Genomic DNA, 72,089 nt, shown 5'->3' with positions numbered 1-72,089 from the left:
GTGGCTGATAATGAAAGTAGTAAGAGCTATATACTCACATTGCATCAAACTGGTTAATAGTGAAAAGTACTGGGTACAATCGGATGCTCCTAAGACTCTTCCCTCTCCAATCAAAAGAGCTGTTCATAGGCCAAAGATGAAGAGAAGATCGAACCCGGTTGAGAAAGAGATTAATCTAAACAAATGTAGAAAAACCTTTCAAGTCAAAGTATGGTCAGCTAGGACTTGTACCAGTGCACCTCAAGACCCGAATTGAAAACCGATGACAAAGAAGGAGAGAAGGGCAAAGAAAGGGTTTTTGCAATTTGTAGAGTCAAGCCAAACTAACACTGAGCAAGTATAATTCAACAAGTGATGATTCATTTTCAAAATATATTTAATATGCTAACTGTCCTATAAATATATAGTTAAGGAATTAAGTGTCCTAATTGGTTGAGCCTTGTTGTATTCCAATCTTGTGATTTGATGATTAAACAGGTTCAGCAAGCAAGACAGAACAACTCAACTGGCAATGCTAACGAAACTATATTAGGTGCTGCTGTGAGTTTATGCTAATTTAGGGTCTTTATTTGGCATAATACTAATTTATTTGTTACCCTAACAGTTACCATTTATAATAGGCTAAGGCAAAGAAGAATAAAAAAAAAAATTTCCAAAACATCTGCAAGAGGACAATCAATGAACCTTAGTCAAGGGGAGGAAATTAATAGTCTTCTAGTCTGCACCCCAAGCAGATGAGGTAAAAAATGGTCCTAAGTTAAATTTGTAATCTCTATTTAATTTAATTATGACCTTTGCTATGATCTTTTCTAAGGATAGCCTGCAACAAAATTCAACACCAACTCTGCACCATGCTTTAGAGAGAAGCAACCAATTGTGAGACCCACTGCTCCAATAGCACAAGGCTCAAGTCGAATGAACCTACGGCCAACCCTATCTGTTGGTTCAGGTCAATCTACTTCAACGAATTAAGGTGTATCAACAGAAGTATCAATTGAGACCATGGCTGCAGCAACTTCAAGGACTGCAGCAAGACTTTTTAAGTTCATCCTCACTCCAGGGATTAGGCCTCCCAACAAGAATTGAGTAGTTGATTTAGTTTTAAAAGTTTGGAACTAGGAATAATAGATAATTTGGATAATAGCTTGTTAACACTGTGTTTATTTCAGTTATCAAATTACTTGCTACGACAACTATGTTGATTAGGGACCTTGTGTTGTTCTTGCTTTTGTTATTATATAATTAAATGCTAAGATATACAACCAGTGATATAGTTGGTTGAATACTTTTTTGGGTAACTATATTAGTGATTTCCTTATTCTATTATTATGCTATCATGTGTTAAGTTTTAACTTTCAACACATGGCTTCTTACTTTGTTCAACAAATTCATAATGTCTTATTTTATTATAAAATCATGTATACTACTGTATTTTTTAAAATTGAATAAACAAACATATAAAAACAAAAACAGCTTAATTATATTTATGTTTGGGAGGTAGAGACAGATCGACTCCTGTCTGTCCATTTTTAAATTGACAGCTTGACATTTAATGGACATCTGACAGTCAGTTATCATCGTTAAGTGACACGTATACTTATTCCATTTATTTTTAACGCCAAAAAATACAGAAGAGCCACCATATCTCACAAAATATAAAAATAGGGGTCGAAACGTACTTTTTCTTCAAACAAAAATCACTTTGTACTTTAAAAAAATAGACAGAAACTAGATTGAATGTTTACTCTTGTCTTTATCCTTATCCTTAACGACATAGTAAGTTATGTTCATGGTGTGTCCATTGCCTTTGATTGTCCAAATCTCTTGAGAAATTTCTTACTGTATCAGCTTCATCAATAAAATTCCTTCCTTTGCATGCTTAATTTGGAATCAAAAAAAAAAAAAAAAAAGAGTTTTCACATCGCAAACATCTTAAATTTATTTTGCAAAATATTGGATAAATGCTTTTATAAACTTTCATTAATAATACCAAAAATAATGTTATCGACATAAGCTTCAACCAAAAAGATATTTTTCTTTTTGTTCAAGATAAATAGAGATTCATTAATTTTGAAAACGCATGTGATCCAGATATTCAGAATCTTCGAATTCGGGTGGTGAGGATTAGTCTCATAAAAAATACGTATAAATTCTTCTATAGTCATGGTTCTTTTGTTATAAACTCTAAATATTTTACTGTACAATGAATATTTTAAAAATATTCCTTCATCAACTTTTGCAGCAAATATTTTAAAATTATCTTTTCTATTATTAAAAAAAATATATTTAGCATTCTTCTCTTGAACAAATTATATGGAGTTTTATTTTATTTATTTATTTATTTTTAAGAATAGCTCTAATAACACTATTCATAATATATCAATCGATGTTAACCGCATCCACTCATAGATACTTAAAAATATTAGTCTCATTGAGTTTTTTTTTTTTACCATTCCTTCTAACTTATAGCCCTCCAACAAAACTTAGAGAGGCAAATTAGAATTTTAATTATAAGTATTACATACACTAAAAATTTGTTAGTTCAAATTGAAATAAATTGTTATTGACCCACTATAATTTGTAATATTCAATATAAAGTTCTATGATCTTAATCATTTTTTTATTTAGATTTGTTTGGATTCAAACGTATCTACTCTCTTAACGTTATTTTCCCAATAGTCTCAACTAACTTTTCTAGAACAAAAAAGAATATTATTTTAACTTTCTTTATAAACAAAACGGCTTACCGCTATCTTGATATATATAGATGTAGAGAAAGAGAACATCTCATGTTATTAAAAAGCTATGATGGATTATTTAAGTTACTAATTATGTATTTCTTGTTAACCTATCAGTTTGTTTAATAGCCAACGGCTACTCGAGACCTGAAAGCCAATTTAAAATAGTTATATTATTTATGTTATGGGAATAGTGCTCAAAAAAGATTTTGGTTCCTTATTGTGTATTATATTTATTATTATTTTTTTATAATATAATTTATTGATTTTATTAGATAAAATAAATTAAATAAAAAAATTAATAATAATAATAATAATAATAATAATAATAATAATAATAATAATAATAATAATAATAATAATAAAGGAGAAGAAAAATAATAGCATATTAAAAAAGAATATTAAAAATATTAAATAAATACTATATAAAAAGTATACTAAAACAATATCAAAAAAATTAAATATATTTAAAAATATTATAATTTAATATCATATTTTTTAATAATTATTTATATTTTTAATTAATATTATTTAAATAATATTTATTTTATTAAAATTAATTTTAATATAAAATTGTCAAATATAAATTATATTAATACAACCTCAATTCTATAAAGCCACGTTTATTCAAACTGAATTTAGAGAGACTGTGAGTAAAAAGAAAACTAGTTATGATCAATCATATTTACTTATAAATAGACTTCTGTGATTGCAAGCCTTCACATAACCAAAAGAGAAATTAAGAAAGAAATACTAGTTACCATATAATACAATTTAGAGAGAGGCATGGAGTTGAAGAAACAGGTGGTGTTTGTGAATCTGTTCCTTTTAGTTTTAGGAATGACTACCACTATTTTCGCTGGGTTTGATAGAATTCCAAGTGTGTTGAAGAAAGCTGCAAATCTAAATGATGATGATTACTATCCGTGCTGTGATAATTGTGTCTGCTCAACCATGACGAGTGGCACATGCCAATGTAAGGATGTTGTGGATGCGTGCCACGTGTCCTGTGGTAATTGCATTTGTACATCTCCAAAACACTGTCGTTGCGATGATGAATTGGAGTCCTGCGATCCTCCATGTGATTACTAACTCAAAATCTTAAAAACCAAGCTAACTTTGGTGAAGTTCAGTTACTATTGATGTAGCCACGAGGCAACTAATTCACTTGGCCTACCTTTACTTTCGTGTGGATAGAAATATTAGCAAATAAAGACAAAAATGTACTTCTTTTATTTAAATAAAAAATTTGAAGGAAGCTACTTAACTCTCCAAAATTTTAAAAATGCTAATAAAAATGATTTTATTTTTGTTAACAAAAAATATTTTGTTAACAAAATAGGTTAAAAGAATAAACAAAAATGCTAATGTGACATTCCTTTAATATTAAAACTCCATTTGTTAGTAATAACAAGATTTAATTGCAATTTTGATTTTTAAGGTATAAGACAAAAAAAAATTTTTGTTTTTAATTTTTTTTTACATACAAAATAATTTCTAAAATTTAACTTTATTTTAAAATAGTTATTTTTATTTAAATTTTAAAATTTATGACTAAATTACCACTAACCAAATAAATTATAAAATAAAAAAACTAAAAAGAACGGACGAGAGGGAGTAAGAGAATCAAGGGGAGGAGGGAAGAAGAAGGGGGAAGGGAAGGTGGTGACGATGCCGGTGAGAGAGGACTGATATCGGCACCAATAGATCGGCGGGGAGGACGTCCGTCGCGTTGCCGTTCTGTTCTTCCTCCTCGCTAGCTCGCCAGTTGCCGCTGCTCCTCGCATGTCGCTGCTACTCCTTCCTAGGATTTCAATTCTATTTCTGATTGGTTGATTTTATTAATTGCATTGTTGATTATTCTGCTTCTGTTTCTTTTGTTAATTACATTGTTAATTTGTTGATTTTGTTAATCACATTGTTGTTATTGACTCTAATTCAATTCTGATTTCATTGTGTTATATCGAAAATAATATTTTCGATAAAGATATTATTGAACTCTTTGACAAGCCAATGTTCGACAAAAATAGACTTCGATAATTGCCAAGTACCAAAAAATATTTCGATCAACCTCTAAATACATGTTAGAATTAACTTTGGATTGGAGCCAATTAGGTACTCCGATAGGTACTCTCTATTAATCGATTGACGCAAATGTGAAAATCGAAGAGGCAGACTCGACGGAGGTCAGCTATATCGAAGAAGAGGTTAGTGGTATCGAAGATGGTAGACAAAAAACTGAATCGAAGGCAAAAGTTTCAATCTCTAAAGAAATTTGTTACTTGAGAAAAGAAGTGAAGATTAACTACATATGATTCATCGAGGATGGTCAATCTATGAAGGAGAGGATTTTGATCGACTAGGACTCATCAAGAAAGAGTGAAGCAATCGAAGAAGTGAAAAAGTTAATAAGTAAAGATAGTTAATGGCAGTTACAGACAGCACTCAAAGAGAGCAGGAATGGTTATTCAAAAATTGACGCACGTGGAAGTTATATTTGAATTTGATTGGTCGAAGACTTTCATAAATACGTGAAAGATCAAAGGAACAAAGGTTGAAATCTTTTCAGAGAAAACACTCACACTCACTCACATCCCCAGCGACTTTCTGAGTCAATCAAGAGTCTTTTTCTTTGAAAGGTTCCTTCCATGTCTTTACTTTTCATTTAAATTCCCTACAACTTTCTTTTCATTCAATTTATCTTCTTTGCAATGTCCTTTCCTTTCCTTTAAATTTGGCAACTTTTGCCCTTTTGAGTCTTTACCTTTTAATTTGCCATTTATTTTTTCAAATACTTTTCCTTTTTATAATTTGATTTTCCTTTTATTCAAGCCATTTAAATTTTATTGTTCATTTCGAATTTCTACAAAGCTTGGTTCTTTCTTCTTTATCATTGTCAAAGGCATCGATTTTGATGCAAATAAAACTGGTACCCGCAAGAGAGGAGTAGGTTTTGCTCCAAAACCATTAGATATTGAACCACCATCGATTTGCTAAAAATTGACAAAAAAATTGGCACGCCTGGTGGGATAGTTTTAAAATTTAATTGTGTCAAAATTTGCTGCTTTCAATTGTTGCATTGAGCATGCAGTGTTGATATTTGGTGCATGCGATTAAGAGGTGGTAGAATTGTTACCATGTCTGACGAAGTTTCAAATGGCAATGCAGAAACAAGTAATAATGCCCCAATAATTGATACACAAATTTCTGTAAATTTGATTCCACATGCAGAGTATAATTTTGGGAAGAATATTGTAGTTATTGATGCAAGTGTTGGTGGTAGTGGGCGAAATTCACGCCCTAGGATCACCCCAGTGCTGAATCAACCGCAAGTAACCGCAGGTTGGCTTCCATTTGGCCTTCCTCCTGGCTATACGCCTCCTATGGGCAGTTACACATTTCGAGTCAGATTTGGAAATGTGCCAGGTACGGTTTCTAACCAACCTTCTTTCTCATATCCCGACGTTAATCGAGATTACCAAGTGGGATCCTCGTCGAATAATTTAGGATCGATGGCTGAGTTTTGACAATATATTGACAAAAGCCATCATGATTTAGTCAACCTATTGACTCACCAGATGACTACTATTATGAATCCTATCATGGCTGACAATGAGTCAAAATATGATCGATTGGTTAAACAAGTCGAGAGAATTGCTCGAATTGTCGATTATGATGAGGAGCAGCCTATCTTCCAAGATTTGGTAGCAGACCAGGAGATTTAGGATATAATGAGGAGAATGTATTTAACAATCCTGAAAGGAAAGAAAATATCCATTATCTCGTTCGACGAGATCAAAATGCTGATGAAGTTTTGAATGGACTTTACACACAGCGTGGATATCATTATCAGGTGACAAGGATTGTCGAGGATTTCCTCAATAGTATGGGTATCAACGTGGGTCTCATGCATCGATCATATTTTGTTTCTGCTTTTCCTTCTGCAATGCAAATGACAGAAGTGTCAATGGGTGTAAAAAATTTCAAAATAATTACAAAATTTACAGGAGAGGTTGGAGAGTCAACTGTCGAGCATATAGCTCGTTATATGGTCGAATTAGGAAATTTGTCAAATAATGAAAACCTGAGAATGAAGTTTTTTTCTACTTCATTAACAAAAAGTGCTTTCACTTGGTTTTCAAATCTGAGACCCAGTTCGATTTTAACGTGGGCACAATTGGAAAATACTTTTCATGCTCAATTTTTTAGAGCAGAATTGAATGTCTCGTTGACAGATTTACTTGCAATGTAACGAGATGATGGAGAATTGATAGATGACTATATAATTCAATTAAAAAATGCTCACAATCGATGTTAAGTATCGGTTCCTGAAAGAGAGATCGTCAAAATAGCCATCAAAGGTCTTGGTTTGTATATGCGTCGAAAATTACTCAATATGCATATTCCTAATTTAGCCTATTTGGCTGAGAGAGTTCGACAAGTTGAAAAAACAAAAGAAGAAAAGAAGAAATAAAGAGAAATGGTTGAATATGAGTTTGTCGAAAATAATATTTAACGATGATAAGTATTTTTGCTTTTCTCCTTCTAGCAAAAAAAATTCATCATCAAAAATAATATTTTCGACAAGTTATTGCTGAATTCTTCGACAAGCCAATGTTCGACAAATTTGAACTTTGTCAAGTTACAGGTGTATATTGGAACACTTTGCAAGAAGTTGCGTATTCTATAAAGGTATGTACAAATATGTCTGTAAAAAGAAGTTCTTGATAAGGGTTATTGGCAGTTGTTAGATATAACTGTGAAAATGAGAAAAAATCTTTTATCAACTTTGAAACTCTACAAAGCTGATCGAATTTCAAAAAAGAAAAAGCTTCTTTGTTCAATTTTGAAATTATGTAGTTGGAAATTAAAAAAAATGGATCTTGATCATAATATTTTTGAATCATCAAATATGACAACTCTCTGACCACAGTGATCCGAGAAGAAAAAGAAGAATTACCATGATTTGGGTGATATGTTGTCATAAAAAAATTCGATGAGGTATCGAAATGAACACGGCTGAAAATATTCAACAAAATGTTGAAGATCCAATAGTTTGACAAATAGCCACTTTGCCTCAAGATGTCGAAAACAAATACTTGGGGGTATTTCTTATATCGAAGATAGTTTTTTTCGATAAATTGAAAAAAAAAATTATCCTTGGCTCTTCAAGAATGGCATGATATTTTACTAATATTTTGTCATGCACTATGTGAAAATATTTGTGAAAATTTGTACAATATATGAAATTGATCAAATAATTATTTGGAGCCAGTTTTAAATTGATCAAGCCATCGAAAACCAATTTTGACAAAGAAGAGCAAGCTAGACAAAGAGGAAGACGTCCAGAGGCTCCATCCTCTCAAAGTCCACATGACAATTATTCATCTTAGTTTTGTCGATCCCTAACTATTGAGGTTGGATGGATCAAGAATTGGCAAGAGTTTGGTGATCCAAAAATGAGATAATAGCAATAACAACAGGCTTGATGTAGTTATTCTGGTCGAGACCGTGCCAGAAATACCACTTTTCGAGATCGAATTGGTGATAACTAAAATGGTTGACAGTTGCATCGTATTCCTTCTACTTTGACCGATTGAGGTAAAGTAGTTGAAACTCTATTCCTAAAAATGGATTAACTATGTCGAGAAAAATTTTGAGGAAGAAGATGAAGAAATGACTGGTACTGTCGTCGAAAATATGGAACAATAGTAAGTATTTATACTTTCTTCCTTCTAGTAAAAAAATAAATATTTAGGGGGCATTTGTTATATCGAAAATAATATTTTCGATAAAGATATTATTGAATTCTTTGACAAGTCAATGTTCGACAAGAATAGACTTCGATCATTGCCAAGTACCAAAAAATATTTCGATTAACCTCCAAATACATGTTAGAATCAACTTTGGATTGGAGCCAATTAGGTACTCCGATAGATACTCTCTATTAATTGATTGAAGCAAATGTGGAAATCAAAGACGCAGACTTGACGGAGGTCAGCTGTATCAAAAAAGAGGTTAGTGGTGTCGAAGATGGTAGACAAAAAACCGAATCGAATGCAAAAGTTTCAATCTCTAAAGTATTTGTTAGTTAAGAAAAGAAGTGAAGATTAACTACATAGGATTCATCAAGGATAGTCAATTCATGAAGGAGAGAATTTTTATCGAATAGGACTCATCAAGAAAGAGTGAAGCAGTCGAAGAAGTGAAAAAGTTAATAAGTGAAGATGGTTAGTGGCAGTTACAGACGGCACTCAAAGAGAGTGAGAACGGTTACTCAAGTATTGAAACATGTGGAAGTTATATCTGAATTTGATTGGTTGAAGACTTCCATAAATACGTGAAAGATCGAAGGAACAAATGTTGGAATCTTTTAAGAGAAAACACTCACACTCACTCACATCCCCAACAACTTTCTGAGTCAGTCAAGAGTCTTTTTCTTTGAAGGGTTCTTTCCATGTCTTTATTTTTCATTTAAATTTCCTACAACTTTCTTTTCATGCAATTTATCTTCCTTGCAATGTCCTTTTCTTTCCTTTAAATTCAGCAACTTTTACCCTTTTCAGGCTTTACCCTTTAATTTGCCATTTATTTTTCCAAACACTTTTCCTTTCTATAATTTGATTTCCCTTTTATTCAAGCCATTTAAGTTTTATTGTTCATTTCGAATTTTTGCAAAGCTTGGTTCTTTCTTCTTCGTCATTGTCAAAGGCGTAGATTTTGATGCAAATAAAATTGGTACCCGTAAAAGATGAGTAGGTTTCGCTCCCAGACCATTAGATATTAAACCACCATCAATAAAACCCCAAACACTAACTACACAATAATTTCTTTAGCATTGCCATCAAGATTATTGTGAATTAGAATTTTATTGGAATGTATTCGTTACCATTGCTATTTTAATATCTATTCTCTTGTATAAAAAAATTGTATTTTTTAAGTCATTTATCCAAATGCTACAACTTTAAAACAAGTACTTCTATAACTAAAAATTCAAATACAAAATGACTTATTTTTATAGGCTATTATTAATAAAAATCCTTATATTTTAACCTCTTTTTTCAAAAGAGCTTATTTAAATTGTTTACTCAAACTGAAACATGTATACCTTTGTATAAGCAAAGTTTAATATAGTAATAATTCTCATAACAACTAAGTACTAGTTGTAATATTTCAAGAAAGCAATAAAAACTTGACTAGTCAAATTTCTTATTCAAATTTGCTTCAGATACTTCAAGTTTAGGTCAAATTTTCAATTCATATGTTCCATTCTTCATGAATATTGTATTGTGGAATTTGAATTCATTTTGAATTTCTCTTTTGATTTTGAAACATGGTAAATTTTTAAACTCTTCAAATTTATCCATCAACTTAAAACTTTCAATTCATGATTTTTTAATATAAAGGGATAAATACAACTTGATTTATTATTATTATTATTATTATTATTATTATTATTATTATTATTATTATTATTATTATTGTTAAGTACGATTTTGATCCCTAAAGTATAGGCCAAAATTTTTTTTCGTCCCCAACTTTTTTTTTTACATATAAAATCGTCCCTAAGATTTAATTTAGATTTTAAAATCGTCCTTCGAACCAAAATGCCCTTCTCTTTTTTCACCAAAATACACCGTTACTATTCTTCTTTTTCTTCTTCTCCATCACAGCAACATCTCTTCTTCTTTTTTAACTAGAATTTCAACAGAATTTCAACTAAAATTTCAACTAACAAATATCAAAGAATCAAAACACAATTCATTTCAACTAGCAGCAACAATAGAAGAGAAGAAGAAAAGAGAAACCATTACCATCTCGCTACATGCTAAAAATCATAATTTTTTTTAAATTTCCTGACAATGCATCTTGTTAATGGCGAGAAAAATATTTTGATTTTATTTTTGATTTTTTTTATAACATTTCCATTCACAACCTTATTTTTTCTATCTCACCTATAACACTTCCATCAACAACAAACTCAACACTTTCTTTGACATTCTCTCCCTTCACAATAATCACAACTACCATATATTATTATTGTGTCCTTCATCATCCTATTTATTCTCAATTCTCAAGCAACCATCAATCTTTTCGTTTCTCCTTCGAGTTTTCATTAAAATGGTTTGATAATTCTCTCCTAAACAAACAAACAACAACAAAAATCTAAAAAATTAAATATATTTATTAAATAAAAAAATTCATAACATGGTCATAAAATAAGATTTTTAACCTTTTACACAAAATTATTTAAAAAATCTTATTAACAAATAAGAGTAAAAAAGTCTAGTTATTAATTACTATCAACATCATAAAATAGAAAACAAAATACAAAAATTCAACTAAAAAAATATATAAAAAAAATTCATAAATCTTATTCACAATTGTTTTGAAAAAAAATATATGCAATTCTCTTGTAACTTTTTAAAAAGAGATGAAGCATTAATAAAGAGGATAAAGAACCCAAAGAAACTTTCAAATGCTATAAATCTTTCAAATCACTTTTCAAATGCTCTAAATTTTTTTTATTTTAAATTTTATTCCGTCACGATATAACAATTAAAAGTGATAATGTTAGAATTTTTTTTATCTATGAGCTATGAAAATAAAAGAATAGAGAGAAAAAAAAGAGGATTCAGATCTTAGATAGAGAAAAAGAAATAAAAATAATTAATGAATATATATAATGAGATAAAGTGTGAGATTTTTACATATAAAATTGAAAGAAAGATATGAGATTAGACAAGGGAATGGATTTGAACACGTTTGTATGATAAGACACAACTCATAATACATCTTCTCGCATTTTATCTATTAATATATAATAAGAGAGTAGTAGTAGGTTCTTTACTCAACAAGTGGCACGTCCAATGCTTGACAAGTGCTAGCTTTCATTTGATATGTTGTGGTATGTGATTCTAAAGGTATAAATTAGACAAAATTTAAATATAATAAAAAAACATAAGCTGATTATTGATAAGCTGTGATCTGTAGTTGGAAAGTATGATAGAATTGACTGAGATTATGGAGTTGTGGTAACATGTAGGTAGATGAAGAGGATTTTATGCGGAGATCCTAAAGAATGCTATTATCATGTGAGATGAATCAACACTCTCACGGGTGGATCTAACAACGACACAATTGCTACCAAAAGACTGCTAATGCCAAGGGATAGCAAATAGGAGAATAAGGCTAAAGATTCCAAATCAAGGATTTGTCCTCCTTTATAGTTACCGTAATTTGTTTCCAATGTCCGATGCAATAGTTTTTTTTATTTGGTTTGTTATAGTATAGAACTTGAGTTTAGGTTTATTAGTCCTAAAGATGAAAGAGCAAATTAATTTATGAACGAGTTCTATTTGATATATATTATGATTGGTGTGAATCATTTAGTACGTATCTCATGACCTATAATCTCCTTCGTGCTCCCCTGTTTTTGAATGGTGCCACAGGTTTCATCAAATTCGTTTAAAAAATTGTAGAGTCTATTATGATTATTTCTACGTGTTTTCAAAATTATATATATATTCTCATATCTAATTAATGAGCTGTGTTTTTTATAATTGCAGTTGGATTATTAGTATCAAGAAATTAAATATATTTTTTCATATCTAATTAATGAGTAACATTGTGCATTGCATTAGACTGACAATAATTTAGTGGTTAGTGGAATCATTACTTTTCTTAGACAAATGATATTTGAAAAGAGAAAAAATCTAATTGATCTTGAGACAAATATGAGAAAGAATAATTTTACTAACTTGTATGTTTAGTTGTAGATAATTACCAGCTAATTGAATTTAGCAAACAACTTTCTTTTAATTTAGTAATTCACATAAATATGTATTTAAGCTATGTGTATTCTTACTGTAATGTGCTTCAAGATGTTATTTTATAGTTATAAGTTGGTTTATCCATGACTTTTCAGTAAATAAAGGTCAAAGCTGCAAGAATGCACATTTATGTCAGAAGAGACGGTCAAATTATCAGGCTAACGTAACAAAGATGCGCGCCCTGGGAGAGAAACAAGAATTATCAATTCAAGTAGGAATACAACAATCTTTCCATAAATCTTGGATTATGAATTTATGAAACATAAATTATATGATGGAGTCTAGCACACAGAGTACATCATTTTCTGTCAGATACATTAACTATGTGACTAATTTACAAGCATGGAGGATAAAACTTTAAAATATAAAATTAAAATAAATATGAAAATACATGGACCATTGTAATTACAAAAGTACATGGACCACTAAGTTGAACGTTAGAATTTACCACCAAATTTTGTGAATATTTTGAGCGTTTTTTTTCTATTTATTCTAGACTTTTTCTTTTTGGCTTTTGAGATGATGCATGATGTGATTATACTATTTAGCATTTTTAAAGAAATGAATTTATATATAGAGAGAATATGATTTTATATGTGATTTGTATGAAGAAATGTTAAAGACTATCAAACATGGTATTAACTAGCCTTTTAATTATATATATCTTACATTAAGACTGATTTGCTTCGCTCCTTTTCTTTCTTGTTCTCTTTTTTGTACTAATTTAGATATCTGTTTGATTCTACAAAGTGATATCAATGCAAGTTTATAGATAGTTACATTAATTTATAACAATTTATTCAAAATTTTCAAACAATAGAAAAAATAAAAATGGTTAATATTCAAAATGATGTCTAAAGAGATCATGTATATATTAACGAAGCTTTTCAAAAATTCAATTTTAATTAACTTTTTACTAATACAAGTATTTTTTATTAAATTGGAAGTTAAAATTTTTAAAAATCTAATTAAATTACATAAACAATTTTTGTATAACTGTAAAGTTAGTGATATGCGATGATACGGCAGCAAATGGGAGAATACACATATATGAGAAAAATCACAGCTATCTGCATTGCTAAAGATCAGTTTAAAGACAAAAGCCATCAACCTATTCAAAAGAGATATCCTGAATTTTAATATTAAATTGGCAGAGCTTCAAGAACTTTTTGATGAGAAAGAGGCGAAGTTATCACACTACAAAGAGGTAAGCATGTTTAACTCTCTCGAAACTCTAATGAGATATAAATATTAATTTTTTTAATTAGTTGTGATTGAAGTATGGAAGGGAGTATTGAGTAATTTTGCGAGACAAAAATTTTCAAATGCCAAGAGGCATACAACCATCTCCTGTTTTTTGTAGTTTTCCTAATCTTGAAGCATTGGCGATTGAAGCAAGTAATGCTGAAAAAATCTATAAGGAACATTTTTGTACATGCAAGTGTTCAATATTCATGGTAGGTAGATTTAGCACCTTAAAACAAATATTCCTATATAAATAATTCTACTTATCCATTTAATTATTTTTTACATAGTTTTGAAAATAAAAAAATAACTAAGATAACATTCTTAGCACACTTATATGTCCATATAGGACTAATGTACGGTAAATTTTTATTGTTGTTATTTTTCAGTACATTTAAAATTGTGTAACTTAGATTGAAAAAGTAATAATTGAAATTGTCTTAAATAAACAATAATCTTCTATTATTAGAAAGTTAAAAAGGCTTAGACATCTCTTAAAACATAAAAAACAAAAGTCGCTAAATATACGTATGTCATGTTGTATGTTATATATATTCTTATTATTATTCGTTTATCATGTATAATCATTTATTGGTTTGAATTATGATTTCTTAAATGTTCTTCACATCGATGTGTCATTTTGATTTAGACGAAGGAGAACTGAAAAATCGGTGGAACACCTTTGTTACCTCTTTTTAAATTCAGAACTTCAACGAAGAAACAGATTCGATTCGTTGACTTACTATAGTCATGTAAGTGATGTTGTAAAAATATTTTAGTGACGGTAACATCATCATTTTTTTTTGCTTAATTCTTTAGATTACACTTAGTAAGGATAAAAATTATTACTTTATAAACTAGAATTGAAACTTAATTTGTAAACATGACACTTGGTTTACTATAAGTTTCAATTTTTTTTGTCAGATATATGTAAAAGCTACTTGAATTTTTTTTTCATTCCTTGAATATCTTGGTAAGTGCATTGGTTTTGTCATTGTTTCTTTCTTTTTGATCTGCCAACTGAAGTATAACAATTAACTGGAGGAGGAATTGAGGGTGTTTAGATGTGGTATCTGTACTTCATTATTATTTTGTTTATTGTGTCCACTTATATCTTAGGAATAATCATCTCCTTCTCTTTCTTTCTGTTTCACAGTTTTTTGTGGCAGCTAATAGCCTGATAAGGATTATATCATGCTTCAACTTTTGAAAAATTTGAGATTCGAGATTATTGATACTGATAAACAATAAAGTGAAAAAAGTAAAAGGAACTTCACAAATGGAGGATTTTAAGGTAATCAACCAAATATTTATCAGTTATAAGTTATCAATTTTTTATCATGAGTACATTGTAAATTGGTTCCCAAAATCTTTTTAATTAAAGATTAATGTTTAAGAATTGTGTAGGCCAACGGAAGGAGGTCATTTTGATATGTCTTTTACAGTACTTCCATATCATATCAGATTGGAAGTGTCTATAACAAAAAAAATTTGCAGTAAGTATATTGAAATCAACTTCTATAATTCTTTAGTATAGTATCAAACTGAACCTCGTTCAAATTAAGTTAGTATCTAAGATCATAATCCACTTTTTATTTTATTTTTGACATATTTTTATTATTGACCAAATTTAGTATATTTAATCATATTTTACAAATATGATATTTATTAAGCTCTGTATTAGTGGGTTTTGTCTTTGATTTTATTTTGTTTATTTACTTTTTGAGGGATAGCCAGGCTTCAAACATGCGCTATTTTTGTTGGGAGCAAAATCATAATTATCTATTAAGAAAACCATTGAACATATAAATAGCAAGTGAAGGATTTAAGTTTTTCATTCTATTAGGGGCAGATCTTTTGCTATAAAAGATGATAAAAGTCTTTAAATTATTGAGTTTTATTTTAAATATTTATATATTTTTATTTTTTATATTTGGATGAAAGATAATAAAAATAATATTTATTAAATATCTCTAAGATATTGAAATAGTGAGAAAACTAATTCGTTAATTTTATAAGATCTATATATGCTTTCTTACCTTTATTTATAAATAACAATATAATTAGCGAGTTTTGGTAGTCGTTTGCTAAAGATTATGAAAAAAACTATATTGTATTATAGCCTATAGTAATCGCAAGGACAATTGGTCAATAGTTGATTTTAGAACATTTGACTGTACTATTTTTTCAAGTATAGATTTTTAAATGTATAAGTTTTCTTGCAATAGTATACTGGCAAGTTTGGATCAAACAAACTCATTTAATTACACGTTTTAAGAATTTAAGAAGAAGCGAAATCTCAACATAAGAGATTTTTTGCTTTTAGAAATATGCATATACAAAAAAAAGAAGAAAGAAAAATAAAGAATACCGGCACATCAAATAAAAAAGAAAGTAAAAGAGAAAGGAAAAATAAAGAAACTAACAAAGGAATACAAAAAAGTGAAAATTTTGAACAAAGTATATATTTTCTTTTGTTCACTTTCATATCATTATCAATAAAAAATTATCATTTAGCTATGCTAAAAATATTCATTAATAATACTCCGTCATAATTTAAATTCTATAAAATAGTTGGTTCATAAAATTATATATTTTAAGAGTTTGTGTGTGAAAATTGGTTAAAGTTGATATCTAGATTGTCAAACTCGCGAGTCTAAGTAAACTCGTGGAGTTAACTTAGACTTGACTTGTGAGTTAGCTCATAAACTACGAGTTTACCTATTACAATTTTTTTTCAAAATATATATGTAACCATTTAAAATTAACAATATCAAATTTAAAGCACATAATAAACTAAAGTAGTAGCATATATTATAACAAGTATTTTAGAACACAAGTTCAAATTCTTTACAATTATATTTTTGCATTTAGTGTTAGATATTTTATGAAACCAGTATTTTACGTACCTCTAACCATTGCTAATAAATTCTTTGATTTAATTTGGAACTTCCAATTCTTGAATCATAGAGAGCCAGATAGAATCAAGGTGTATATTTTGTTCTTATGATCAGAATTGGGGACCCAAACTTTATAAAGTTTATGATAAACAATCGTGTTCTTTCCATCAAAGAATTAACCAACTGTCAATATAATAATGAATAATTACAACACCACCCAAATTAATTTCTACATTAACAAATTGGACCACAATTAGAATAAAAATTCTAACACTTAGTACAACATACAATGCACACAACTAAAAGTTCTAAACTGCTAATAAAATTAAATTGAAATCCTCCAATATCTTTATCTTCCATGACATCAATAACATCTTTATCGTCTTCATCAAAATCTTCATTTATCATTTTCTTTAAACAACATTCTCAAACAATTGGTACCTAAATCAAGAATATCAAATAATCAAATAACCAAGGTTGTCCCTAAATAAACACTATGTCCCTAATTTAGTTACAAACTATAAGTTATTCTTAACTATTAATTTTCTATGTTATCCCTAAATAACAACCATGAATATTGAAGTTGAACCGTAATCAAAGCACTGTAATTTACTAACTGCCTAAATTTTCAAACTACATAAAAGGCAAGCAATAAAATTTAGAAAAAAAAATACTTGAATGGAACAAAAGCACAACAGCTAGCTGCGATCCTAGGATGGCCGACAAAGAACTAGCACGAAATCGAGTGGAGATGTAGCACAATTGTGCTCGTGTACTGCAGAGATGGAGTCACGATGCATACGCAAAGAGTGAGAAATGGTGAACAACAGCAAAACATAATAGAGGTAAGAGGCACGGGCCAACAACGATAGCGCAACAGAGTTATGCACGAACGGTGGATGAATGAACAAACGGTGCACGAACAAACCACGGTAGTGCGACAAACTTCAGAGTCGCAGAGGACACGATAACAGTGGCAATGAGACGAACGAGCCAGCGTGGTGGATAGCAAAAGCTCCTCGTGCATCGAAGCAAAACCTAGCTATGGTAAGAAGCAGAGCACTGAGAGGAGAGAGTAGAGAGTGACGTACGACTGTTCTAGGACAGAGTAGAGTGCGACGTACAACTGTTCTAGAACATAAGCAACCGTCGGTGAATGGCGACGAAGATTGAAGTGTGAGAAAACGACAGGGAGGGAGAGAACTGAGAGAAGAGTGGTTAGGGATTTAGTCATTTAGGGTTATGTGTTACTGGGTTAGCATAACATATAACGTTATTCTTTATTTTTTGCCCAAATGATGTCATTTTTGGCCAAAATCGGCACCCAAAGCAAACTCGCAACTTCGCTCTCAAACTCGCGATTTTGACCGAGTTTACACGAATCCACCTGAGTCTACCCAAATCTACTCAAAAACGAATTTATGTCCGAGTTAACTTAAGAGTTTGACAACAATGATTGGTATCATGCATAATTATTGTTCATACCCTGGCCCAACGCTAAGGTCCAAGTCCAAACGACAGGCCCAACCCACAGGGTTGAGCCTCACAGTACACTGACCTTCCCCTGAGAAATCGGTTCTCACCACAACTTTCGCTAAGGAAGTCAGAAACGAGGATTAGCTGGCAGATAATAACTACCCCTAAAATCTCTCAACCCACTTCCAGGAGTCATATCGCAACTTCCCTAAGATAAAGGGATGGTTATCCACCTTAAAAGGTGAAACTACTCCAACGGTGGTTATTGGTTTACCACTATAAATACACTGACACCCCTCAGGTATCTCTAAGTCCCAATACTCTCTAGACCTGCTCACACCCTTGCTGACTTAGGCATCGGAGTGTCTTTGCAGGTACCACCCCCCATTCACTCACAAGTAGGACGGAGGCCCCCGAGGTGCAATCCCATTCGAAGGCTTCCCCCCTCAAACGATTGGGCCAACCTAACGAATCCAGCCCATTAATCTCCGGTTACCCAATGTAACATTGGCGCCATTGCCGGGGAACCGAGAGATCAACCAGTAATGGCGGACAACTCACCAGAGGATGGTCATTCAGCATCTGATTCCGAACAAAAAAATTTAGATACCGGAAACAACGACGCGGACTTGACCCTTCACCAAGGAACCAACGACCAGCATAGAGAAGGCACCTCTGGGCTTAAAAATCCAAAGGTAAACTCCTCGGAAGGACGAGAATCAGGAAAGGAAGGGCCACCCCATGCAGCCAAGCTAATGGGGTTGGTCCATGGTTACCAAGGTCGTTTGGAACAACTGGAACAGGAATTAGAACGACAATGAGAGGTAGAGCGAAATCTCAGGGAAGAGATAGAGCGACGAAAAGAGTTGGAAGAAAAACTCTTGAAGCTCGAATCTTCCCTTAGAAGTCAGAACTCTCGTGGCGACCGAGAAGAGTCGCCCCTGGGAGGAGAGGATCTGTTCAGTGAGGACATAATGAGGGCAAAATTTCCAAGAAACTTCAAAAGTCCTGATATGAACCTCTGTGACGGAACCACAGACTCGAAGCATCATTTAAGCAATTTCAAAAGTCGGATGTATCTGGCTGATACTTCTGATGCAACTCACTGCAAAGCTTTCCCGATCACCCTGTCAAAAGCGGCGATGAAGTGGTTCGATAGTGATGAGCGGATAATTCATACGCTTTTTGGCATTGTTTCTAGGTAGTTTTTAGTAGGTTCTAGCTACTTTTTAGTATGTTTTTATTAGTTTTTAAGCAAAATTTATATTTCTGGACTTTACTATGAGTTTGTGTGTTTTTCTATGATTTCAGGTATTTTCTGGCTGAAATTGAGGGAGCTGAGGAAAAATCTGATTCAGGCTGAAAAAGGAGTGCGGATGTTGTTGGATTCTGACCTCCCTGCACTCGGAATAGATTTTTTGGAGCTACAGAAGTCCAATTGGTGCGCTCTCAATTGGGTTGGAAAGTAGACATCCAGAGCTTTCCAACAATATATAATAATTCATACTTTGCTCGAAGATAAACGACGTAAACTGGCGTTTAACGCCAGTTCCATGTTGCATTCTGGCGTTAAATGCCAGAAACAGGTTGCAAATTGGAGTTAAACGCCCAAAACAAGTTACAACCTGATGTTTAACTCCAGAAACAGCCCAGGCATGTGAAAAGCTCAAGTCTCAGCCCCAGCACATACCAAGTGGGCCCCAGAAGTGAATTTCTACACTATCTATCTTAGTTTACTCATTTTCTGTAAACCTAGGTTACTAGTTTAGTATTTAAATAACTTTTAGAGATTTATTCTATACCTCATGACATTTTAGATCTGAACTTTGTACTCTTTGATTGCATGAGTCTCTAAACTCCATTGTTGAGGGTGAGGAGCTCTGTTGTGTCTCGATGAGTTAATGCAATTATTTCTGTTTTCTATTCAAACACGCTTGTTTCTATCTAAGATACTGATTCGCACTTAACCGTGATGAATGTGATGATCCGTGACACTCATTACCATTCTCAACCCTTGAACGTGTGCCTGACAATCACCTCCGTTCTACATTATATTGAATGAGTATCTCTTAGATTCCTTAATCAAAATATTCGTGGTATAAGCTAGAATCCATTGGCAGCATTCTTGAGAATTCGGAAAGTCTAAACCTTGTCTGTGGTATTTCGAGTAGGATTCAGGGATTGAATGACTGTGACGAGCTTCAAACTCGCGAGTGTTGGGCATAGTGACAGACGCAAAAGAATCATTGGATTCTATTCCGACATGATCAAGAATCGACATATGATTAGCCGTACTGTGACAGAGCATTTGGACCATTTTCACCGAGAGGATGGGAAGTAGCCATTGACAACGGTGACGCCCTACATATAGCTTGCCATAGGAGGAACCTTGCGTGCATGAAGAAGAAGACCGGGGGAAAGCAGAGATTCAGAAGACAAAGCATCTCCAAACTCCAACATATTCTCCATTACTGCGTAACAATTACTTATTTCATGCTCTTTCACTTTTTACAATTGAAACTAAAGAACCCTATTGATATCCTGACTAAGGTAGAGGTAATTGAAAAATTACTACCACCAGCCAATGTTAAGGCAATCAGAAGCTTTTTGGGGCATGCAGGATTCTACAGAAGGTTTATAAAGGATTTTTCAAAAATTGCAAAACCTCTGAGTAATCTGCTAGTTGCTGACACGCCATTTATCTTCGATAAGGAGTGTCTGCAGGCGTTTGAGACTCTGAAAGCTAAGCTGGTCACAGCACCAGTCATCTCTGCACTAGACTGGACATTACCATTTGAATTAATGTGTGATACCAGTGATCATGCCATTGGTGCAGTGTTGGGACAGAGGCATGACAAGCTTCTACACATCATTTATTATGCCAGCCGTGTTTTAAATGATGCGTAGAAGAACTACACAACCACAGAAAAGGAATTGCTTGCAGTGGTTTACGCCATTGACAAGTTCAGATCCTATTTAGTAGGATCAAAAGTGATTGTGTACACTGACCATGCTGCTCTTAAATATCTACTCACAAAGCAGGATTCAAAACCCAGGCTCATAAGATGGGTGTTGCTTCTGCAAGAGTTTGATATAGAAATAAGAGACAGAAAAGGGACAGAGAATCAAGTAGCAGATCACCTGTCCCGAATAGAACCAGTAGAAGGGACGTCCCTCCCTCTTACTGAGATCTCTGAAACCTTTCCGGATGAGCAAATTTTTGCCATTCAGGAATCACCATGGTTTGCAGAGCTTCATGATAGTGACTCTGACAAAAAGTTCATTGTTAATGGACAAAGAGTCAAGCATTATCTTGAAGGTAATGTTGAGCAAGAATGCTTAAGATTGAGACTAGATTAAAGCTCAGTAATAGTCCAGCTAAAGACAATAAAGAAGTGCTTATTGGGAGGCAACCTAATTTTTATTTGTCTATATTTCTATTGTTCTCTTATGTTTTTATTAGCTTTATGATCATGTGGAGTCACAAAACAATTTCAAAAATTAAAAACAGAATAAAAAATAGCAGAAGAAAAAGCACACCCTGGAGAAAGAGTTGTCTGGCGTTTAATGCCAGAAACAAGCACCAAGCTGGCGTTTAACGCCAGAAACAAGCATAAGGCTGGCGTTAAACGCCAGAAACAAGCTACATTTGGGTGTTTAACGCCAGAAACAAGCAGCAGTCTGGCGTTAAATGCCAGGATTGCACTAAGAGGGCGTTCTACATGCCTAAATGGTGCAGGGATGAGAAATCCTTGACACCTCAGGATCTGTGGACCCCACAGGATCCTCACCTACCTCACCATTCAAATTCAAACCATTCCCTTCCCAAACCCACCCATTCACACACCTCCATCTCCTCCACTTCTCCTTCTACTCCCTTCTTTCTTCTTTTGCTCGAGGGCGAGCAATATTCTAAGTTTGGTGTGGTAAAAGCATAGCTTTTTTGTTTTTCCATAACCATTGATGGCACCTAAGGCCAGAGAAACCTCAAAAAAGAGGAAAGGGAAGGCAATTGCTTCTACCTCTGAGTCATGAGAGATGGAGAGATTCATCTCAAGGGTCCATAGCTTAGTAGTATAGTATTTGACTGCACATCAAGAGAGCCCACTCATGGACCTCAACAAGAGCATGAGGAATTCCCTCATCAAGAAATCCCTGAGATACCTCAGGGGATACATTTTCCTTCACACGATTATTGGGAGCAACTAAGGATAGGAGCATCAAAATCACTAGGGATCAAGCAACAGAGGCAAGGAAGGGACATAGAGGAGCTCAAGAGCACCTTTGGTTCTTCAAGAGGAAGACGCTACCCTCACTAAGGTGGACTCATTCCTTAATCTCCTTGCTTTTATTTTTCTGTTTTTCGATTTTATGCTATATGTTTGTCTATGTTTTGAGTCTTTACTACATGATCATTAGTATTTAGTAACTATGTCTTAAGGCTATGAATAATTCCATGAATCCTTCACATTTCTTAAATGAAAAATGTTTTTAATACAAAAGAACAAGAAGTACATGAGTTTTGAATTCATCCTTGAAATTAGTTTAATTATATTGATGTGGTGGCAATACTTTTTGTTTTCTGAATGAATGCTTGAATAGTGCATATTTTTGATCTTGTTGTTTATGAATGTTAAAATTGTTGGCTCTTGAAAGAATGAGGAACAAAGAGAAATGTTATTGATAATCTGAAAAATCATGAAATTGATTCTTGAAGCAAGAAAAAGCAGTGAAAAAAATGGCGAAAAAAGAGAGAGAAAAAGCAAGCAGAAAAAGCCAATAGCCCTTAAAACCAAAAGGCAAGGGTAAAAAGGATCCAAGGCTTTGAACATCAATGGATAGGAGAGCCCAAGGAAATAAATCCAGGCCTAAGCGGCTAAATCAAGCTGTCCCTAACCATGTGCTTGTGGCGTGCAGGTCCAAGTGAAAAGCTTGAGACTGAGTGGTTAAAGTCGTGATCCAAAGCAAAAGAGTGTGCTTAAGAACTCTGGACACCTCTAGTTGGGGACTTTAGTAAAGCTGAGTCACAATCTGAAAAGGTTTACCCAGTTATGTGTCCGTGGCATTTATGTATCCGGTGGTAATACTGGAAAACAAAGTGCTTAGGGCCACGGCCAAGACTCATAAATTAGCTGTGTTCAAGAATCAACATACTAAACTAGGAGAATCAATAACACTATCTGAATTCTGAGTTCCTATAGATGCCAATCATTCTAAACTTCAAAGGATAAAGTGAGATGCCAAAACTGTTCAGAAGCAAAAAGCTAATAGTCCCGTTCATCTAATTAGAACTAAGCTTCATTGATATTTTGGAATTTATAGTATATTCTCTTCTTTTTATCCTATTTAATTTTCAGTTGCTTGGGGACAAGCAACAATTTAAGTTTGGTGTTGTGATGAGCGGATAATTTATACGCTTTTTGGCATTATTTCTAGGTAGTTTTTAGTAGGTTCTAGCTACTTTTTAGTATGTTTTTATTAGTTTTTAGGAATAATTTATATTTCTGGAATTTACTATGAGTTTGTGTGTCTTTCTGTGATTTCAGGTATTTTCTGGCTGAAATTGAGGGAGCTGAGCAAAAATCTGATTCAGGCAGAAAAAGGACTGCGGATGCTATTGGATTCTGACCTCCCTGCACTCGGAATAGATTTTTTTGGAGCTACAGAAGTTCAATTGGCGTGCTCTTAATTGGGTTGGAAAGTAGACATCCAGGGCTTTCCATCAATATATAATAGTCTATACTTTTCTCGAAGATAAACGATGTAAATTGGCGTTTAACGCCAGTTCCATGTTGCATTCTGGCGTTAAACGCCAGAAACAGGTTGCAAATTGGAGTTAAACGCCCAAAACAGGTTACAACCTGACGTTTAACTCCAGAAACTACCTAGGCACGTGAAAAGCTCAAGTCTCAGCCCCCAGCACATACCAAGTGGGCCCCAGAAGTGGATTTCTATACTATATATCTTAGTTTACTCATTTTCTATAAACCTAGGTTACTAGTTTAGTATTTAAACAACTTTTAGAGATTTATTCTATACCTCATGACATTTTAGATCTGAATTTTGTACTCTTTGACGGCATGAGTCTCTAAACTCCATTGTTGGGGGTGAGGAGCTCTGTTGTGTCTCGATGAGTTAATGCAATTATTTCTGTTTTCCATTCAAACACGCTTGTTTCTATCTAAGATACTGATTCGTACTTAACTGTGATGAATGTGATGATCCGTGACACTCATTACCATTCTCAACCCACGAACGTGTGCCTGACAACCACCTCCATTCTACATTAGATTGAATGAGTATCTCTTAGATTCTTTAATCAGAATCTTCGTGGTATAAGCTAGAATCCATTGGCAGCATTCTTGAGAATCCGGAAAGTCTAAACCTTGTCTGTGGTATTCCAAGTAGGATTCAGGGATTGAATGACTGTGATGAGCTTCAAACTCGCGAGTATTGGGTGTAGTGACAGATGCAAAAGAATCAATGGATTCTATTCCGACATGATCGAGAACCGACAGATAATTAGCCGTGCTGTGATAGAGCATTTGGACCATTTTTCACTGAGAGGATGGGAAGTAGCCATTGACAATGGTGACGCCCTACATACAGCTTGTCATAGGAGGAACCTTGCGTGCATGAAGAAGAAGACAGGGGGAAAGCAAAGATTCAGAAGACAAAGCATCTCCAAAACTCCAACATATTCTCCCTTACTGCGTAACAATTACTTAGTTCATGCTCTTTCAATTTTTACAATTGAAACTAAAGAACCCTATTGGTATCCATTAAGATAACCATAGCTTGCTTCAAGCCAACAATCTCCGTGGGATTCGACCCTTACTCACATAAGGTATTACTTGGACGACCCAGTACACTTGCTGGTTAGTTGTGCGGAATTACATAGTGTGAGTGTAATTTTCATGCACCAGATAGCCTCCCTCAAAGGTCAGTTACCAGCTTTGAGAACCTCTCGAGAAAGTTCTTAATGAGGTTCTCCATCCAGAAGGATAAAGTAAAGCATGCACTGAGCCTCCTGGGAGTTAAACAGGAGGTCGGAGAACCTCTACGAGAGTACATGGAAAGGTTCAACAAAGCGTGCTTGGAGATTCAAGACCTGCCCACCGAGGCAGTTATCATAGGGTTAGTAAATGGACTTAGAGAAGACCCCTTCTCTCAGTCCATATCAAAAAGGCACCCCACCTCTTTGAGCGATGTACAAGAGAGAGCAGAAAAGTATATCAACATGGAGGAAAATGCCAGATTACGGGAGCCAAGCTGGCGATAGGGCCCCTCTCATTCAGCAAAAGAGAAAAAAAGGGAGCCCAAGAAAAAAGAGGAGGTCGGTCCTGACAGGCCGAGGAGATATCACTCATATACTCCTCTAAAAGTTTCCATAGTAGACGTATACAAAGAAATCTGTAATACTGAAAGATTGCCGTCCCCTAGACCCATCAAAAACAAAAAGGGAGGAAGCCGCGGCGACTACTGAGAGTACCATAAGATGTATGGCCACTCAAAAAATGATTGCTACGACCTTAAAAATGTGATAGAATAGTTGGCCAGGGAAGGCCGACTTGATAGATATCTCATGGAAAGGTCGGACAATCATGGAAAAAGAAAGCGAGATGATGAGAACAGAAGGGACCCACCACCACAAACCCCCAAGAGACACATACATATGATCTCTGGAGGATTCGCAGGAGGGGGACTTACTAAGTCATCTCGCAAACGACATCTAAAGCGAGTTTATCAAGTCGGGAACGAGTCCCCCGATCTCCCAACCATTTCGTTCACCAAAGAGGATGGGCAAGGGATCATGCCCGGGCATGACGACCCGGTGGTGATAACCATGATCTTGGCGAATGCCAACCTCCACAAGACCTTGGTGGACCAAGGGAGTTCAGCTGATATACTCTTTAAGCCCGCATTCGACAAGTTAGGGTTGGATGAAAAGGAGCTAAAAGCTTATCCGGACACCCTGTATAGGCTAAGAGACATACTAATAAAGCCACTGGGATACATCCCCCTCTACACGACCTTCGGAAAGGGGAAAAATTCCAAAACTCTGAGCATCGACTTTATCGTCATCGATGTCGGATCGGCGTATAACGCCTTGATCGGCAGACTATGCTAAATCGGCTCGGAGTGGTGGTGCAACCCCTCACCTTTGCATGAAATTCCCAACACCTAAGGGAATAGCGACGGTACAGGGAGACCAGAAATTGGCAAGAAAATGCTACAACGAAAGCTTGAACCTCTGAGGAAAGAGCAAGAAAGTTCACACCATAGAGCTCGGGGGAATAAAAGCTAAAGAAGAGCTGCGGCCACAGCCGGAGGGAAGAACTGAAGAGGTTCAAATCGAAAAAGAGGAAGGAAAAAATACCAACATAGGAGCCAATCTAGACAGAGATTTGAAATAGAGGCTGATAAAGCTCCTGCGAGATAATTCTGACATCTTCGCTTGAAAAGCTTCCGACATGCCTGGGATAGACCCTCAGCTCATGTCCCACAAGCTTTCAGTACACCCCGGATCACGACCCGTATAGCAACGCATGCGCAAGCTCGGAAAAGAACGAGCTCAGGTGGTGGTGGAGCAAGTACAAGCCCTCTTGGAGGCCGACTTCATCCGAGAGGTCAAGTATCCGGCATGGCTAGCAAATGTAGTGCTAGTCAAAAAGCAAAACGGCAAGTGGAGGATGTGCGTCGACTACACTGACCTGAACAAGGCATGCCCCAAAGACTCATATCCACTTCCCAGTATTGACACCCTAGTAGATGTGAGCTCAGGGTATCAGTACTTGTCGTTCATGGATGCTTACTCGGGATACAACCAAATCCCGATGTATAAGCTGGATGAGGAAAAAACTTCATTAATCACACCTAGAGCAAACTACTGCTATGTGGTAATGCCTTTTGTATTAAAAAATGCTGGGGCCACATATCAAAGGTTGATGAATAAAGTGTTTGCTCCCCACCTCGGGAACTTAATGGATGTCTACGTAGATGACATGCTGGTGAAAACCAAGGAGGAAACCGACCTCTTGACAGATTTCTCGCAAGTTTTCAACACCGTAAGGTTACATGGGATGAGACTAAATCCCATAAAATGTACCTTTGTGGTGGAGGCGAAAAAGTTTCTAGGGTTCATGCTAACACAAACGGGGATCGAAGTAAACCCCGACAAGTGTAAAGCTATTCTAGAAATAAAAAGCCCGACTTGTCTAAGGTAGGTCCAACAATTGAACGGCCGACTTGCCGCCCTTTCCAAATTCCTGGCGGGATCGGCACTAAGATCCCTTCCACTATTCTCTCTACTAAGAAAAGGATGCCAGTTCGAATGGACTCTGGAATGCGAAGAAGCATTCCAGGAGTTCAAAAAGTTTTTGAGCCAGCCTCCAATACTGACCTGACCCATAGTCGGGGAAGAGCTTGTCCTGTACCTGTCAGTAGCAGACAGAGCTGTAGCATCAGCTCTAATACAGGAAGATGAGGTCGGGCAGCATCCTGTGTACTTCACCAGCAAAGTTTTACAAGGTCCAGAACTAAAGTATCAAAAATTTGAAAAGTTTGCATACTCCTTAGTAACATCCTCACGCCGATTACGGCCATATTTCCAAGCGAACACGATAAAAGTCCGAACGAACCAGCCCATGAAGCATATCCTCCAGAAGAAGGACATTGCGGGCAGAATGGTTCAATGGGCAATATAGCTCTCCGAATTTGACCTGAAATACGAATTCTGGACGGCAATAAAAGCTCAATGCCTCACCGACTTCCTAGCAGAATATGCTGGAGATCAAGAGAAAAAATCCACTACATGGGAGTTATATTTAGATGGGTCCTCTAACAAGGTTGGAAGCGATGCAAGCATAATACTAGTCAGGAAGGGGGAACGCAAATAGAAGTCTCCCTCAAGTTCGAGTTCCCAGCTTCCAACAATCAGGCAGAGTATGAAGCCTTGATTGCAGGGTTAAAGCTGGCAGAAGAAGTTGGTGCAACCAAAGTAATGATATTCAGCGACTCTCAGGTGGTGACCTCCCAAATAAACAGAGAGTATCAGGCCAAAGATCCTAACATTAAAAGGTACTTGGACAAAATCTTGGAGCACCTTAGGCCCTTTGAGGAGACCGAGGTAAAGCATATAACTCGGGACCTCAACAGCAGGGCAGACGCCCTCTCCAAGCTCGCAAGTACCAAACCAGGAGGGAACAACAGAAGCCTAATCCAAGAAACTCTCCTCGAACCCTCTGTGGTCAAAACGGAGGTTGTTCAAGATGTCTTTGAGGTCGTCGGGTTAGACCTCGGGTGGATGAAGCCCTTAGTCGAATACCTGAAATTCGACATCCTCCCCAAAGAGAAAAAAGAGGCCAAAAGAATCCGGAGGGAAGCACAAAACTACACGCTGGTGAAAAATATCCTCTATAAAAGGGAAATATCAACACCACTATTAAAGTGCATCCCGACCTCAAAGACAATCGAGGTGCTAGAAGAGGTGCACAATGGAATCTGCGGGAACCATCTTGGAGCAAGGTCGCTAGCCAGAAAGATAATCCGAGCTGGTTTCTATTGGCCAACCTTACAAAAAGATTCCACAGAATTTGTGAAAAAGTGCCAACTATGCCAAATGCATGCAAACTTCCATGTAGCTCCTCCCGAGGAGCTCATCAGTATAACTTCCCCATAGCCTTTCGCAAAATGGGGATTGGACTTGCTAGGACCATTCCCCCAAGCGCTGGGGCAAGTAAACTATCTAATAGTGGGAGTGGATTATTTCACAAAGTGGATAGAAGTAGAACCATTGGCCACCATCACCACTCAGAGAAGTCGGAAGTTCTTCTACAAGAACATTATCACCAGATATGGAGTACCTAACTCCATCACTACTGATAATGGCACTTAATTCACCGACTCAACCTTCAAAAACCTGGTGGCCAGCATGAAAATCAAACATCAGTTTACATCGGTGGAACATCCACAAGCAAATGGACAAGCCGAGGCAGCAAATAAGGTCATACTGGCAGGGTTGAAGAAAAGGTTGCAGGACGCAAAGGGAGCCTGGGCTGAATAGCTCCTACAAGTACTTTGGATTTATCAGACCACACCTTAGTCTGCCACAGGAGAAACACCCTTCCGACTTGCTTATGGCATAGAAGCCATGATACCAGTCGAAATCAACGAGCAAAGCCCAAGGGTGAGCTTCTACGACGAGGTTGGAAACATACAGGGACACAAAGAAGAACTTGATCTACTCCCAGAAGTCCGAGAATGAGCCCACATTAGAGAAGCAGCATTGAAACAAAGGATGACGAACAGATACAACAAAAAAGTCATTCGAAGGAGCTTCGCCCCAGATGACTTGATCTTAATCAGAAACGACATTGGAGTCAATAAATCTGGAGAGGGAAAGCTCGCTGCTAATTGGAAGGGACCATACAAGATTAGTGAGGTCTTAGGAAAAGGTTATTACAAAGTGACCGACTTAAACGGTACCACAGTTAAAAGCGAACTCTACTCCCTGATGTACTCTTTTCTCCAACTTCATGGTTTTTTCCCAAAAGAAAAGGGTTTTTTCAAAAGGGGGGAGGTTTTAACGAGGCATCATAATAGAGACTAAGGGGTCATAGATAGCCAAACACCCTTAGTAGCAGTAAAGTACCTTCGCAAATAAATAAAGATCTATTACAATATCTCTTATAAATTCCTTCTCGCTTTCTTTCTTTCTACAAAACGCACCGACTTAAGCTCGACAAAGCGTGAAAATTCCATGAACCGACCTAGATGGTCGTCAGGATAAAACGACGAGGTACAAGTTAGTGTAAAGAGGTTATAAAAGTTGATCATGATAAACTCGGAAATTATCTGACTAACAAGTCGGATAATACCGAGAAACAAAGAAATGCATAGCAAAAATAACCTAAGTTACAAAAACTCAATAAATTAAAAAATTGAGAAGAAATACTAAAAAGAGATCAAAAAACCTATAGAAGGCACTAAGGAAAAGACTGGCCCAAGCCTTCAAGAAAAAATTGAGAAAAAACTTAGAAGAAGGGACAGCCAGCCAAGAAAAAGGGGTTTTCAAAACAAGGATCAAAAGGGTTTTTTCGAAACCTAAACAAAAAGGCATGCACACAACCAACAAAGATAACCTAAACCCTTGTCAAAAAAAAAGGTATTTTTAATATTTTGTTTACGGCCATAAAAGGCCAAGAAAATGTCATCAGAATACCACCACAGAATAAAAATAAAATAGTTTTAAAAAGGGGGGATCCACAGGCCGGGCCCCCATATAGCCATTCTTTCTTTTCAGTTAGGAAGGATGTCTCCACCAGAGCCAGGGAGAGTAGTCGGAACACCACCAGAGTCAGGAAGAAAAATGTCCATAGAAGATGGAATGGAAGTTTTAGGAGCCTTCGAAGAACTCGGGACATCTTCTGGTCGGGGAGGGGATTCTATTATCCTCTGGCCCCGAGTTTTCAACTCGGACTCAGACACAGGCCGGGGAGGAGAGACAATAGCTCCATCAATTACGACCTTATCAGGATTCAAAGGGGAGAGATCCAGGTCAGGAGCAATAACCCCGACCTGCTCCTTAAAGACCCTCCACGCCTCCTCGGACCCCTCAGCAATGGAGTCCTCCAAATCCGCATAAGCATCCCGAGCTCTTACCAAATCTTTTTTAACCTCCACAAGGTCCTGGAACAATCTCGAATAGCTCTGCCCTGCCTTCTCCCGCAGACCCTCTGCCATAGTGCACCGGCCCATCAACTTCTCCTCCTCCTTTCGGAGATTATCCCTCTCCTCCTTCAACTTGGTGACCTCCTCCTTCAGACTCTTCTCAGCCTCCTGATACAAAAGAATCCTCCCCTCTAGCTCTTCAACCCTCAGGGATGAACCCAAAGAGCTGAGGGGAGTCTTCTCAAAAATATCAAGGAACTTTGTGCACACCCCTGACGCCCTGATACTCTCCTGAGCCAGAATAGTAAGGTGATTTCGAATAGAAGCATCATCCATACTTATGTGAGTATGAGGATAGATATGCTTCTGAACAAACTGAGGCACATCCACCTTGGCCTCACCTTCAAAAGAAGAGCTATACTCTAGAGTCTTGCGCTTTTTCTTTTCTGGCTCAGGGGAAGATCGGGGAGGAGGGGATGGCAGAGAAGAGGCCGAGGAAGAAATAACAATAGGATGAGTGAGGGTCCCCAAATTGTGAGAAGAAAGGCGAAGGGAAGGAAGAGAAGGACCAGCTGCCCTGGCGCCGCCGACTCTGGTACGGGATTTCGCTTTGGCCTCCTGAACCTTCTGGTAAAACTCCCTGGAATTCTTCTTTGCCATTTCTATAAAAACAATTAGGAAGCTAAAGTCAGAAAAACAAGTCGGAAGAAACAAGTCGTGCAAACATCAAGTCGGAAAATATGATAAACAAACAAAAAGCTACCTAATTGAGCCTAGACAAAGGTCGGAGACCCCTGGAGAAACTTTTTTGTATCTAGGTAGGGGGCTCTCCCCCATACTTCTCGGAGAAACCCCATAATGGCTGCCTCCACCTCATTCAAATCATCCAAACCGTATTTTTCACAAGGAGGGGCCTCTATCCAGTACAGGGGGAAACAAGGAGAAGAAGTTTCATCCAGGAAAAAGGGGTGGTGACCCTCTACGGCTTGAACTTTGAAAAAGAAATTTTTGAAGTCATGGAAGGATTCATAAAAAAGGGTAAAAACTCTCCGGCCTTGTATGGCCCGGAAAGACACTCACTACTGTTTATTATTTTGCCCACTGAAGGGCTTAGTCATGTGAAAGAGATAAAAGAAAATCTTCAAAGAAGTCAGAAAGTCTAAAGCATGGCTGATAAATTGATAAATTTTTAAAAAACTCCAAGGGTTGGGGTGAAGCTGGGTAGGAGCAACACAACAGTGGCATAAAACAGCTATCTCGAAGTCGAAAAAAGAGAGAAAAATGCCTAAGTGGGTGATCATGCTCTCATACATATAGAAAAAATGAGGGGCTGCCTCAGAAGCCCTCCCAAAACAAACCTGGTCTTTCGGACTCGGGGCAATCAGTTCATATTTCGGCTCATCCTCATCAGAAGTACAAAGCCTATGATGAGTGCGAAGGTTGGTGATGAAGTCAGTATCAACAAGAGGTTTTTCCCCCAGAATCGTGACATCCACCCATTGAGCAAGGGTTTCTACAGAAGACATTTTATTTTTCTAGAGAGGGATAGCGAAACCTACAAAGGAAAAAGAAAAAGGATCAAAAATAAGGTCTCTAAGGGTTCGAGGCAAGTCTCTCAAACTAAGCAGAGAAACACCGAGACTATCATCCACACTCTACAGAACAAAACATCCAAATAAAAAACTCTATAAAGAAAGAGTAAGAAAAGAAACTGACGTTTTTTCTCGCACAGAAAGGTGGAAGCAATAGCACTCGAAAAGGAAGGAGCTTTCTTCTTTCGAACAGTAAAGGGTGCATGTAGAAAAGTTTTCAGAAACGAAACAAGCGAGGAAAGGGAAAAGTATTTATAAACACGTTAGGGGCATAAAGGTAAAACGACGCAAGCCATTTAAGAGTTGCACCGTTACCAATGTAACCGCCCCATGTTTGAATGCTCAAACCTCTAAGAGACGCAACGTTTGATTAGACGCAACTGTTGAGAATTTTTAAAACACGTCGGTTCCGAAAAATCACGTCGGTTCCTTATCAGGTCGGCTACGGTCTTGAGTTATAATACTCGACCCCAACTCTTAAAAGAAATTGGGCTCGAGTAGGGGCACTGTTCATACCCTGACCCAACGCTAAGGCCCAGGTCCAAACGACAGACCCAACCCACAGTGTTGATACCCTCACCACGACTTGCTCTAAGGAAGTCGGAAACGAGGATTAGCTTGCAGATAATAACTTCCCCTAAAATCTCTCAACCCACTTCCAGGAGTCATATCGCAACTTTCCTAAGATAAAGGGACGGTTATCCACCTTAAAAGGTGGAACTACTCCAACGGTGGTTCACCACTATAAATATACTGACACCCCTCATGTATCTCTAAGTCCCAATACTCTCTAGACCTGCTCACACCCTTGCTGACTTAGGCATCGGAGTGTATTTGCAGGTACCACCCCCCGTTCACTCACAAATCGGACGGAGGCCCTCGAGGTGCGATCCCATTCGAAGGCTTCCCCCCTCAGACGATTGGGCCAACCTAACGAATCCAACCCATTAATCTTTAGTTACCCAACGTAACAATTATGTTTGTGAAACATTAATCATAAATGTTGTAAATTCTCTTATTTATATTTTTTGTTATTGAATAAAAATTATAAATAATTTATTCATTAACTTTTTTTTGTTTAATTGTTATTAGGAGTGGGAAAGATATAAGTTAATAAATATTTATCAGATTAAATATTAATATACTAAAAAAAGTTGAAATAAAAATTTTTTTGTTTACTAAATAAATTATTTTTTTTAATAAATATATGTATTAATATTTTTGTATACAGACTATACATAAATATAATAAAGTAAATTAAGTACAAGATTTATGTGTAACACGAACCATATATTAAGAGTCTAATGATATAACTAAATGTCACTTAATTGGTGTTCGTACATTGTATGATTACAATATAAATAATTTTTATTAAATTTTTAATTTTTTTTGAATTGTATAATAGTAAGAGAGTGTAACAATATTTATTTAAATATACAAACACAATACTTTTTATATTTAGGTAAAATCTATTAATATATATGGACTAAAAAAATAATAAGATTATTTTGGTCTCTAAAAATAAAAAATGGAATAATCTTATATATTATACAATAAATTTTTAGTTTTTTATATATGAACATTTTTTTTAAATTAAAAATAACAACTATTATTGTTAATAAATAAATATTAATAAATTTTTATAATAGAATAATATTTATTCCGGAGGTAGTCCAGATGTTATACTAGTGAAATATAATGTAAGCTTCTCGCATATTCTATACGATGGCAAAACACCCTTTATGTCATGCATTTGAGATATATCAATATTAATTCCACCTCAAAATTAATTTTTGCATTTTCGATATCCTTTTATAGAAAGTATGTAGCATTGTTCTTATTCTATGACTCCTTATATTTGAGAGTTGAAACTTTATGATTCTATGTTTTTATTTTGTGTTAGGAAAAATAAAAATGTTGGGTGCAATTATTTTTAGTAAATTGATAAAATAGATAAAGAAGAATATTATAATGTGTAAAACTATGTGATGTTTTTTTAAAAACAAATTTCCGAAATTTTTATCTAGTTCATACACGGTAGGTATTTATAAATAAAAAATGTCAAAAATCATTAAAATTTATTATTTTTAGTTATTAATTTAATTTTTTTAGTTTAATTTTTTTAGTCTAACAGTTTAATAATATATTTTAACTTCATATTTCTAAATATTAATGACTAACTGATAATAAAAAGTAACAAATTTTAATAGTTATTTAGTATTTCTCTATAAATAAAGTACTATCCAATTTATAATTTTCAAAAAATTTTTAATTAGACTATAATTTTCAATAAATTTTTAATCACAACATTAGTTTTTTATTTTTTTTTTGTTACACATATCAATTATCGCGTTAAATTTTGATAAAAAATTAAGTAAATAAATCTCTATCATTATTTAATAAAAATATAACATTCTCTAAAATTGTTTAAAATTTTTAAATTAGTCCCTCCATAGTCCATATAAACAAATAATTAATCTGTTTTGGGTACGTTTTTTTAACCAAATAAAAGTTTGAGAATTGATTTAATAATTAAAATATATTAAAAATTATAACTAAAAGAATTTATGAAGACTAATTTAAGATTTTACTCTTATAAATATTTCTAGATTTTTTTTAAGAAAAAACTAAACGTATGTTATTATTACTTGTAAGTCATTCCACATTTCATACAATTTAGTATAAATTGCGTTTAATGAAAAATTCGTACTAAGTCCTGATTATATTATATTGTCATTATGGTTTTTTTGTCCCAAGAAAAACATTTTTGTTTAAACATTTCATTATTAATTTTTTTTATTATTAAAAATAATTCCAAAAATAATTTTTTCCTAAAGTATTCCACCGAATGTATTATGATTTTAAAATTTTATATAATTCTATAATTTGTTATCTTATTGTAATCATTTAAAATAAGTATAAATGCTTGTATATAAATTACTAGTCACCAAATAAATAAAGACTACTCCTCTTATTCTTATATAACAAGTTTATTATAATTAGTGTATTAATAAATACTAATATACTTAATTTATTTTTTTAATAACTAAATGTTTATAATAATAGTAAATTAGATATAATTAAGAAAACAAGTATTTTATGTTTCAATAACTAAGAGAGTGAGTTTACGTTTTTATTTTAAATATTGTAAAGTATTTTTGAGTTTTGTTGTCATTTTATACCAGCCGGTGGATTGAAGCAGTGAGAGAATCGTCAGATCTAGGTTTTGTTTCTTTGTTTCTTGCGGAGTAGAGAGTAGTGGTTAGTGCAAGTTCGGAGTTGCGAACTTCGGAGGTAGCGGTGGTGGTTGGCGATGGCGGGGAAGGTGTCGAAGGCGGCGTTCGACGCTAAAATGTGGAAACTACTGAGGGACTACAGCCAGGTCCTGGTGGTTACCTCCGATAACGTCGGTTCCAACCAGATAAACGGCATTCGGAGGGGTTTGAAGGGCGATTCTGTGGTCGTGATGGGTAAGAACTCCATGATGAGACGCTCTTTCACGCTCCAAGCTCAGAGGACTGGAAACAAGTCTTTTCTCAACCTTATCCCTCTTCTTAGGGTATAAACTAGAAACTCTTTTAATTCTGGATTATCAATTCAAAATTGAATCTTAGATTGTCGAATAGAATTTTTCATTATGTAGTGCTTATTCTGTGAATTGGATCAGGGAAATGTGGCTTTGATTTTCACGAAAGGGGATATGAAGGAGGTTAGCAATGAGGTTGCCAAGTTCAAGGTTAAGTAATCTTGCTCTGTCTCTCTCTATCTATGCTTGTGTATATCTATCTCTTTGTTAAGTGGTGTTCGTTATGGTAGTTAATGAAACAAGTAAATTAAAATTTGAAACAGAGGAAGTAGCAGAGAATAGGAAAAACGTATCGTATTGTTGCTTTCTTCATAAAACAAATGATTGGTACAATAGCTATATATAAAACTTGCTATTAGTATTCACAAAATCTGAATGGAACTAACGGAAAGATACAAGGAGATTTGGAGAAGATTCTGGAATAGTCTTGCTGGCAATGGTGTTGGTTTCTTTTGATGGTTTCTTAGTGTATGTTTGGTTTAGCGTTCAGAAGCATGAACACACGTTTAAACATCTTGAACGTTGGACCAAACTTGTTTGGATGATTTTTTTTCAACATGATTTTTACCCTCAAACGTCCGTTTAATTGAAGCAATATTTTGTAGCTTTTGCTTTCAATTCTTACTGTTGAGAATTGATTGCAAAATTTATTCTCTCAATTACCCTTCTTCCTTTTCTACATATACTGTCATCTTTATTTTATTTTTTAATTACCCTTCTTCACCTTCCTGCCTCATCTTTTCTACATGCAAGATCATCTTCATTTTATTTCTCAAACTATCCTTCTCACTCTTTTCACACACTCATTTCCCTCATCTTCAACAATCAAGGTAAATCTCTTTCTTCTGCCAAACACACACTTAGTAGTTTGGTTCATCCTTTTGCAATTATATTCAGGATTTCACTTAATAAGATTATCCATAGTAAAGTTGTGAATGACAGTCTAGGTAATTGATAAGGAGCCTTAGTAGAGAAGCCATGGTATTACAGCTTAGTTGCTGAGAGGCACGTTTATATATCAGTTGATACACAAGAGAATACTTTTGAGATTAAGTATGCCTTTGGACTTGACAACACCGACATTTTCCTATTCTGTCCTTGCTTTTTGATTCTGCACCCTTAGATTTTAGCCAACAATTTTGCTAGCTCATCCGTCTATGCTAGTTAGTACAAGACACTAGGGTGGGGTTTAGTAATAATATTCAATATAAACTTACTACTAATGTTCATTGTTATCTTATGCCTCGAACTAGAAGTAAGAAATTAGCACTCCTAATATTCTGGGTTCAGGCTTTTATCAACTTGACTGGTGGAGCCATTGGAATTTTTACTGTAGTGCTCAAGTTTGGGCCTGGTTCATATTTGTTGATTTAGTTGCTGATATAAATATTGGTTGTGTTTGCAAGTAGAGAAACATGTTTATTTATCAAGGAACCTATGAGCCTGATATTTGCTCAACAACTATATCCACAGGTTGTTGATCCTCTTCTCATGTGCCCCAAGTACTTATCATATGAATCGTATCGCAATTGTTCCTACATGCAATCTGGACAGTTACCTTTGGGCCTCAAGTGTTGTAATCAGCAGTCGTCGCAAGATTTTGAGCCCTTTCTTGTATGCTCAAAATTCACTCCGCACCAGCATTGTTTCATGCAGAGATCAAAACAGTTCTTGGCAATGAGTGTGTGGTCTCCTCTTCTCCTTTTAGCTGGGAGCTTGTGATGTGGAAAAAGTGTTGTAATTTGGATCCAATGGTTTATGTGAAGGATGAGTTTCACATCCTTTCTTTGAGCACCATTGACTTTGTTAGGTTATTTAGAGCTGAATCCTCCTTGATACGAAATGTGGAATTAATTTTTTTTTTTTCATTTTGTATCAGGGTCTGTGTTTGGGAATGGGGATTTTGGTATGAGGAATTTTATTGCAGGAATTTGTTCGCCGTTTCAATAAGAATATTAGAACTAGTGTATTACTCAATGAGAAATGTTAAATGACTAACATTTTTTTATGTTTGTGTACTATTTGAGTTAACACTAATCAATTTTTTTTTTAAATTATTAGTTGTTTAGTTCATTGGTACAAAGATTGGGAAAGCTTGACCAGAGAAACAAATTTTGGGGGGTAATGCATATCTTCTTCAATGGAAACGAGCTAATAGAAGCGAAGCACAAGCAAATTTCCATTAATTATAACGAAGAATTTACTATAATTTTACTAAAAAGTAGTCTTTGTGTTATGTTTAATTTGATGAGCCATGGAACCGTCAAATGTGTACCACAACTACAAGATTGTCATCATGATTCATGAAGATAACCTATTTAACAATTTCTCAAGAAAATGGAGTTATTGTTTGATTCGGTGGTTCACATCTAAACTATGAATTTGAAGTTTTCAATGGAGGCGAGAATTTTGTCAATATAACTGAAGCTATTAAATCAACTTTCAGAGTTTTATAATCACTATAAGATGAAGCAAAGACAAAATTGTGTAAAAATTGAATAAAAAATTTCGTATTTTTTATTAATTTATTTGTGCAGGTTTTGTATGTAGAAATTCCGTCGGAAGATATAATAAGCTATAAAGCCATCTGCAGAAGATTGGTTCTTCCATGAGTTGAAATGTTTAACTTGATTTAATTTAGTTAATCGAGTTAACATTAAAAACCATGTAAGTAGATTGGGTATTATTTAACAAAGTGATAATGTGCGTGTGCTTCTTAGGAAGGATATTGAAACTAATAAGTAATAAGTATTTATTTATTGTTTGTGAATTTACTTTATAAATGTGGCGTGTTTGGAATTTTTATTTTGGTGGTCCCAACCTTGCCAAGAATAATAAAGAAAAAGAAAGCATGTGAGAAAGAGATGATTTTTTTTTTCAGATAATTCACGTGAATAAATAGTTTAGAGTTTAAAATTATGTAGATATCCTAAGTTAATTTTTATTATATGTCTGTCTTAAACATTTTTATATAAATCGAATTAATTTAATTCGATTTACTATTATACAATATATACATAATAAATTGAATTAGCTTGATTATTGAAACTTAAATTTTTTTAAGTTAGAAGTAACAGATAATTATACAATATAAAATGATCAACTATATTTATATAATATGTAATTTGTGAAATATTATGCTAATTAAATTTTTTATAAATAATTAAAATATTATACTAATTAAATGATAAATTATAAAACTAATTCATTACTAAGTATATGTTATATAATGGTAAATCAAATTATAGTAATTCGATTTCGATTTACTATTCAATATGCTAAATCAATTTCATTTGATTCGATTTACATGTAAATTAATTCAATTTATACAGATATTTAGGACAAATGTACAACAAAAATTAATTTAAAACATCTATATAATTTTTAAAACATCTATATAATTTTATATTCTAAACTATTTATTCATGCGAATTATTTTTTTTCCCCTGTTTGAAATATTTGCTAGCGACCCTGTTTGAAATATTTGCTAGCAAAGAATGGAAGCATCTTTCACAATACAACACCGTAAGTGACCGAAATTATTGACAAGTCAGTTAAAAAATAATAGTAAATAATAGTAGTATGATGCTTGATTCCAATAGTTATTGATCACCATATTAAAGATAATGTAGGAATAGTAATCATATGCTTTTTGTTGTATATTTTCTGCAGTCTAATTTTCTATTTCTTTCTATGTTCACCTTGTTTTGTTGATTTTTTTTTTTATATAAAAGAAACTAGTCTTTCTAATTGCCATTTAGGGCATCATCAATCCATTTTTCTTTTTTACTAGTATAGGGCATAAATCAAAGTTAGGTTACATCAAATTTGGTATGCGTGTTGAAGATAAAAGGCAAATAGCATCATATACCGTCATTTCCCACTTTAATTGCCACCACAAATGTATCAATTTTCATTCTTGCATTACATCCCTTCCCCTGCAATTCATTACAATCATAGCAACTTTTCCAACTTTGGCCACAAAATGTTCAAGATCTTATGTGTGTGCTATATGCTTAAATTTATCTAAACCGTGTGTGAAGACTTAAAAATTAACACTGATAAATCAAAATTTATAAATTTATAGATTTATAAGAATGAATCTGACATCGATCTAGTTGCTGTAAATTGCAAACAAACAAGCAGGAAAACCCTAAAGTTAAACCACATCTAAGTGTTTGAACTGAGAAGTGCCTTATTCATGGATAACATTTATAAATGGTGCTTAAAAATATACATAATATTAAGAGCATTTTTAATATTCCAAAGAGGATGACCATTTCATTCTTTTGAATATCCTATTCTGATAAAAATGTTAAATCTTTACACATGGATGCTCTACCTTCTGATCCAGGTTCATGCTTGCATGGCCTTGGTATTGGTATGATTTGATTCCTTAGCTGATCTCCAAATATGCAATGAAAATAAGATTATGGTGAATGTTATTGTTATCTTCCTGCTGCATGCTTGCATGGCACTTGCTGGTTTTGATTCTTCAGTTCATCTCCAGCAACCAGAAAATATGCAGTGTGCCTAAAAAAATAACAAGGAAAGCAAAATAGGATCTGAACAAGCATCTATATATATGAAGTTGCACTGTGTGACAGAAAATAAACCTGAAAAAGTTCATCATTTTTATCTTTGAGTCATCATCTATTTCTGCAGTTGTGTCCAACGCTTGTTGCATGTGATGCAACCACCTCTCTGCAGCTTGGTGCGTGACTGGAAACGGTCGATGTCGACCAATTAGAGCAGGATGCCCTGCCAATACATCAACAAGGAAGCTTATATGGTAGCTAGTTCCACTCGAGAGAGAAAACTTTTGTTGATTAAACTACAAATATTTTTATAATCTTAAGATGATGTTAGGAAAAAGACCCAAATGTACCAGTAGAGTGCATATACTGTTAAATCACTGGCCAATATAAATAGAAGAGTAAAGTCTTAATTAGGTTGTATGAAGATTTTGATTTTGGACTAATTAGTACAAAAAGTACTAATTTAGTGTTCAAATATAGCAAATAGTAGACTCATTATGTCATTTTATCAATTTATGTCTATCTATAAAAAATAGTAACAACTTTTTAAGCAAAGTTTCATTTGTTTTGATAAGATTTATGATAAATAAAGAATAGTAACAGTATATGAAAATTTAAAAGATAATAAATGCTTCACTGTCCAAAACCTAAATCGTTTTCATATTCATATGACAGTAATAAAGCATGTACTACTATAAATAATAAAATACATAAACAATTTTATTTTATTTCGCATTATTTATTGACAGAAAGTCGTGCATATCCATCAATTACTATCTTAGAAAACTTAATTATTATTTTTGTCTTCAAAATCAATATCTTCGAAGATGTCACTCTGCTCTAAATAAAAATAAAATTGCTGGTACAAGATTACTTAAAACTATTACATAATCACACATGTTCTCCTAGAGCACTTTCCCCTATTGTGGAAGAAGAGTACCTCTTCTCTGAGAATAGAGAGCAGGGCCTCCCATTCTTTGGATGAAAAATTCGTATTGGTTTTGAATAGCGTCTTCCTTCTTAGAATTAGCGAAGATTGAACGAAACCATTCTTCCTCATCATCATAAACCCTATCTCCCAAGTCAAACCAACATTACATTTGAAATGAATGAAAGAAGTAGTGAGCATTAAGTAAGTAAGTACCTGGTGTAGAAATTGGTGGAGAGCCTGATGAATGTTTGAAGGCCAAGTTTCTGAAACAGATTGGTTTCGTCGATGGCGAAAGCGTCGTCCGTTGCCACTCCGCTCCATTCCGTCGCTTTCTGTTGCAGACTCTGCATCGTGTTAGTGTTTGTTATGCGTAGCTAGCTGTTATTGCAAATCTGCAATATATATATAAGGCTCGCAGAGTTCGCGCAGATGCCTCGCTATTTTTCGTTTTATTTATTTACTTAAAATTTAAGTTGAGGTTATTACCCAAACTGTGGGCGCAGCTTTCGGTTTTGCAATAGTGAGGTAACAATGTGTTCATCTGACTCACTCTCTTTCTAATAATACCAGCGTCCACGGTGTAGCGAAAAAATTTGAATTTGAAATGTTTTTTAGGTAATTGTTTCAGCAAAATAGATGAGATGTATTATTATTTAGTTTAAAAAAATCGGTTTATTTTATATAAATAGTTTAATTAAAAAATTATTTGATATAATTATGATGTTAAATTTTTTATTGTATTTTATTTTAAAAATAAATTAACTAATTTAAATTAAAAAATTATAATTAATTGTTTACTATATAATTTTTTAATCAAAATTATAATTAAAAATTAGTAAAAAAATAAAATTATCTAGTATATTAGACCAGTTTAATGTTAAATAAGATTATTTTATTATAAAATATAAAAAAATTTAACTCTAAAGAAAATCACATTATTTTTTAGGATTTAATTTTTTATTTACCTAAAATTTGTTTATGGACTCAGTAAATTTGTTTACGTTTTAATACGATTTGAATTGTATTAGTATATTTTTATTTTTTAATTAATTTTATTTTATTTAAATAATTAGAATTTTAAATTATAAAATTTGTATTAGTTTATAATTTAAAATTTAAATATATATAATTTAAATTAATAATTTATAAAATTGTATGTATTCTTATTATTGTACTCGTATGATTAATTATATTTTTTCGATTTAAAAAAAAAAGTAACAGTTGTTAATTTTTAAATAACAAATAAATACACTTATATTATTTTTAAATTAAAATTTTTTAAATAAATGTACTCTTATTATTTTAGTTTTTTAATTTAAATAAATATATTTATATTATTTTAAATAAAATTTAAAATTAATATAAGTAAGTTTATTTAAAATTTAAAATTTTAATATTTTAAATAAACATACTCTTATTATTTTAAATTTTTTTAAATTTAAATAAACGCACTCATATTATTTTAAATAAGTATATTCTTTTAATCGTATTAGAGAGTGTAGAACGTAAAGCGTGTTACCCATAGTAATTTAGGTAAAAAAAAATCATGCCATCTTAGGACCATTAAATAACTTTTAAATAGTTACATAAATATAAGAATGTTGATCAGATATTTAGTTCTATTTAAATAAATTCTAATTTTTTCAGTCAAAACATAAAATTGTGTATTATAGTGAAATCATAATTTTTTGACAAGTAAATTTTCATCTTATTATTTTAAAAGAAATAATTTATTTATAAAATAATCTAGAAAAATTAATAATAATTTTTATGAAAATAGTTTATTAGTAAAATAAATGCTAATTAGTTAATTATCATGCAATTTAATTTAACGTTAAATTTGTAATTGAATATATTTTTACAGCTTAATTTAAAATATGTGTTAGAGAAAGAATTTAGTAACTAAAAATTTAAGTGGTTGAAAAAAAAAAAAAACAGAGACAGACAATACCATTTATGACCTTTTATTGGCATTACAAACTCAGTTTCATCCTTCTATGTGAATTTTAACTTTTTGGTCTTTCATGTTCGATTCCTAATTTTTTCTTTTTTGTTGTTCCTATATAGATAAAAAACGAATTTTATTTCTTTTTTAGAATATTAAATTTTAGTTTTTCAAATAATTTGTATATATATGTTTGACGAAAATTAAATAAATAAAAGTAACAGATAAATTTAAAAAAGATTGGTCAAAAAAAGATAAAAAAAAACGTACTAAATTCATCATTTAAGAATAACATACAGAAAGAATTAAAATTTTTTTCAGACCAAATGATGATACCTGTCAGCCATCTAAAATTGTAGTGAGTTTTCATCATATTTAAGTACATTGACATTTATTTTTTATTTAAATTTTAAAAATATTATGTCATTATATATACAAAAATATCTTTACAAATAATTATAAAAAGATAAATATATTTTTATAATTATTTGTGTTAAATAATTAAATAATTTTTTATTAAAAAAAGTCAAAACCACCCTTTTTACAATCAAAATTAAATTAAAATCACATCAATCTAATAATTAAAAAAAATCAAAACTAATTAACCAAAAGTCTAGAAAAAATAATCGGTGCTTGCACTTCTTTTTCTCTCAACATTAAAATTGCACAAAAAATGATGAACAAACTCTGACCAGACAAAAAGTCACAAAACCAGTCCTCATCTGTGACTGCGAGTGTTGCCATGTGAGTGTTGTATCGCATGATGCTCCCTACTGCGGTCTGTGGGTGTTGCCGTTGCTAGTGTCGCTATCGCTGCTGCTCTCTTTTCTACCGTGGTTGACTCCGTCGTGGCGCTGCAGTTCAGGTAAGTCGCAAACCTCCTCTTTCCCCTGCGATAGTTCCCTCCTATCTCTATTCAATACTTTAGTTTAATGTTCAAACTTCAATCTGTTTTATTCCTCTATTTTGTTCTGAGTATGATTATGAATTTATAATTTTGCTAGTTATTGGATTTTAGTTGAATTTTCTTCTATTCTATTTTATTTTGAACTATCTAAAATGAATTATTTAATTTTTCTTGTTCAATTTTGTTTTGAATTTGTTTTCGTCCCTAAGGTCTGGGGTGCAAATTAAATTCGTCCTTGACCTTTTTTTTATTATTAAAATCATCCTCAACATTATAAAACGTTATAAAATCATCCTTTTATTCATAAACAATATTTTTTAGACAATTTTACCCTTAAACAAAAAATAAAAAATCCCCCTTAATATAAAACACCAAACCAGGAATGTTCCCTTTATCTTCCTTCTTATGTATGAAGAACTCCAAGGCTTCATCCAACTGGCTACCTATCCAAGGTCCCTTATTTCTAATCTCCCTAACCAACCTAACAGCATGATGAAACCTATTACTCCCGCACAATACACTGACAAGGACACTCACCTCGGAGCCATGAAGCTCCTTGCCACCATCTACCAAGCTAAACAAGAACCCTTCAGCCTCATCCAACCTTCTCTGCTTGCATATATTCTTTATAACAAGCAGTATACTGATTCTTAAAATCTCTCATTCTAATCTGTCTAACAATGACATCAACAGCATCGAAATAACTATTCTCAACAAGGACATTCAAAAGTCCATGGTAATCAAAGGTATCCAAATCCAAACCATGAAACTGCATTTTACCAAACAGGATGGAGTGCAATTTCAGGCTTACCCGCAATAGGATATCCAACGAAGGATTTGAGTAATTTGATTAATTTGTGGATGTCTGGCATTAATCAGGCGCGAGCGAGGATTCGAAAAATGGCAGAAAAGGAGGTGGAAGTAGGCTGGCGGCCGGCCCAATGGAAGAAGTGGAGGCAGTGGTGGACGTGGGCGGTGGTGCCATGGTGGAGTACAGTGAGGACGAAGGACTCGTTGAGACAGGGAAGTGTTAGGGCGGAGAGAGAGGTGTCCACGGTGGCATCATTACAGGAGGAGAAGTCTGTCGAGGAGAGAATTTGGAGAGTGGGTCGCATGTGTTGAACCAGTCCTTAACGGAGGATGCAATGTCCTTTTGGTTTAGTGTGGAAGAAGAAGAAGATGAAGGGGTTGCTGTTGTGAGAGAACAGGGATCTGTGTTGGTTATATGTTTTAGTTTTTTATTTTTGTTTTTTATTTTATTTTTGTTTAAGAGCAAAATTGTCCAAAAAATATTATTCATGGACAAAAGGACGATTTTATAAGATTTTATAACGTTAAGGATGATTTTAATAATAAAAAAGGTCGGGGACGAATTTGATTTTCACCCCAAACTCTTAGGGACGAAAACAGTACTTAACTCTTTATAAAAATACTTATTCATAGAATAGTGTAGATTGTTCGATTAGAAACCAACAACAGAGTAAAGGGTTCTGTAGTACCATGGTTCTTACTAGTTAGTACTTTATTTGCTTATGTTTTATGTTCTGCAGATAGTGATTTGAGGAGTTGAGACAAGGAGTAATCACTGTATGGCCGAAGTTTAGGCAAAGTTGAATGCTGAACCCCATTTGAAACATGTTTTCGTACCATTTGTTATGTTATAAGGATCATATTTGTTGATATTTTCTGCAATCCTATGATTTATTTCTCAATTCAGATGGTTATTATGTGGGAATTTAGGATATAACACTCCATTGACCATGTATACCTTTTCATCTGTAATCTGTTCTGGAGCATGTCTGGCAATAAATTATTTCAAATAAATAAGTGTTTTATAAGCTTTTGATATGGGTTGCTTTAGAAGCCAATCTAAATGCAGCATGGATTTGCTAAAATATAACCAATTCTTCTTGTTAGAGATCAATTTATGGTTGAGATTTCTTCTCTTTCCTTCTTTGCAGTAAAAACAAAAGCAGAATAAAAGAAAAACATGGATTTATTCTAGTTCAATCCTCTAACCTACTTTTAATTCCTAAGGTCTTTACTATTCGGATAAAGCTCTATTTCACTAATGAATTTTTACCGGTTAAAGCTTGGAAAATATTTGGATAAATTTGAAGCAGATGCTTGCACATTTTTTAATTTCTGATTCTTATCCATTGAGATATAAATTAAACTATTTTAATGGTTCAGATGGACGTATTGATAGTTAATGTGAACACCAAATAGTAAAGTTTACTGAGTGCAAGAAACCAATTGAAACAACAACAACAACAACAATGCATTGTCCCACTAAGTGGGGTCGGCTACATGAATCATATGATGTCATTATGTTCTGTCATGTATCATGTCTACAGAGAGACTGGTTACATATAGATCTCGTTTGACTACCTCATGGATGGTCTTCTTAGGTCTTCCTCTACCTTTCGCCCCTTGTCCATCTTCCATCTCATCTACCCTCCTGACTAGATGTTCTATCGGTCTTTTTCTCACATGTCTAAACCACCTGAGACGCGATTTAACCATCTTTTCCACAATTGGTGCTACTCTAACTCTCTCCCTTATATATTCGTTCCTTATTTTATCCAATCGCATATGACCACTCATCCATCTCAACATCTTCATTTCTGCCACACTCAGCTTATGTTCATGCTCCCCTTTAGCCGCCCAACACTCTGTATCATAAAGCATAGCCGGTCTTATAGCGGTGCGATAAAATTTACCTTTAAGTTTTAAAGACACTTTTTTGTCGTATATAAAGCTAGATACACTCCGCCATTTTGACCAACCTGCTTGGATCCTACGATTTACATCCTGTTCAATCTCTCCATTATTCTGTATGATGCACCCAAGATACTTAAAACTTTTAACTTTTCGTAGGATGTTTTCTCCAATCTTCACCTCTATATTAGGGTTTTCCCTTCTCAGACTGAACTTATATTCCATATATTCCGTCTTGTTACGGCTTATGCGCAGACCATACACTTCTAGAGCTTCTCTCCATAAATCCAACTTCTTATTTAGGTCTTCCCTTGACTCTTCCATAAGGACGATATCATCCGCAAAAAGCATGCACTATGGCACAGGCTCTTGGATGTGCTTTGTGAGTACTTCCAAGACTAATGTGAAAATGTATGGACTTAAGGATGATCCCTGGTGTAATCCTACACCAATAAAAAATTCTTCTGTCACACCACCTTGAGTCTTCACACTAGTTGTGGCCCATCATACATGTCTTTAATTGCATGAATATATGCGATCCTTACTCTCCTCTTTTCTAAAATCTTCCATAAGGCCTCCCTTGGTACTCTATCATACGTTTTTTCCAAATCAATAAACACTATATGTAGATCCCTTTTATTACTACGATACCTCTCCATCATCCTTCTTAATAGGTATATCGCTTCAGTGGTAGAGATCTGCCTGGCATAAAACCAAATTGGTTCTCTATTACTTGTGTCTCTTTTCTCAACCTCCCTTCTATCACCCTTTCCCACAACTTCATGGTATGACTCATAAGCTTAACCCCTCTATAGTTTCTGCAACTTTGTATATCCCCCTGGTGCACAAAATTGTGATCATCAATGGCGCCATCAACATGGTACGCTCAATTGCAATCTCAACTCTTTATCACAACTTCACACTACTAACCAGCAAGTGTACTGGGTCGTCCAAGTAATAAACCTTACGCGAGTAAGGGTCGATCCCACAGAGATTGTTGGTATGAAGCAAGCTATGGTCATCTTGTAACTCTTAGTCAGGCAAACTCAAATGGTTATGGATGATGAATAAAATATAAAGATAAAGATAGAGATACTTATGTAATTCATTGGTGAGAATTTCAGATAAGCGTATGGAAATGCTTTGTCCCTTCCGTCTCTCTGCTTTCCTACGGTCTTCATCCAATCCTTCTTACTCCTTTCCATGGCAAGCTGTATGTAGGGTTTCACCGTTGTCAGTGGCTACCTCCCATCCTCTCAGTGAAAATGTTCAACGCACCCTGTCACGGCACAGCTAATCATCTGTCGGTTCTCAATCAGGTTGGAATAGAATCCATTGATTCTTTTGCGTCTGTCACTAACGCCCAGCCTTCAGGAGTTTGAAGCTCATCACAGTCATTCAATCACTGAATCCTACTCAGAATACCACAGACAAGGTTTAGACCTTCCGGATTCTCTTGAATGCCGCCATCAATTCTAGCTTATACCACGAAGATTCCGATCAAGGGATCCAAGAGATAAACATTCAAGCCTTGTTTGCTTGTAGAACAGAAGTGGTTGTCAGGCACTCGTTCATAAGTGAGAATGATGATGAGTGTCACATAATCATCACATTCATCATGTTCTTGGGTGCAAATGAATATCTTAGAACAAGAATAAGCTGAATTGAATAGAAGAACAATAGTAATTGCATTAATACTCGAGGTACAGCAGAGCTCCACACCTTAATCTATGGGGTGTAGAAACTCCACCGTTGAAAATATATAAGAACATGGTCTAGGCATGGCCGTGAGGCTAGCCTCCCAATGATCTAAGATAGCATAAGAATAAAGATAGCTACCAAGATGAAAATACAATAGCAAAAGGTCTTATTTATAAAGAACTAGTAGCCTAGGGTGTACAGAGATGAGTAAAAGACATAAAAATCCACTTACGGGCCCACTTGGTGTGTGCTTGGACTGAGCATTGAAGCATTTTCGTGTAGAGACTCTTCTTGGAGTTAAACGCCAGCTTTTGTGCCAGTTTGGGCGTTTAACTCCCATTTTGGTGCCAGTTCCAGCGTTTAACGCTGGGATTTCTGAGGGTGATTTTGTACGCCGGTTTGGGCCATCAAATCTTGGGCAAAGTATGGACTATCATATATTGCTGGAAAGCCAGGATGTCTACTTTCCAACGCCGTTGAGAGCGCGCCAATGGGCTTCTGTAGCTCCAGAAAATCCACTTCGAGTGCAGGGAGGTCAGAATCCAACAGCATCTGCAGTCCTTTTTCAGCCTCTGAATCAGATTTTTGCTCAGGTCCCTCAATTTCAGCCAGAAAATACCTGAAATCACAGAAAAACACACAAACTCATAGTAAAGTCTAGAAAAGTGAATTTTAATTAAAAACTAATAAAAATATACTAAAAAATAACTAAAACATACTAAAAACATACTAAAAACAATGCCAAAAAGCGTATAAATTATCCGCTCATCACCCCCTTATTCTTGTAGATAGGTACCAAGGTGCTCTTCCTCCACTCATAAGGCATCTTCTTTGACCTTAAAATCTCATTAAAAAGCTTGGTTAACCAGTTGATGCCTTTTTTCTCCAAGACCCTTCCAAACCTCAATTGGGATATTATCAAGTCCTACTGCCCTGCCATTTTTCATCTGCTTTAGAGCCTCTTTTACCTCGAAGTCTTGAATCCTTTGATAGTAGTCAAAGTTTTGATCTTCTTCCCTTGTGCATAACCGACCAAGGCTTGGAAGAGTCTTCTGTCCCTTATTAAATAACTCGTAAGAGTAGCTCTTCTACCTTTCATTAATCTTCTCCTCTTGAGCCAACACCTCTCCATCCTTATCCTTTATGTAATTAACCTGATCCAAATCTCTCGTTCTTCTTTCGCGGCTCTTTGCGATTTTATATATACTTTTTTCTCCTTCTTTCGTGTCCAAAGACTGGTAGAGATCCTCATATGCTCTTGTTCATGCTTCACTTACAGCCACTTTTGTCTCTTTCTTAGCCGCCTTATATTTTTCCTAGTTATCTCTGTTACGGCATAAGGACCACTCTTTAAAACACTCCCTTTTTATCTTTATCTTTTCTTGTACACTTGCATTCCACCACCAGGACTCCTTGTCTCTTGGTCTTATTTCTTTAGATTCACCAAAGCTTTCTTTCGCTGTTCTTCTAATAACTTCTGCCATCTCCCTCCACATCTCTTTCGCGCTTCCATTCTCATCCCATTTTGCCTCTTCTCCTGCCTGTCTTAGGAAGCTTCTTTGTTCCTCACCTTTCATCTGCCACCACCTCGTCCTTGGGTTCTTCGTATGATGTCTTTTCCTCAACTTTTACTCACCGCAAAAATCCATGACGAGCACCATATGTTGTGTTGTCAAACTCTCTCTCGGAAAAATTTTACAATTAATGCAAAATTTTTGGTCGACTCTCCTCAACAAGAAGAAGTCAATTTGAGAGCTTGTCATGCCACTCTTATAGGTTATAAGATGTTCATCTCTTTTTTTAAAACATGTATTTGCGATGAGAAGATCAAAGGTTGAGAAAAAGTCCAAAATAGTTTTACCCTTGGTATTGATCACCCCGAAACCATGCCCTCCGTGAATACTTCCATATTCAGTCACTTCTCTCCCAATATGGCCATTTAAATTTCCTCCCAAAAAATCTTAAGCAACCGATTGAAAAGTTTTGCTAAATTGTTTAAAATCCTAGTGTACTCTACATAAAATCCACGTCCAAAAATGACAGGAATTGTTAAAATATACATATGAATATATATAAAATATTACAAGTAGAATCGATAAACAATTGAACATGATTTAAAATTAATATAAAAAATAAAATAAAATTGATTTAATTTTATCAATTAATTTTTTCTCTTTCTCGATATACATTGATCAGCTAATTAATTATTGAGAAAGATAAAAAAAATATTTATATATTATTGATATTGAGTTCCAACCATAAAAAATTCAATTCAAATGAATACATATTACATCATTTCAATTTTCTTCGTACATTATCAAATTAATCTAAACAAAATATTTGATTTGCAAATCAACAAATCATTTCAAAATTTACACGCTCATAATTATATATACATGTTTCTTTATCTAACTAACTAAAAGGTAGCTGCTTCTGCTATACATTGTTCATAAGCTTGAGAAATTGCATGCTCAAGACATGTCAAAGTTTTTTTGATACTTTATGACTCTCATTAGCCAAAAATTAAAGTTATCCATTGTAAATTTCTCTATATACTTGTGTTTTGGCTTTTCAACATTTTTTCTTTGGTTCACACATTGATCTTTTTTAGTGGAATGAAAACTTTGTAATGGATCCTCATCATTTGGCCTTTCCTTATACATATTCTGATTGATCTCTCATTACATAATACTATCCTGTCGCTTGAGATGAATAGCAAATCTGCTAGAGGCCCCGATATTGTCGAAAGATAGAATGGCGAAGCTTTTAGAAGTGTTTCACGTTCTCTGACATTGAAGAATTGCTTATGTAACACCCTAACTTTCAAATGTTATGCTTCCGACTGCGCTACTCTGATAATTCGGGTATTACGACGACTTTTAAAATATTTAATACTAAAATATGAACCTGTTTAAATCTTAAACCAAATTTTCAAACATACATCCATACCTTTCAATATAATTTACAATATATATATATATATATATATATATATATATATATACATCATACCAATATATAAACTTTCCATATCAAAATTCATATTCCTCTTGCAAAAGTTATAATATTAATGGCGAGGGAAGAATAATAATAACTAAACTAAAACATCTTCTATCACATAAGCTAAACCGAACTACTCTTCATAAGCTTCTTCATCCATTTCCTGAAAAGAGAAGTCTGTAGGGGGTGAGAACCTAACCACATGGTCTCACCACAGATTTTCAGAATGTGTTATAAGAAGATATATAGTAAGTAAATTGTTTTTCAAACTCAATGATTAAGTATCCAAAAATCCTAAACTCAGTCTTTCCTATAAAAGAAAATTAAAAGTTTTCTAACAGTATGAATGTTCAATCACAGCCTTCAACTCAGCGACTCAAACAATTCCACAACCAAATCATCATCTCATCATCAATATCCAAACTCGAAGGCACCACAACAGAAACAAATACAGGCAAAACATACAAGGAAAACACAGTATGGATTGCAGTCACAGCAAATAGCTCAAATAGCAGTTAATAACAGTTAAGCATTTAGGCAGACCCAAACAAATTCAAACTCGAGCAAAGCATACAAGTGCATATGATGAATGCCTATCCTATGACTGATGATATCCTTTGTCGGTTACGTAGCCATCCCGACATGTTCTCAAGCTAAAAAATATACCATGGGAAAAACCCCAAGCTGACATGGGGAAGAGAACGCCCCCAAGCTCAAATATATCCATGGGACGAATCCCAAGCTGACACGGGGAGAAGATTCAATACCCCAAGCTGACATGGGAAAAATAATACCCCAAGCTGACATGGGAGAAATAACACCCCAAGCTCAAAAATAACTACGAAAAAATCCCGGCTGACATGGGGGCAACGCTCCAAGCTCAATATATTCAATATTCTCATAATTATCATTTCTATTTTCGATACTAATTCATATCTCACTTTCTCATTCATCCTCGTTGTTATTCAATTATTCAAAAATCATACTCAAAAAATTCAGTCTTCACTCTCATACTCATTCTCATCATACCACTTGTTACTTTCTTTAATAATTCAAATTCAAAATATAATTCATTCTTTTCTAAATAAACCAAGCACCAAACATAAACTTTTTCTTCTTAGAAATCAAATTATAAAATCTTTGAAAATTTGAATCTTTCTAAATAACCATTTTTAAACAGAGTCTCCAATTTTTATAAAAATTTGGGCAGCATCTCCTTTAAAATTCGAACTATGCCACCTTCGCAGATCCCATCAAAACCACAATTTCCAACCCAGCCTCAACTAGTTTCAAATATCAAATCCTCTCCAAAATCAAACTAAATTCCAACATTTAAACTTCTTCCAGTGATTCAAGGAAAATCAATTCAATAACGACCAACTGAACAAAACAAAACAGCAAATCAAAATAACTAGCTTCCTCAATAATTCAATAAACTAATAAAATAAATGATCACAGCCATTCAAATAGTTCAATTCAATTCATAAAACTCATGTAATTATAAAAATATATTTTTCATACTATTATCGACTTATAACAACTCTTAAAAGTAAAATGAATTTTAAGAAAATGCCCCTACCTTGACACGTTCAAATCACAATCCAAAAGACTCAAGAAATTCCTTTCCTCTCGACCCGAAGTCAACGACAGCTTTAATTCATAGCCGGCACACTTTCGCCACAGCATAAACATCTTTATGTCCCAACATGCAATCCCAGTTATTAACTCCTAAAACATCAATATCGTGGAAACCTCAAAACACATAATAGAAAACCAAAGGCGAGAATTCCGAGATAGAGACACTTACTGGAATAAAAGAACGACGCGTCGGCCACCCCAAACTTAACCCACAGTAGCTTCGATAGCGGCCAAGAGCTTCAGTGGCTCAGCAACAACCTTAATTTTTGACATGCAAACCCATAAAATTAACCCTACAATATCTATACATCAGAGCCCTTAACCACAGATAGCTAGAATGATTACAGAAAGAGCTTCAAGGCGCGGGCAACTCATTGTAAAAAAAGAATGACAGAAGTGGAGCGGCAGCTCCGATGGCAACCTCTGGCAGCGGCGACGGAGACAACTTCACGGACGGTGACATGGTTTGGCGACGAGTCAGCTGGGCAGACCGGCGGCAACAGATCCAACGCGGTTCTGTTTCCTCCCTCGCTCGTCCTTCACTCGTGACCCCTCTTCTCTCGCGTGTTTCTTCTTTGCGACGGCGCAACTGGCAGCGGCAAGGACAAACGGTGGTGACGGGGTTGATTGGCTCAGCAACGATGACCAGGAGTGGCAGCTCCCTGGATAACGACGGCGGCGAGGTTGACAGTGGTGAGCTTCTCCTCCCCTGGGGCTCCCTTCCTCTCTCTCGAATTGCCCTCTCCTCTCATCCCTTTCTTCTCCCTCGGGCCCCCTTCCCCGATCCCCTTTCTTTTTTTTTTTCTTTTCCTTTTCTTCTTTCTTCCTTTCAGCTGCTAGGTTAGGTTTGCTAGGTTAGGTTTGTGTTTAGTGTGTGTTGTGTGTGGGTCTGACCGAGTGAGAGTGTAATTAGGGCGGGTTAATTTAGGTATTTTTATTAAAATTTTAGGTATAGTAGTGTAATTTTATAAAATAAATAAAAAGATAGAATAATAATTAAAAATTAAATTAAATATAAAATATTCATCTTTAAAATTCCTTCCAATTACAAATTTGTAAATTAGTTTCAATTAAATATTAATTAAATAAAAATTAGAGATAAGTAAATTAATTCTCCTTCATTTATAAAATAAAGTTAAAAATCTAAATATTTAAAAGTAAGACATAAAGAATATTCACTATTTATTTATTTATTTATTTATTTTCTTTTATAAGAACTCTAAAAAATAAAGATAAAAATCTCTAAAAATATAATCTTAAATAAATATAATAGACCATAAATATTTAATTAATAACTTTTTAAAATAGGGGTCTTACAACTAAAACACTTTGTCGTCTCCACCAAATTGAAGAATTTTAGCCCCTAAGCTCAACTTTCCGTTAAGACTTTTAGATATCTTTGGTGCCATTCTAACTGCAAATCATACTCATGTATATCAATTGAAATTTGGACTACTTCACATGAACACCAAACAAATCATTTTGATAACAACAAAAGGGTACTAGCATGTTCTTGGACTCCTTGTGAAAGACTATCATCACAAGTTCTTCTAAGTTTGTTTAGAATTGAATATACTCTACCTAAAACAATGAAAGTGAAAGTCAACTTCATCAACTTAATGCCTGATTGCAAATAATAACAATTCGTAAACATCTAATTTTCGGCTATACTCCTTACCAACATCTCTATTTCAATGGCTTAAGGGAAAAATATTTATAGAAGTTATCAAACTTAGTAATAATATAGAAAACAACAATCAAGCTATGTCATTGCATTAAGCAGAACCCAATAGGAGGGTAAAGAGAAAGCACAAGATTATCCAAATAAGTGTTATGTTCATCTACTTAGACAAAAACTAATTCAGAACCTTTCACTCTATTGTTGGTTTCTAATGGAACAATCTACATTATTTTATGAATAAGCATTTTTATGAATATTTGTTATATGTTGAAAGGAACCAATCATTAAAAATTGAACAACAACAGATTCAAAATTGAGTTCAGTTTAGCAGAAAAGATTCAAAAATCAATCCAATAACTAACAAAATTATAACTTCATAATCATATTCAGAACAAAATAGAAGAGTATAACAGATTGAAGTTTGAACATTGAACTGAAGTATTGAATAGAGGTAGGAGGGAACTATCATAGGGGAAGAGGAGGTTTGCGACTTATCTGAATCGGCGGTGCCACGACGGAGTCAGCTCGGTGGAAAAGAGAGCAGCAGCGATGGCGACATTAGTAACTTGCACACGGCAACACCCATAGGCTGCAGCAGGGAGCATCATGCGATACAACACCCACATGGCAACACCTACAGAGACGTGACGGCAGGAGGCACGGCGGTGAGAGCATAGTGGCGCGAGGTAGAAAAGCACGCTGTGCGGAGAGGGAGATGAGGACTGGTTTTGTGACTTTTTGCCTGGCTAAGGTTTGTTTGGTGCAATTTTGATGTTGAGAGAAAAAGAAATGCAAGCACACATTATTTTTTCTAGTTAACTAATTTTAATTTTGTTTTCTTTTATGAAATTATTATATTGGTGTGATTTTAATTTAATTTTGATTGTAAAAAGGGTGTTTTTGACCCTTTTTTTTTACACAAATAAAAAGAATTATTTAATTATTTAACATAAATAATTATAAAGATATATTTGTCTTTATATAATTATTTATGAGGGTATTTTTATATATGTAATAGCATAATATTTTTTAAAATTTAAATAAAAAAGAAATGCCGATACAGATAAATATAACCCATGTGGCAAATTTTTATTTGTCCACTTTTTATATCGTACCGATACATATAAAATATTAATCATACCGAAGCAATCACCTTTTTTATTGTCGAAAATGGAAATATATCCTATAACATCCTATCCTATCCTATAACATTAAAAAGAAAGTTATTCCCATTACTTACGTATAATTTATTAGGTTCATTATCAATTTCTGTCACATGTTTTTATTTACTAAAATTTAAATGCCTTCCGTCATCATAACCTATGGGATTTATCTTTAATAAGCTCAAGTCTTTTAAATTTTTTTAATATGCACAAAATATAAATTATAAATATAGTTCATATGAAAATTTAATAATAATAATTATTATTTTTTTATATTTATCATAAATATTTTTAAATTCAACTAATGAAACCTTAAACTTACCACACTCCAAATTCACTCTCCAAACTCACCACACTATAAACAAACTCTAAACTCACCCTAATTCCTAATTCCTAATTCCTTTTCCTATTAACTCACCACCGCCTACTCCACTTTTCTCTGGTCTCAGCCGTCGCCGTCCAGCCCAGCCATCGTCGTCGCCGTCCAATCCATCTCCTGGCGTCGTTCCTAGCCTCTCCCTCCCCATATCCTCTTCTCTCTTCTCTCGTCGAGTCGTCGTCAGTACCGTGGTGCTCTGTCTTCCCCTTCATCCTCCACTTCTAGAGTAACAATTGAGCCTCAGCCTTAGGTATGAATTTGCTTCATTGATTTCTTTTTTTTTTGTTCCTTTTATGTTCTTGTTGTATGAATTTGTTTGAACCCATTCAGTTATTTTTTTTAACTTATTTTTTCTTTAGGGTTTTTGTATTCCTTCCTTTCATTGATTTCATTCAATTATTTTTTTTTTGTTCTGTTTATTTGTTTTGATTTGGGAGTTGTATGCTATATTCATGTCGGAGGGGAAAAGTGACATGAAATAGAGTTATAAAGGAAGCTCTAACTTTCGATTTCACAGAGCAATATGCCATGTGTAACGCTAACATAGTTATTTATGACCTGAAAGTAGTTTTTTATAGTTACTTATTGTGGTGATCCATGACATAAGAATGAAGTGTTATGCTACAAGCATGTTGGTGTAGCTAAGATTCATGCCAATTTGCTAATTATATGTAGTAATTACAATTCTCAATTATTCTTCTGTTGGTATCTAACATAGTAAGGCATGAGGCTTCATGGATTTTACAAAAAATGCTATGAGAATTGTGTAGTTCATTTGTATTTTGCATTGCAGCCATGTCAACTGCTATTTTCCATCACGACTAGTTGCAGAAATAGTGGCAAAGACCATTCTTTGAAAAAAGAGGCGGGCAGGTTTACAATTTTAATCAATGTTTTTGAAAAAATCAACATTTTCTATTTTGTCTGTAAAATATGCTCTATTTCCCACTCTGCCACTCAAAATACTTCCACTTCTTATTCCCTCTTTCGCTCTTCACATGTGTTTTGTATTTGCCTTTTTTGCATTTATGCGATCTACAATCTTTAGTTTTGGCTCTGGAGCTAGGCTACATTTTTATATCTAGTAGTGGCATTATGAATTTAAGAAGTGGCAGCAGCTATCTCTGATTATCATTCCATTTCTGCGTAAACCTTCTCTTTTTAATTTCTTCTACTAATGGTTAGTTTTGCTTATTTGATTATAAATTGTACCTAATTTGTGCTATTTTGATGGGTAATTAACGTTAGTCTCCATAAATTACAGGAAGCATCAAATAGTCAAAGACACACAATGGATGAAAATGCGCATAATGTTAGTGATCATATGGATGAAGACGCAACTTCTGATGTGGTAGATATAGATCAATATCATATAAATTCTTGGGAAGATATTGGTAAGATCGATTTCTCAGATCTATGTACAGAAAATATTTATCAATTGCACTTTGTTGATCTTGGCTTAGCATTCGAATTTTATAATTCATATGCCAAGACAAGGGGCTTCAGTGTGCGAATGAGTAGGAGTAGAAGAGTTATGGGAAAGTTAGAGAAAAAGCATATATTTGTTCTTGTTAAGGGTATAAATTAGAAAAATGGAACCATCTGAAAAATCGAGTTAGGGATCCAAAACCAGAGACAAGATGTGGTTGTATGAGTAAGCTTCATGTTTTCTTCTATGCAGTAACTGAGAGTTGGATAGTGAGAGATTTTTTTATGAACACAACCATGAGCTTGTTGTTCCAAAGTTAACAAGAATGTTAAGTCTCAAAAGAAAATGACTAAGCCTAACATTAATCAAATGAACCATATGAAAGAGGTGGGGATTAGCATACCAAACATATTAGCTAGCCAGTGTGGTGGGCATGAGAACGTTAATTTTTCAATTAAGGATATGCACAATCAAGTTGCAAAATAAAGAAGACAATTATCTGATGATTTAACCTCTGCAATGGCTTACCTGAAAAGCTAGTAGCAAGGAATCAAAACTTGTTCTATACTGTTGAAAAGGATAGAAAAGGGGTGTTTCGGCAAATTTTTTGGTGTGATGGCCAGTGTTAGTTGGACTATGATCTGTTCGGGAATGTGCTAGCATTTGACGCCACATATAAAAAGAATAGATACAGATCGCCGGTGGTAATATTCTTGGGAGTTAACCACCATAATCAAGCCGTTGTATTTGGTTTTGCGATAGTTTCGAATGAGAGGAAAAGAACATATGTGCGGTTACTAAAATAGCTTCTCATAGTAATGAAGGAAATGACACCGACTTCAGTAATTATGGATGGTCATCCATCGATGGCTATCGCTATTCAAAAAGTGTTTCCCAATGCACATCATAGGTTATGTGCATGGCACTTGATGCGTGATGCAACAAGCAATATTCACAAACCTCAGTTTACAAAAATGTTTACTAAGTTAATGCTAGGTGAGTATAAAGTTGGTGTGTTTGAACAAAAGTGAGAGGAAATGGTTGGATGCTTTGGAGTGGAAGATCGCGAATAGATAGTAGATACTTATGGAAAAAGAAACATATAGGCTACTGCTCATATTCGAGAGAAATTCTTTCCTAGGTTTAGAACAACTTCGACGTGTGAAAGTCTACATGCTATCCTCAAAAGATATGTTAAATCATGCCATGATTTGACAGAATTTGTTCAACACTTTCAGCATTGTTTGAGCTACATGCAGTATAGAGAGAATTTGGCAAATTTTAAATTATCAACTGGACAACGTGTGATGCAGATACACTTTCAACAATTAGAAAGGTCAGCAGCTACCATTTATACCCAGCAAATTTTTATGTTATTCCATACAATGCTCCACAAGACCAGCATATTGAAGGTAATATATAAAAAGGAGGCGAGTTCTTGCAAGATATATCAGGTGTCAAAAGTTTTACAAGACTAACATGATATGTCATGTGTCTTTTCATGGAGAGCAAGACGAATTTAGATGCTGATGCATGAAAATGGACTCCATAGATATTCTATGTAGTCATATACTTGCTGTTTTGGGTTTTCTAGACATTGCAGAGCTGCCAAAATCATTAGTGCTGGAAGATGAACTAGAAAAGCTAAGGAAGATATTAGTGGATATGATGACATAAGCAGTTTGATGGAGAATTCGTTGGCTATCAGTCGATATGCATGTTTGACACATTGGTGTAAACAAGTTATGAACGAAGGGTGCCTAAAAAGGGATATATTTAATGAATCACGAGATGCGTTGGTAAATATTCTTTCATGAATTAGGGCTCATAGTTGGGACGATAACATGATGGAGGGGCATGCAGAATACATATATGAATGCCTCGAAAAGAATGGAAGTATTGAGAAAGAGACCACAAGGAAGCCTAAGTGTTGCAGCTACTGTCGCAAGGGAGGTAATATCATTGCTACATGTTCCATGAGAAAATGGATGAAAGTCCCCAATTTGATGGTGACGCTGAGGAGAATGTTGCGGGTGAAGAGTACTCCTTCGTAGATGTTGAAAGTGATGAGTATGTTCACACTGAATGGTTTGATGATGAAGATCTAAGTATAATACATTTGTTGAGTATATTTTGTTACATGTAATATTGTTTGGTAACTCAACAAATATATTATACTTACATCTTCATCATCAAACCATTCAGTGTGAACATACTCATCACTTTCAGCATCTACAAAGGATTATTCTTCACCCTCAACATTCTTCTTAGCATCACCATCAAATTGGGGAGTCTTTTCATCCATTTTCCTCATGGAACACGTAGCAATGTTATGACCTCCCTTGCGACAATAGCTGCAATGCTTAAGCTTCCTTATGGTCTCTGTCTCAATACTTCCATTATTTTCAAGGCCTTTATATATGTATTCCACATGCCTCTCCATCATGTTATCGTCCCCATTATGAGCCATAATCCATGAAAGTATATTTACCAATGCATCTCGTGATTCATTAAATAGATCACTTTTTAGGCACCCTTCGTTCATAACTTGTTTACACCAATGTGTCAAACATGCACGCTGACTCATAGCCAAGGAATCCTCCATCAAGCCGCCTATGTCATCATATCCACTAATGCCTTCCTTAGCTTTTCTAGTCCATCTTTGCAGCACTAATGATTTTGGCAGCTCTGCAATGTCTAAAAGATCTAAAACACCAAGTATATGACTACATGGAATACCTATAGAGTCCATTCTCATGCATGAGCATTTAAATTCATCTTGCTCTCCATGAAAAGATACATGCCATATATGTTAGGCTTGTAAAATTTTAACACCTGATATATCTTGCAAGAACTCGCTTCCTTTTCATATATTACCTTTAATGTGCTAGCCTTGTGGATCATTAAACGGAACAACATAAAAATTTCCGGGTATAAATGGAAGCTGCTGACCTTTCTAATTGTTGAAAGTGTGTTTGCATCACAGGTTGTCCAGTTGATGATTTAAAGTCTGCCAAATCCTCTCTGTGTTGTATGTAGCTCAAACAACAATGGAAGTGTTGAATAAATTCTGTCAAATTATGGTGTGATTTAACATATCTTTTGAGGACAACATGTTAACTATCACACCTTGAAGTTATTCTAAACCCAACAAAGAATTTTTCTCGAATATGAGCGGTAGCCCACATATTTCTTTTTCCATACATATCTACCATCTATTCGTGATCTTCCACTCCAAAGCATCCAACCATTTCCTTTGAAGTCGGTGTCTTTTCCTTCATCGCTATGAGAAGCTATTTTAGTAACCACATATATGTGCTTTTCCTCTGATTCGAAACTATTGCAGAGCCGAATAAAACGTTTTGATTATAGTGGTTAACTCTCGAGAATATTACCACCGGAAATTTGTATCTATTCTTCTTATATGTGGCGTCAAATGCTAGCACATCCCCGAACAGATCGTAGTCCAACTGACACCAGCCATCACACCAAAAAATTTGTTGAAACACCCTTCTTTGCCCTTCTCAACACTATAGAACAAGTTTTGATCCCTTACTGCTAGCATTTTAAGGTAAGTCATTGCAGAGGTTAAATCATCAGGTAATTGTCTTCTTTGCTTCACAACTTAATTGTCAATATCCTTAATTGAAAAATTAACGTTCTTATACCTGCCACACTAGCTAGCTAATGACCCAAATATGTTTGGTATGCTAATCCCCACCTCTTTCATATGATTTATTTGACTAATGTCAAGCTCAGTTATTTTCTCGTGAGATGTTAACATTTTTGCTAACTTTGGAACAGTAAGCTCATGGTTGTGTTCATCACAAAAATCTCTCACTACCCAATTCTCAGATACCGCATCGAAGAAAATATAAAGTTTACTCATACAACCACATCTTGTCTCTGGTTTTGGTTCCCTAACTCAATTTTTTAGATGGTTCTATTTTTCTAATCTATACCCTTCATAATAACAAACATATGCTTTTTCTCTAACTTTTCCATAAACTCTTCTACTCTTACTCTTTCGCACACTGAAGCCCCTCGTCTTGGCATATGAATTATAAAATTCGAATGCCAAGCCAAGATTAGAAAAGTGCAATTGATAAATATTTTTCATAGATAGATCTGAGAAATCGATCTTACCAATATCTTCCCAATAGTTTATACGATATTGATCCGTATCCACCGCATCAGAAGTTGTGTCTTCATCCACATGATCCCTAACATTATGTGCATTTTCATCCATTGTGTGTCTTTGAATATTTGATGCTTCCTGTAATTTATGGTGACTAACGTTAATTACCTAACAATATAGCACAAATTAGGTACAATTTATAATCAAATAAGCAAAACTAACCATTACTAGAAGAAAGTAAAAGGAAGAAGTATATGTAGAATTAGAATGATTATTAGAGATAGCTGCTGCCACTTCTTAAATTCATAATATCACTACTAGATATACAAATGTAGCCTAGCTCCAGAGCCAGAACTAAAGATTGTAGATCGCATAAAGGCAGAGAAGGCAAATGCAAAACACATGTGAAGAGCAAAAGAGGGAATAGGAAATGGCAGTATTTTGAGTGGCAGAGTAGGCAACTAGGCATATTTTATGGGCAAAATAGAAAATAGTTGATTTTTCATAAATAGAAATTAAAATTGTAAACCTGGCCGCCTTTTTTCTCAAAGAATGGTCTTTGCCACTATTTCTGCAACTGGCCGTGATGGAAAATAGCAGTAGACATGGCTGCAATGTAAAATACAAATGAACTACACAATTCTCATAACATTTTTTTTTGTAAAATTCATGAAGCCTCATGCCTCACTATGTTAAATACCAACAGAAAAATAATGAAAAATTGCAATTGCTACATATAATTAGCAAATTGGCATGAATCTTAGCTACATCAACATGCTTGTAGCACAACACTTCATTCTTATGTCATGAATCACCATAGTAAGTAGCTATAGGAAACTACTTTCAGATCATAAATAACTATGTTAGCATTGCACACGGCATATTCTCTGTGAAATCGAAGGTTAGGATTTTCTCTATAACTCTATTTCATGTCACTTTGCCCTTACGACATGAATATAGCATACAACTCTCGAATCAGAATAAATAAAGAGAACAAAAGAATAATTGAATGAAATCAATGAAAGGAAGGAATACAAAAACCCTAAAAAATAAGTAGAAAAAAATAACTGAATGAGTTCAAACAGATTTACACAACAAGAACATAAAAGGAACAAAAAAAAAGAAATCAATAAAGTAAATTCATACCTGAGGCTGAGGCTCCATTATTACTCTAGAAGCGGGGGATGAAGGGAGAGATGGAGCACCACGTTGCTGAGGATAACTCGACGAGAGAAGAGAGAAGAGAGAAGAGAGAAGAGGAGAAGAGGAGACGGGGAGGGAGAGCCTAGGAACGACGCCGAGAGATGGATTGTACGGAGACGGCGATGGCTCGGCTAGACGGCGATGGCTGAGACCAGAGGAGAGTGGAGTAGCTAGTGGTGAGTTAATAGGAAAAAGAATTAAGAATTATGGTGAGTTTAGAGTTTGTTTACTGTGGTAGTGAATTTGGGGGATGAATTTGGAGCATGGTGAGTTTAAGGTTTCATTTATTGAATTTAAAAAATATTTGTGGTAAATTTTAAAAAATAATTATTGTTATTAAACTCCCATATGAGATATATTTATAATTTATATATTATGCATATTAAAAAAGCTCAAAAGACTTGAACATACTAAAGACAGACCCACATTACATGTACATAGTCCCCTAAAATTTCAAATTTTAAATTTTGAATTCAAGATCAAATGTAAAAAAAAAATTCATTCTCATGATTTATGTTCTCTCTTCATTCTATGTTTCCATTTTTTTCTATTCTTCTTCTTCATCTTTAGTTCCTCTTCCTTTTTACTCATCCGTTCACTGATTCTATTTTTGTATCTTCTTCTAATTCTTATTGTTTCTAATCAGAGTTGAAGGCGGAGATTATAGAGTTCGTGTACGCACCAAAATAGAGGATGTCACTTTGACTCATGGCTCCAACCTTCAGGGGACGTCGCGTAACACCCTACCACACAGAGTCTTATGCTTAAGTTATAAAACAGAGGTGGAGAGGTATTACGATCTCTAAAAAATAAAATTTAGTACGTATAGTATTGCAAAAATATTTTTAACTAGGAGCCTTTGAAGAAAAGTGGGTAAAACAAAACCGATAAGTCGAGAATCGCAACACTCCGATCAATGACGTAAACGAAACAGATATGGGACAAGCTATCATGAGAAGATACACAGAAGAGTGCCAACAATACATATATCAAGGCCTAGGACTCGATTTACGAAGATAACCGGTTAGAGCATAACAGTATACATACATATATAAAGGAATTTCCCAAAATACAGCCCAAAAGACAACATACAAATCCTGTTTCTCCAAAATAACCTCTAAGAGGAGTCGATACAAAATATATATACAGTGGAGAATATAACTATCTATCAAGTTTATAAGATCAAAATAAAAACCCAGAAGCTAAGGATCTCCGTCAAAAAGGAAGTCTCCAGCATGCCTCAGCGAGGAGCCTCACGTCCTGCATCTGAAAATCACAAAATCCGCATGGGTGAGAACTGGAGGTTCTCAGCATGGTAACATTGCCCAAATATCTAACATGTAATGTCCTGAAAAAGTCAAAGGCAATCCAAGAACTTCCAGATTTTAATCAAAGCGTATAAACATACTAAACCATGAAAATGAAAACAGGCGACTAACTTAAGGATCTTCAGTCTAACTATATATATCCCCATTCTAAATCCCGCAAACCTCCCAACCGCCACAGTAACTTAATATGCAAACACAATTAGTTCATCCAAGGAAATGCACAAGTAGGAAGCAAATAGAACAGTTAAGCAATTAGCAAGTATATATACAGACAATTAGGCATTCCAAACAAATCGCATATGATGCATGCCTGTCCTAGTGGGTATATGCGCCCTGTCGCCATTAGAGGGTATCTGCGCCTTGTCGCCATTTTACCATTAGAGGGTATATGCGCACTATCGCCCTTACAACCAGAGAGAAAGCATTGCACACATACTCACACCCAACCTTTCCATTCGTTATTCATTTACTATATTCAATCATGAATCACATATACATTTATCCTCAGCCATAAATTATCATTCATCTCAGCCATTCGGCTAAAATTTATAATTCATTAACAGCCATAAACCATTATCACCTACAGCCATTTGGCTCATATCACATTCGGCCATTCAGCTCATATCATATATAGCACTCCACCATCCTCCTCAACAACTCATATCACCATCTTTCATCACATCACTTCATAGCATCCCTTTTTTTCACCTACAAGTTACCCTATCCCCAAGCTTACTCTCATTCGCTATGCATTCTATATCAATTTAGTATTTAAGGGATGAAATTGGAGGTTTATAAGTGTGAAATAACATCTCGGAAGGTTACGAGCTTGTTGGGAATATGAAGAGCTCGAAAACAAAAGGTTTAGAAAAGAACTGGGTCGTGTGCGTATGCACATGGGTGTGTGTGCGCACGCCCAGAAATATTTTGAAACGTGCGCGTACGCACAAATCTGTGCGTACGCACATAAAGCAAAATCTCCATGGTGGAGCGTGCACATAACGTGTGCTAGCGCCACCACCAGAGCGCCATTCCCAACGTGTGCGTATGCACAAGGCTGTGCGTACGCATAGCTCGCAAAACTCCCTTGGCCATGCACGCGCACAGAGCGTGCCAACGCTCCCAACAGCAGCCCCATTTCCACTTGTGCGTACGCACGGGGCTATGCTGTGCACATGCCTCAAGATTCCACGGCTTGTGCGCACGCACAAGGTTGTGCGTGCGCACACAACCCAGAACTCAAAATTCTGCAGAATTTGCAGAATTCAGAATCTTGACCCAAACTTTCAACGATCATATCTCTTTCCACAAAATTCAGATTTTACCTAAATTTAAACCATTTTAAAGCTTATAAAATTATATTTCCATTGATATAAAAATCATCAAATTTCAAAAACAATTGCTCAAGATATGATCCGTTGAAGTTCATCAAAATTCCTTTTTTACCAAAACTCATAAACTCCCCATTTTCAACACATACATGTACCAATCCATACAAAATCAACCCAAAACTCAACTATTCCAACTTCAATCATTTCCAAACCCCTTTTTAATCATCAACCCACCAATTCCACCATATTTAGCCAAATCTCATATCATAATCAACATCCCATAACTCAATTCAATATTCATTCTTTCATCTCTCAATTTCCAAAATAACAATCAATTTCATCAATCACCCTATATTTTCACATATCAATATCATACTCCAAAAATATGCTCATCAACAAGAGCTTCAACCTTTTCATCAATTAAACACATCAATTCATATATTCATACAACATCACAGACTTTACCACCCATGATCACCATTACTCATATTTTCCACTCAATTTAAATCATCCAAACAATCTCATTTCTCACTTTCTAGAATATATTTTAATTTATGAGTTAATTAGCCATATATTAACCGGATTTTACATTCTACCCACATAAATGAGAATTTTGCCCACAAAATTCAGAGTTAGTTACCTGAGAACAGGTGTGGGTAGTTCGCTCACATCTCTGACTCAAGCTCCCAAGTGTGCTCCTCAATACCGGCTCGACTCCATGCCACTTTCACTAATGAAACCTCTTTCCCGCGTAACTTTTTAATACTTGTGTCATTGATCCTGACCAGAGTCACCGGCAGAGTCAAATCTTCTCCTATCTGAACCGATTCGGGTTCTAACACATGGCTAGCATCAGGAGTGTATTTCCGAAGCTGCGACACGTGAAACACGTCGTGCAAGTTCAAAAGATGAGGCGGTAGAGCCATCCGACATGCCGCCAGTCCAACCCTCTCAAGAATCTGAAACGGACTGATGTATCGAGGATTCAGTTTCTTCGTCTTAATCACTCTACCTACTCCTGTTATTGGAGTAACTTTAAGAAAAACATGGTCTCCTTCCTCAAACTCCAAGGACTTTTGCCTCTGATCGACGTAACTCTTCTGATGGCTCTAAGCAGTAAGCATCCTATCCCTGATTTTCTTAACTTGCTTGGTAGTCTCAACTATCAATTTCGGCCCTAACAAGCTCTTTCCCCAGCCTCATACCAGCATAGCAGAGATTGGCATTTTCTCCCATACAAAGCCTCATGCGGAGCTATTTCGATGCTCGCATGGTAGCTATTATTATACGCAAACTCCACTAGTGGCATATAGCGATCCCAACTCGCCGGCTGGTCCAAACACAAGCCCTCAACATATCTTCCAGGGTTTGGATCGTCCTCTCAGATTGATCATCTGTTTGAGGATGGTAAGCTGTACTTAAGCTCAAACGGGTTCCAAAAGCTTTCTGAAACGCACCCCAGAACCTTGTGAAATGGGAATCTCTGTCGGAAATTATACTAGTGGGCACGCTATGAAGTCTCACAATCTCCTTGATATACAACCTCGCTAACTCTTCAAGAGTGTAGTTCGTCTGAATGGGTAGAGAGTGAGCCGACTTCGTCAGTCGGTCCATAATTACCCAGACAGCATCAAAACCGGCTCTGGTCCTCGATAATCCCGATACAAAATCTATCACAATGCTCTCCCATTTCCATTGTGGAATCTCCAAGGGCTGCAACGTTTTGGAAGGTCTCTGATGTTCAATCTTCACCTTTTGACAATTTAAACACTTTGAGTTGTATTCCGCCACATCATTCTTCATACCAAGCCACCAGAACATAGCCTTTAGATCATTGTACCTCTTAGTTCTCCTAAGGTGAATAGAAAATCCGCTTTTGTGTGCTTCCTTTAATATGTCTTGCTCCCAAGTCCTAACCTCTGGCACAATGATCCTACCCTTGAATCTCCACAATCCCTCTTGACCTCCTGACACTCTCCATTGCTTCCCCTGCTCAATAGCAGGTAATACCTTTGGCAACACATCATTGTGTTGATGAGCCATTAAGAGTTCGGATCTAAAATCACTTGAAATTTGTAATCGACTTAAACACAGAGTTTCAGACACTTCTTTAACACCAACCTTCAGACTCCCGAATGCCCTAAGCAACTCCTCTTCTCAAAGTATCATCCAAGAAGCATACAACGATTTCTGACTTAACGCATCCGTTACAACATTCGCTTTGCCCAAATGGTAATTCAGCTCGAATTCATAGTCTTTCAATATGCAAACACAATTAGTTCATCCCAGGAAATGCACAAGTAGGAAGCAAATAGAATAGTTAAGCAATTAGCAAGTAAATATGCAGACAATTAGACATTCCAAACAAATCACATATGATGCATGTGATGCATGCCTGTCCTAGTGGCTGATGAGTCTCATCTGTCAGTTAACTAGCCAACCTGACGTGTCCTGGTAGCTAATCCAGACACTGTCTCTCTGTTGTGCATCAATATCATTAGAGGGTATATGCGCCCTGTCACCATTAGAGGGTATCTGCGCCCTGTTGCCATTTTACCATTAGAGGGTATATGCACCCTGTCACCATTAGAGGGTATCTGCGCGCTGTCGCCATTTTACCATTAGAGGGTATATGCGCCCTATCGCCCTTACAACCAGAGAGAAAGCATTGCACACATACTCACACCCAACCTTTCCATTCGTTATTCATTTACTATATTCAATCATGAATCACATATACATTTATCCTCAGCCATAAATCATCATTCATCTCAACCATCCGGCTAAAATTCATAATTCATTAACAGCCATAAACTATTATCACCTACAGCCATTTAGCTCATATCACACTCAGCCATTTGGCTCATATCATATACATCACTCTACCATCCTCCTTAACAAATCATATCACCATCTTTCATCACATCTCTTCATAACATCCCCTTTCTTCACCCACAAGTTACCCTCTCCCCTAGCTTACTCTCATTTGCTAGGCATTCTATATCAATTTAACATTTAAGGGATGAAATTGGGGGTTTATAAGCATGAAATAACATCTCAGAAGGTTACGATCTTGTTGGGAATATGAAGAGCTTGAAAACAAAAGGTTTAGAAAAGAACTAGGTCGCGTGCGTACGCACAGGGGTGTGCGTGCGCACGCCCAGAAATATTTTGAAATGTGCGCGTACGCACAGGTCTGTGCGTACACACAGAAAGCAAAATCTCCATGGTGGAGCGCGCGCACAACGTGTGCTAGTGCCACCACCAGAGCACCATTCCCAACGTGTGCGTACGCATAGCTCGCAAAACTCCCTTGGCCATGCACGCGCACAGAGCGTGCCGACGCTCCCAACAGCAGCCCCATTTCCACTTGTGCGTACGCACGGGGCTGTGCGTGCACACAGGCCTCAAGATTCCACGGGTTATGCGCACACAACCCAGACCTCACAAATTCTGCAGAATTTGAAGAATTTAGAATCTTGACCCGAACTTTCAACAATCATATCTCCTTCCACAAAATTTAGATTTCACCCAAACTTAAACCATTTTAAAGCTTATAAAATTATCTTTTCATTGATATAAAAATCATCAAATTTCAAAAACAATTGCTCAAGATATGATCCGTTGAAGTTCATCAAAATTCCATTTTTACCAAAACTCATAAACTCCCCATTTTCAACACATACATGTACCAATCCATACAAAATCAACCCAAAACTCAACTATTCCAACATCAATCATTTCCAAACCCCTTTTTAAATCATCAACCCACCAATTCCATCATATTTAGCCAAATCTCATATCATAATCAACATCCCATAACTCAATTCAATATTCATTCTTTCCTCTCTCAATTTCCAAAACAACAATCAATTTCATCAATCACCCTATATTTTCACATATCAATATCATACTCCAAAAACATGCTCATCAACAAGAGCTTCAACTTTTTCATCAATTAAACACATCAATCCATATTTCAATACAACATCACATACTTTACCACCCATGATCACCATTACTCATATTTTTCACTCAATTCAAATCATCCAAACAATTACATTAATATTTCACATTCCACCAAAATACATACATAATAATACAATTCATATCATCCATTAATCACATCAATATTTCCAAATCTTATCCTAAGGCCACTAGCCTACGTTTTCACAATCACATTACATTTTAGATACAAAAAATCGAAATCATACCTTGGCCGATTCCCATTCCACCCAGAACTCTCTCAAATTCAACTTCCAAGATTTCCAAAGCCTCACCAACAGATTTCCCACACAAGGCTCTTTTCCAAACTTTCCAAAATTACCAATCAAGCTCCGAAACACACATATATAATGCCTAAGCCATAATATCACATCCAAACACAATAACTTAATCACTAAATTACAAAATCTCAAGTTTTTAGTTTAGGGTTGAGAATCTCACCTTACCCAAGGACCAAAGGAGCTAGGACAAACCTTCCCTTCAAGTTAATTTGATCCTATAATACAAAGGAGCTCAAAATCTCAACATTTTTGCCCATGAAACCCGAAAATAAGGGCTGGAAATCAAAGGATAAAACTTAGCTTACCTTAAGAATCAAAAGTTATGATCAATGGAAGATTGTAAGTGAAGAGGAGCAAGGGTTTTATTTTTTCCCTTCCCCTTGTGTGCTCAGCGTGTGTTTGTTCATGGAGGAGAGAGGGAGTTGAGCTTCATTCATTTAATGAAGCTTGGCTGGGCCCTTGGGCCCAACTTGGGTTTAGTTGGCCCGGTTTGGCCCGTTTGGCCCAATCTTGGGCCGATTTCTTTAAAATTGGTGTCAAAATTCTCGTTTTAAATTTCTCTACCACATAAAACTATAAGAATATCATTTTTCACTTTCTAGAATATATTTTAATTTATGGGTTAATTAGCCATAAATTAACCGGGTTTTACATGTTTTTACGGTGGAGGCAACACCAATGGTGGTGGTAGTGTTAGCGGTGGATGAGGTGGAGATTGCTTTGGTTGTGGATGATGGTATGGCGGTGGTGGTCACAGTGGGTGTAGTAGAGTTCCTAGTGCTTATCAATGTTGTGGTGATAGATACGGAGAAGGAAGCGACGAAAGAAAGCATATCGCTGGAAAATACTAAGCGACGAAAGAAAGCATATCGCAGGAAAGTTCTGAGTTTGTGTAGAGGTGTTCTTCTTCTTCTTCTTTTCAATCACATATTCATAATGGTTTTGATGATGCGTTATGTGTATTCCTTATTATTTGATCTGGTGTATATGTTCTAATTTTGGTAAAATTTGAAATATTGTTGTAATTATTATTGTTGTTGTGCACAGGCGTATTTTTCTGGTGTGGAGCTACTGAGGCAGAAAATCTAAAATCTCATTGTTGTTGCCGGAATTTTATTTGCAATTCACCAAAAGGTCTTAATCTTTTACTTTCTTATATTCAATTTGCATCCAATATATAAAAGCAAATGAGATTTCTAAAAAATGTAGCATGAACTGTTCATTTTTTTTTGTTTTTGATGTCTTGCTTTTTGTAATTTTAGAATAACTTAAGGAACTAAGACAAAAGAAATTTTTGTTGCAGCTATTGTGGGGGTTTAGATCTACTCTATTGTGTTTCTATTAGTTTTTTTTCAATTGCTTAAATTTATTATTATTATTATTATTATTATTATTATTATTATTATTATTATTATTATTATTATTACCAACAAGATTTCAGCTTTGTTCTTTAAAGATTTTTTCAACTCTAGCTTCATAATCTCAATGTTTGACTTTGTTATGCATGCATTTATACTATTCATAGTTCTGTTCTAATTTGTTTCCTTCTTATCTTGTTCAATACTTTCATAGATGATTTTCATTTTTGTTATAATTTTGGAAGAATATGATATTGATTGAGATGTGGTCAGATCTTATTGAGAAGGCCGAGAAAGTTAGTTTGAATGTTATTCAAACTTTTGTGAAGATACATTTTCTGTTTTTCTTTCTCCGCTTTTCTCTCTTCAT

General features: G+C 34.8%; 2 protein-coding genes and 2 long non-coding RNA genes across 6 annotated transcripts; 2 read left to right on the top strand and 2 right to left on the bottom strand.

Annotated features, from left to right (window-relative positions):
* The first annotated feature begins 35,580 nt into the window (after nucleotides 1-35,580).
* LOC112696988 (large ribosomal subunit protein uL10) lies at nucleotides 35,581-38,050 on the top strand. Its single transcript, XM_025749953.3, has 3 exons — nucleotides 35,581-36,015; nucleotides 36,124-36,192; nucleotides 37,516-38,050. The coding sequence occupies exons 1-3, from the start codon at nucleotides 35,770-35,772 to the stop codon at nucleotides 37,762-37,764; spliced, it is 564 nt and encodes a 187-aa protein (XP_025605738.1). The 5' UTR covers nucleotides 35,581-35,769; the 3' UTR covers nucleotides 37,765-38,050.
* A 2,167-nt stretch (nucleotides 38,051-40,217) lies between these two features.
* On the bottom strand, nucleotides 40,218-42,039 carry LOC112696986 (group 2 truncated hemoglobin 3-2). Its single transcript, XM_025749952.3, has 4 exons — nucleotides 41,725-42,039; nucleotides 41,521-41,651; nucleotides 40,659-40,803; nucleotides 40,218-40,575 (listed from the first exon to the last, which is right to left on the bottom strand). Exons 1-4 carry the CDS (start codon nucleotides 41,859-41,861, stop codon nucleotides 40,491-40,493), a joined length of 498 nt encoding a protein of 165 aa, XP_025605737.1. The 5' UTR covers nucleotides 41,862-42,039; the 3' UTR covers nucleotides 40,218-40,490.
* A 2,004-nt stretch (nucleotides 42,040-44,043) lies between these two features.
* On the top strand, nucleotides 44,044-46,187 carry LOC112696985 (uncharacterized). The gene is made up of 2 exons (XR_003151022.3): nucleotides 44,044-44,321; nucleotides 45,914-46,187. It is a non-coding gene; the product is annotated as an uncharacterized lncRNA (long non-coding RNA).
* Nucleotides 46,188-51,809: 5,622 nt separating this feature from the next.
* Nucleotides 51,810-55,787, bottom strand: LOC112696984 (uncharacterized). Of its 3 annotated transcripts, XR_011862499.1 has the most exons (5): nucleotides 54,741-55,787; nucleotides 53,845-54,256; nucleotides 53,593-53,681; nucleotides 53,365-53,513; nucleotides 51,810-51,948 (listed from the first exon to the last, which is right to left on the bottom strand). It is a non-coding gene; the product is annotated as an uncharacterized lncRNA (long non-coding RNA). The 3 variants fall into 3 exon arrangements; XR_011862498.1 differs by lacking the exon at nucleotides 54,741-55,787 and having other exon boundaries at nucleotides 53,845-54,686; XR_011862500.1 differs by lacking the exon at nucleotides 54,741-55,787 and having other exon boundaries at nucleotides 53,769-54,302.
* Between the last annotated feature and the right edge of the window lie 16,302 nt (nucleotides 55,788-72,089).

Source organism: Arachis hypogaea, chromosome 6 (genome assembly GCF_003086295.3).
Source record: "Arachis hypogaea cultivar Tifrunner chromosome 6, arahy.Tifrunner.gnm2.J5K5, whole genome shotgun sequence".
Taxonomy (NCBI): Eukaryota; Viridiplantae; Streptophyta; class Magnoliopsida; order Fabales; family Fabaceae; genus Arachis; species Arachis hypogaea.
The sequence above is the reverse complement of the archived record's forward strand: the minus strand, read 5'-3'. Positions and strand labels throughout refer to the sequence as shown.

Coding starts and splice junctions, on each gene's coding strand:
- LOC112696988 (XM_025749953.3), top strand. CDS start 35,770: ATGGCGGGGAAGGTGTCGAAGGCGGCGTTCGACGCTAAAATGTGGAAA. Junction 36,016..36,123: donor ACCTTATCCCTCTTCTTAGG/GTATAAACTAGA, acceptor GAATTGGATCAG/GGAAATGTGGCTTTGATTTT. Junction 36,193..37,515: donor ATGAGGTTGCCAAGTTCAAG/GTTAAGTAATCT, acceptor CTATATCCACAG/GTTGTTGATCCTCTTCTCAT.
- LOC112696986 (XM_025749952.3), bottom strand. CDS start 41,861: ATGCAGAGTCTGCAACAGAAAGCGACGGAATGGAGCGGAGTGGCAACG. Junction 41,652..41,724: donor TCCACCAATTTCTACACCAG/GTACTTACTTAC, acceptor CTTGGGAGATAG/GGTTTATGATGATGAGGAAG. Junction 40,576..40,658: donor AAAATGATGAACTTTTTCAG/GTTTATTTTCTG, acceptor TTATTTTTTTAG/GCACACTGCATATTTTCTGG.